Below are 72,089 nucleotides of genomic sequence, written 5' to 3' on the forward strand. Positions count from 1 at the left end.
ATATAAAGGTGGAAATTTACATTGGAAACGTTTGGTTTAGCTGTTATAAAAGTTTGTTTTTTTAGTGCTGTAAATGCATTTTCAGCTCGCACTGTACACATTTGCTATGAGAGGCATTATCTCATAAGGGAAATATTGGACAATCAAATTAATGACTGCCCAGGCTTCAGGATGTCTTTTTACACTATATAAAGGTGGAAATTTACATTGGAAACGTTTACTTTAGCTGTTAATGAAGTTTCGTTTATTTAGTGCTGAAAATTCATTGTCTGCTGGCGCTGTACACTTTTTCTAAGTGTTGCAATATCTCATGAAGGAAATACTGGACAATCAAATTAATGACTTTCCAGGCTTCAGGATGCCTTTCTACACTATATAAAGGTGGAAATTTACATTGGAAACGTTTGGTTTAGCTGTTATAAAAGTTTGTTTTTTTAGTGCTGTAAATGCATTTTCAGCTCGCACTGTACACATTTGCTATGTGAGGCATTATCTCATAAGGGAAATACTGGACAATCAAATTAATGACTTCCCAGGCTTCAGGATGCCTTTTTACACTCTATAAATGTGGAAATTTACATTGGAAACGTTTGGTTTAGCTGTTAATGAAGTTTCGTTTTTTTTAGTGCTGAAAATTCATTGTCTGCTGGCGCTGTACACTTTTTCTAAGTGTTGCAATATCTCATGAAGGAAATACTATACAATCAAATTAATGACTTTCCAGGCTTCAGGATGCCTGTCTACACTATATAAAGGTGGAAATTTACATTGGAAACGTTTGGTTTAGCTGTTATAAAAGTTTGTTTTTTTAGTGCTGTAAATGCATTTTCAGCTCGCGCTGTACACATTTGCTATGAGAGGCATTATCTCATAAGGGAAATATTGGACAATCAAATTAATGACTGCCCAGGCTTCAGGATGTCTTTTTACACTATATAAAGGTGGAAATTTACATTGGAAACGTTTGGTTTAGCTGTTATAAAAGTTAGTTTTTTTAGTGCTGTAAATGCATTTTCAGCTCGCACTGTACACATTTGCTATGAGAGGCATTATCTCATAAGGGAAATATTGGACAATCAAATTAATGACTGCCCAGGCTTCAGGATGTCTTTTTACACTATATAAAGGTGGAAATTTACATTGGAAACGTTTACTTTAGCTGTTAATGAAGTTTCGTTTATTTAGTGCTGAAAATTCATTGTCTGCTGGCGCTGTACACTTTTTCTAAGTGTTGCAATATCTCATGAAGGAAATACTGGACAATCAAATTAATGACTTTCCAGGCTTCAGGATGCCTTTCTACACTATATAAAGGTGGAAATTTACATTGGAAACGTTTCGTTTAGCTGTTATAAAAGTTTGTTTTTTTAGTGCTGTAAATGCATTTTCAGCTCGCACTGTACACATTTGCTATGTGAGGCATTATCTCATAAGGGAAATACTGGACAATCAAATTAATGACTTCCCAGGCTTCAGGATGCCTTTTTACACTCTATAAATGTGGAAATTTACATTGGAAACGTTTGGTTTAGCTGTTAATGAAGTTTCGTTTTTTTAGTGCTGAAAATTCATTGTCTGCTGGCGCTGTACACTTTTTCTAAGTGTTGCAATATCTCATGAAGGAAATACTTGACAATCAAATTAATGACTTTCCAGGCTTCAGGATGCCTTTCTACACTATATAAAGGTGGAAATTTACATTGGAAACGTTTGGTTTAGCTGTTATAAAAGTTTGTTTTTTTTAGTGCTGAAAATGCATTTTCAGCTCGCACTGTACACATTTGCTATGTGAGGCATTATCTCATAAGGGAAATACTGGATAATCAAATTAATGACTGCCCAGGCTTCAGGATGTCTTTTTACACTATATAAAGGTGGAAATTTACATTGGAAACGTTTGGTTTAGCTGTTATAAAAGTTTGGTTTTTTAGTGCTGAAAATGCATTTTCAGCTCGCACTGTACACATTTGCTATGTGAGGCATTATCTCATAAGGGAAATACTGGACAATCAAATTAATGACTGCCCAGGCTTCAGGATGTCTTTTTACACTCTATAAATGTGGAAATTTACATTGGAAACGTTTGGTTTAGCTGTTAATGAAGTTTCGTTTTTTTAGTGCTGAAAATTCATTGTCTACTGGCGCTGTACACTTTTTCTAAGTGTTGCAATATCTCATGAAGGAAATACTGGACAATCAAATTAATGACTTTCCAGGCTTCAGGATGCCTTTCTACACTATATAAAGGTGGAAATTTACATTGGAAACGTTTGGTTTAGCTGTTATAAAAGTTTGGTTTTTTAGTGCTGTAAATGCATTTTCAGCTCGCGCTGTACACATTTGCTATGAGAGGCATTATCTCATAAGGGAAATATTGGACAATCAAATTAATGACTGCCCAGGCTTCAGGATGTCTTTTTACACTATATAAAGGTGGAAATTTACATTGGAAACGTTTAGTTTAGCTGTTAATGAAGTTTCGTTTTTTTAGTGCTGAAAATTCATTGTCTACTGGCGCTGTACACTTTTTCTAAGTGTTGCAATATCTCATGAAGGAAATACTGGACAATCAAATTAATGACTTTCCAGGCTTCAGGATGCCTTTCTACACTATATAAAGGTGGAAATTTACATTGGAAACGTGTGGTTTAGCTGTTATAAAAGTTTGGTTTTTTAGTGCTGTAAATGCATTTTCAGCTCGCGCTGTACACATTTGCTATGAGAGGCATTATCTCATAAGGGAAATATTGGACAATCAAATTAATGACTGCCCAGGCTTCAGGATGTCTTTTTACACTATATAAAGGTGGAAATTTACATTGGAAACGTTTGGTTTAGCTGTTATAAAAGTTTGGTTTTTTAGTGCTGAAAATGCATTTTCAGCTCGCACTGTACACATTTGCTATGTGAGGCATTATCTCATAAGGGAAATACTGGACAATCAAATTAATGACTTCCCAGGCTTCAGGATGCATTTTTACACTCTATAAATGTGGAAATTTACATTGGAAACGTTTGGTTTAGCTGTTATAAAAGTTTGTTTTTTTAGTGCTGTAAATGCATTTTCAGCTCGCGCTGTACACATTTGCTATGTGAGGCATTATCTCATAAGGGAAATACTGGACAATCAAATTAATGACTGCCCAGGCTTCAGGATGTCTTTTTACACTATATAAAGGTGGAAATTTACATTGGAAACGTTTGGTTTAGCTGTTATAAAAGTTTGGTTTTTTAGTGCTGAAAATGCATTTTCAGCTCGCACTGTACACATTTGCTATGTGAGGCATTATCTCATAAGGGAAATACTGGACAATCAAATTAATGACTTCCCAGGCTTCAGGATGCCTTTTTACACTCTATAAATGTGGAAATTTACATTGGAAACGTTTGGTTTAGCTGTTAATGAAGTTTCGTTTTTTTAGTGCTGAAAATTCATTGTCTGCTGGCGCTGTACACTTTTTCTAAGTGTTGCAATATCTCATGAAGGAAATACTGGACAATCAAATTAATGACTTTCCAGGCTTCAGGATGCCTTTCTACACTATATAAAGGTGGAAATTTACATTGGAAACGTTTGGTTTAGCTGTTATAAAAGTTTGGTTTTTTAGTGCTGTAAATGCATTTTCAGCTCGCGCTGTACACATTTGCTATGAGAGGCATTATCTCATAAGGGAAATATTGGACAATCAAATTAATGACTGCCCAGGCTTCAGGATGTCTTTTTACACTATATAAAGGTGGAAATTTACATTGGAAACGTTTAGTTTAGCTGTTAATGAAGTTTCGTTTTTTTAGTGCTGGAAATTCATTGTCTGCTGGCGCTGTACACTTTTTCTAAGTGTTGCAATATCTCATGAAGGAAATACTGGACAATCAAATTAAAGACTTTCCAGGCTTCAGGATGCCTTTTTACACTATATAAAGGTGGAAATTTACATTGGAAACGTTTGGTTTAGCTGTTATAAAAGTTTGGTTTTTTAGTGCTGTAAATGCATTTTCAGCTCGCGCTGTACACATTTGCTATGAGAGGCATTATCTCATAAGGGAAATATTGGACAATCAAATTAATGACTGCCCAGGCTTCAGGATGTCTTTTTACACTATATAAAGGTGGAAATTTACATTGGAAACATTTAGTTTAGCTGTTAATGAAGTTTCGTTTTTTTAGTGCTGAAAATTCATTGTCTGCTGGCGCTGTACACGTTTTCTAAGTGTTGCAATATCTCATGAAGGAAATACTGGACAATCAAATTAATGACTTTCCAGGCTTCAGGATGCCTTTCTACACTATATAAAGGTGGAAATTTACATTGGAAACGTTTGGTTTAGCTGTTATAAAAGTTTGTTTTTTTAGTGCTGTAAATGCATTTTCAGCTCGCGCTGTACACATTTGCTATGAGAGGCATTATCTCATAAGGGAAATATTGGACAATCAAATTAATGACTGCCCAGGCTTCAGGATGTCTTTTTACACTATATAAAGGTGGAAATTTACATTGGAAACGTTTGGTTTAGCTGTTATAAAAGTTTGTTTTTTTAGTGCTGTAAATGCATTTTCAGCTCGCACTGTACACATTTGCTATGAGAGGCATTATCTCATAAGGGAAATATTGGACAATCAAATTAATGACTGCCCAGGCTTCAGGATGTCTTTTTACACTATATAAAGGTGGAAATTTACATTGGAAACGTTTACTTTAGCTGTTAATGAAGTTTCGTTTATTTAGTGCTGAAAATTCATTGTCTGCTGGCGCTGTACACTTTTTCTAAGTGTTGCAATATCTCATGAAGGAAATACTGGACAATCAAATTAATGACTTTCCAGGCTTCAGGATGCCTTTCTACACTATATAAAGGTGGAAATTTACATTGGAAACGTTTGGTTTAGCTGTTATAAAAGTTTGTTTTTTTAGTGCTGTAAATGCATTTTCAGCTCGCACTGTACACATTTGCTATGTGAGGCATTATCTCATAAGGGAAATACTGGACAATCAAATTAATGACTTCCCAGGCTTCAGGATGCCTTTTTACACTCTATAAATGTGGAAATTTACATTGGAAACGTTTGGTTTAGCTGTTAATGAAGTTTCGTTTTTTTTAGTGCTGAAAATTCATTGTCTGCTGGCGCTGTACACTTTTTCTAAGTGTTGCAATATCTCATGAAGGAAATACTATACAATCAAATTAATGACTTTCCAGGCTTCAGGATGCCTGTCTACACTATATAAAGGTGGAAATTTACATTGGAAACGTTTGGTTTAGCTGTTATAAAAGTTTGGTTTTTTAGTGCTGTAAATGCATTTTCAGCTCGCGCTGTACACATTTACTATGAGAGGCATTATCTCATAAGGGAAATATTGGACAATCAAATTAATGACTGCCCAGGCTTCAGGATGTCTTTTTACACTATATAAAGGTGGAAATTTACATTGGAAACGTTTGGTTTAGCTGTTATAAAAGTTTGTTTTTTTAGTGCTGTAAATGCATTTTCAGCTCGCACTGTACACATTTGCTATGAGAGGCATTATCTCATAAGGGAAATATTGGACAATCAAATTAATGACTGCCCAGGCTTCAGGATGTCTTTTTACACTATATAAAGGTGGAAATTTACATTGGAAACGTTTACTTTAGCTGTTAATGAAGTTTCGTTTATTTAGTGCTGAAAATTCATTGTCTGCTGGCGCTGTACACTTTTTCTAAGTGTTGCAATATCTCATGAAGGAAATACTGGACAATCAAATTAATGACTTTCCAGGCTTCAGGATGCCTTTCTACACTATATAAAGGTGGAAATTTACATTGGAAACGTTTCGTTTAGCTGTTATAAAAGTTTGTTTTTTTAGTGCTGTAAATGCATTTTCAGCTCGCACTGTACACATTTGCTATGTGAGGCATTATCTCATAAGGGAAATACTGGACAATCAAATTAATGACTTCCCAGGCTTCAGGATGCCTTTTTACACTCTATAAATGTGGAAATTTACATTGGAAACGTTTGGTTTAGCTGTTAATGAAGTTTCGTTTTTTTAGTGCTGAAAATTCATTGTCTGCTGGCGCTGTACACTTTTTCTAAGTGTTGCAATATCTCATGAAGGAAATACTTGACAATCAAATTAATGACTTTCCAGGCTTCAGGATGCCTTTCTACACTATATAAAGGTGGAAATTTACATTGGAAACGTTTGGTTTAGCTGTTATAAAAGTTTGTTTTTTTTAGTGCTGAAAATGCATTTTCAGCTCGCACTGTACACATTTGCTATGTGAGGCATTATCTCATAAGGGAAATACTGGATAATCAAATTAATGACTGCCCAGGCTTCAGGATGTCTTTTTACACTATATAAAGGTGGAAATTTACATTGGAAACGTTTGGTTTAGCTGTTATAAAAGTTTGGTTTTTTAGTGCTGAAAATGCATTTTCAGCTCGCACTGTACACATTTGCTATGTGAGGCATTATCTCATAAGGGAAATACTGGACAATCAAATTAATGACTGCCCAGGCTTCAGGATGTCTTTTTACACTCTATAAATGTGGAAATTTACATTGGAAACGTTTGGTTTAGCTGTTAATGAAGTTTCGTTTTTTTAGTGCTGAAAATTCATTGTCTACTGGCGCTGTACACTTTTTCTAAGTGTTGCAATATCTCATGAAGGAAATACTGGACAATCAAATTAATGACTTTCCAGGCTTCAGGATGCCTTTCTACACTATATAAAGGTGGAAATTTACATTGGAAACGTTTGGTTTAGCTGTTATAAAAGTTTGGTTTTTTAGTGCTGTAAATGCATTTTCAGCTCGCGCTGTACACATTTGCTATGAGAGGCATTATCTCATAAGGGAAATATTGGACAATCAAATTAATGACTGCCCAGGCTTCAGGATGTCTTTTTACACTATATAAAGGTGGAAATTTACATTGGAAACGTTTAGTTTAGCTGTTAATGAAGTTTCGTTTTTTTAGTGCTGAAAATTCATTGTCTACTGGCGCTGTACACTTTTTCTAAGTGTTGCAATATCTCATGAAGGAAATACTGGACAATCAAATTAATGACTTTCCAGGCTTCAGGATGCCTTTCTACACTATATAAAGGTGGAAATTTACATTGGAAACGTGTGGTTTAGCTGTTATAAAAGTTTGGTTTTTTAGTGCTGTAAATGCATTTTCAGCTCGCGCTGTACACATTTGCTATGAGAGGCATTATCTCATAAGGGAAATATTGGACAATCAAATTAATGACTGCCCAGGCTTCAGGATGTCTTTTTACACTATATAAAGGTGGAAATTTACATTGGAAACGTTTGGTTTAGCTGTTATAAAAGTTTGGTTTTTTAGTGCTGAAAATGCATTTTCAGCTCGCACTGTACACATTTGCTATGTGAGGCATTATCTCATAAGGGAAATACTGGACAATCAAATTAATGACTTCCCAGGCTTCAGGATGCATTTTTACACTCTATAAATGTGGAAATTTACATTGGAAACGTTTGGTTTAGCTGTTAATGAAGTTTCGTTTTTTTAGTGCTGAAAATTCATTGTCTGCTGGCGCTGTACACTTTTTCTAAGTGTTGCAATATCTCATGAAGGAAATACTGGACAATCAAATTAATGACTTTCCAGGCTTCAGGATGCCTTTCTACACTATATAAAGGTGGAAATTTACATTGGAAACGTTTGGTTTAGCTGTTATAAAAGTTTGGTTTTTTAGTGCTGTAAATGCATTTTCAGCTCGCGCTGTACACATTTGCTATGAGAGGCATTATCTCATAAGGGAAATATTGGACAATCAAATTAATGACTGCCCAGGCTTCAGGATGTCTTTTTACACTATATAAAGGTGGAAATTTACATTGGAAACGTTTAGTTTAGCTGTTAATGAAGTTTCGTTTTTTTAGTGCTGGAAATTCATTGTCTGCTGGCGCTGTACACTTTTTCTAAGTGTTGCAATATCTCATGAAGGAAATACTGGACAATCAAATTAAAGACTTTCCAGGCTTCAGGATGCATTTTTACACTATATAAAGGTGGAAATTTACATTGGAAACGTTTGGTTTAGCTGTTATAAAAGTTTGGTTTTTTAGTGCTGTAAATGCATTTTCAGCTCGCGCTGTACACATTTGCTATGAGAGGCATTATCTCATAAGGGAAATATTGGACAATCAAATTAATGACTGCCCAGGCTTCAGGATGTCTTTTTACACTATATAAAGGTGGAAATTTACATTGGAAACATTTAGTTTAGCTGTTAATGAAGTTTCGTTTTTTTAGTGCTGAAAATTCATTGTCTGCTGGCGCTGTACACGTTTTCTAAGTGTTGCAATATCTCATGAAGGAAATACTGGACAATCAAATTAATGACTTTCCAGGCTTCAGGATGCCTTTCTACACTATATAAAGGTGGAAATTTACATTGGAAACGTTTGGTTTAGCTGTTATAAAAGTTTGTTTTTTTAGTGCTGTAAATGCATTTTCAGCTCGCGCTGTACACATTTGCTATGAGAGGCATTATCTCATAAGGGAAATATTGGACAATCAAATTAATGACTGCCCAGGCTTCAGGATGTCTTTTTACACTATATAAAGGTGGAAATTTACATTGGAAACGTTTGGTTTAGCTGTTATAAAAGTTTGGTTTTTTAGTGCTGTAAATGCATTTTCAGCTCGCGCTGTACACATTTGCTATGAGAGGCATTATCTCATAAGGGAAATATTGGACAATCAAATTAATGGCTGCCCGGGCTTCAGGATGTCTTTTTACACTATATAAAGGTGGAAATTTACATTGGAAACGTTTAGTTTAGCTGTTAATGAAGTTTCGTTTTTTTAGTGCTGAAAATTCATTGTCTGCTGGCGCTGTACACTTTTTCTAAATGTTGCAATATCTCATGAAGGAAATACTGGACAATCAAATTAATGACTTTCCAGGCTTCAGGATGCCTTTCTACACTATATAAAGGTGGAAATTTACATTGGAAACGTTTGGTTTAGCTTTTATAAAAGTTTGGTTTTTTAGTGCTGTAAATGCATTTTCAGCTCGCGCTGTACACATTTGCTATGAGAGGCATTATCTCATAAGGGAAATATTGGACAATCAAATTAATGACTGCCCAGGCTTCAGGATGTCTTTTTACACTATATAAAGGAGGAAATTTACATTGGAAACGTTTGGTTTAGGTGTTATAAAAGTTTGGTTTTTTAGTGCTGAAAATGCATTTTCAGCTCGCGCTGTACACATTTGCAATGAGAGGCATTATCTCATAAGGGAAATACTGGACAATCAAATTAATGACTTCCCAGGCTTCAGGATGCCTTTTTACACTCTATAAATGTGGAAATTTACATTGGAAACGTTTGGTTTAGCTGTTAATGAAGTTTCGTTTTTTTTAGTGCTGAAAATTCATTGTCTGCTGGCGCTGTACACTTTTTCTAAGTGTTGCAATATCTCATGAAGGAAATACTGGACAATCAAATTAATGACTTTCCAGGCTTCAGGATGCCTTTCTACACTATATAAAGGTGGAAATTTACATTGGAAACGTTTGGTTTAGCTGTTATAAAAGTTTGGTTTTTTAGTGCTGTAAATGCATTTTCAGCTCGCGCTGTACACATTTGCTATGAGAGGCATTATCTCATAAGGGAAATATTGGACAATCAAATTAATGACTGCCCAGGCTTCAGGATGTCTTTTTACACTATATAAAGGTGGAAATTTACATTGGAAACGTTTGGTTTAGCTGTTATAAAAGTTTGTTTTTTTAGTGCTGTAAATGCATTTTCAGCTCGCACTGTACACATTTGCTATGAGAGGCATTATCTCATAAGGGAAATATTGGACAATCAAATTAATGACTGCCCAGGCTTCAGGATGTCTTTTTACACTATATAAAGGTGGAAATTTACATTGGAAACGTTTACTTTAGCTGTTAATGAAGTTTCGTTTATTTAGTGCTGAAAATTCATTGTCTGCTGGCGCTGTACACTTTTTCTAAGTGTTGCAATATCTCATGAAGGAAATACTGGACAATCAAATTAATGACTTTCCAGGCTTCAGGATGCCTTTCTACACTATATAAAGGTGGAAATTTACATTGGAAACGTTTGGTTTAGCTGTTATAAAAGTTTGTTTTTTTAGTGCTGTAAATGCATTTTCAGCTCGCACTGTACACATTTGCTATGTGAGGCATTATCTCATAAGGGAAATACTGGACAATCAAATTAATGACTTCCCAGGCTTCAGGATGCCTTTTTACACTCTATAAATGTGGAAATTTACATTGGAAACGTTTGGTTTAGCTGTTAATGAAGTTTCGTTTTTTTTAGTGCTGAAAATTCATTGTCTGCTGGCGCTGTACACTTTTTCTAAGTGTTGCAATATCTCATGAAGGAAATACTGGACAATCAAATTAATGACTTTCCAGGCTTCAGGATGCCTTTCTACACTATATAAAGGTGGAAATTTACATTGGAAACGTTTGGTTTAGCTGTTATAAAAGTTTGGTTTTTTAGTGCTGTAAATGCATTTTCAGCTCGCGCTGTACACATTTGCTATGAGAGGCATTATCTCATAAGGGAAATATTGGACAATCAAATTAATGACTGCCCAGGCTTCAGGATGTCTTTTTACACTATATAAAGGTGGAAATTTACATTGGAAACGTTTGGTTTAGCTGTTATAAAAGTTTGTTTTTTTAGTGCTGTAAATGCATTTTCAGCTCGCACTGTACACATTTGCTATGAGAGGCATTATCTCATAAGGGAAATATTGGACAATCAAATTAATGACTGCCCAGGCTTCAGGATGTCTTTTTACACTATATAAAGGTGGAAATTTACATTGGAAACGTTTACTTTAGCTGTTAATGAAGTTTCGTTTATTTAGTGCTGAAAATTCATTGTCTGCTGGCGCTGTACACTTTTTCTAAGTGTTGCAATATCTCATGAAGGAAATACTGGACAATCAAATTAATGACTTTCCAGGCTTCAGGATGCCTTTCTACACTATATAAAGGTGGAAATTTACATTGGAAACGTTTCGTTTAGCTGTTATAAAAGTTTGTTTTTTTAGTGCTGTAAATGCATTTTCAGCTCGCACTGTACACATTTGCTATGTGAGGCATTATCTCATAAGGGAAATACTGGACAATCAAATTAATGACTTCCCAGGCTTCAGGATGCCTTTTTACACTCTATAAATGTGGAAATTTACATTGGAAACGTTTGGTTTAGCTGTTAATGAAGTTTCGTTTTTTTAGTGCTGAAAATTCATTGTCTGCTGGCGCTGTACACTTTTTCTAAGTGTTGCAATATCTCATGAAGGAAATACTTGACAATCAAATTAATGACTTTCCAGGCTTCAGGATGCCTTTCTACACTATATAAAGGTGGAAATTTACATTGGAAACGTTTGGTTTAGCTGTTATAAAAGTTTGTTTTTTTTAGTGCTGAAAATGCATTTTCAGCTCGCACTGTACACATTTGCTATGTGAGGCATTATCTCATAAGGGAAATACTGGATAATCAAATTAATGACTGCCCAGGCTTCAGGATGTCTTTTTACACTATATAAAGGTGGAAATTTACATTGGAAACGTTTGGTTTAGCTGTTATAAAAGTTTGGTTTTTTAGTGCTGAAAATGCATTTTCAGCTCGCACTGTACACATTTGCTATGTGAGGCATTATCTCATAAGGGAAATACTGGACAATCAAATTAATGACTGCCCAGGCTTCAGGATGCCTTTTTACACTCTATAAATGTGGAAATTTACATTGGAAACGTTTGGTTTAGCTGTTAATGAAGTTTCGTTTTTTTAGTGCTGAAAATTCATTGTCTGCTGGCGCTGTACACTTTTTCTAAGTGTTGCAATATCTCATGAAGGAAATACTGGACAATCAAATTAATGACTTTCCAGGCTTCAGGATGCCTTTCTACACTATATAAAGGTGGAAATTTACATTTGAAACGTTTGGTTTAGCTGTTATAAAAGTTTGGTTTTTTAGTGCTGTAAATGCATTTTCAGCTCGCGCTGTACACATTTGCTATGAGAGGCATTATCTCATAAGGGAAATATTGGACAATCAAATTAATGACTGCCCAGGCTTCAGGATGTCTTTTTACACTATATAAAGGTGGAAATTTACATTGGAAACGTTTGGTTTAGCTGTTATAAAAGTTTGTTTTTTTAGTGCTGAAAATGCATTTTCAGCTCGCACTGTACACATTTGCTATGTGAGGCATTATCTCCTAAGGGAAATACTGGACAATCAAATTAATGACTTCCCAGGCTTCAGGATGCCTTTTTACACTCTATAAATGTGGAAATTTACATTGGAAACGTTTGGTTTAGCTGTTAATGAAGTTTCGTTTTTTTAGTGCTGAAAATTCATTGTCTGCTGGCGCTGTACACTTTTTCTAAGTGTTGCAATATCTCATGAAGGAAATACTGGACAATCAAATTAATGACTTTCCAGGCTTCAGGATGCCTTTCTACACTATATAAAGGTGGAAATTTACATTGGAAACGTTTGGTTTAGCTGTTAATGAAGTTTCGTTTTTTTTAGTGCTGAAAATTCATTGTCTGCTGGCGCTGTACACTTTTTCTAAGTGTTGCAATATCTCATGAAGGAAATACTGGACAATCAAATTAATGACTTTCCAGGCTTCAGGATGCCTTTCTACACTATATAAAGGTGGAAATTTACATTGGAAACGTTTGGTTTAGCTGTTATAAAAGTTTGTTTTTTTAGTGCTGTAAATGCATTTTCAGCTCGCGCTGTACACATTTGCTATGAGAGGCATTATCTCATAAGGGAAATATTGGACAATCAAATTAATGACTGCCCAGGCTTCAGGGTGTCTTTTTACACTATATAAAGGTGGAAATTTACATTGGAAACGTTTGGTTTAGCTGTTATAAAAGTTTGTTTTTTTAGTGCTGTAAATGCATTTTCAGCTCGCGCTGTACACATTTGCTATGAGAGGCATTATCTCATAAGGGAAATATTGGACAATCAAATTAATGGCTGCCCAGGCTTCAGGATGTATTTTTACACTATATAAAGGTGGAAATTTACATTGGAAACGTTTAGTTTAGCTGTTAATGAAGTTTCGTTTTTTTAGTGCTGAAAATTCATTGTCTGCTGGCGCTGTACACTTTTTCTAAGTGTTGCAATATCTCATGAAGGAAATACTGGACAATCAAATTAATGACTTTCCAGGCTTCAGGATGCCTTTCTACACTATATAAAGGTGGAAATTTACATTGGAAACGTTTGGTTTAGCTGTTATAAATAGTTTGTTTTTTTAGTGCTGTAAATGCATTTTCAGCTCGCACTGTACACATTTGCTATGTGAGGCATTATCTCATAAGGGAAATACTGGACAATCAAATTAATGACTTCCCAGGCTTCAGGATGCCTTTTTACACTCTATAAATGTGGAAAATTACATTGGAAACGTTTGGTTTAGCTGTTAATGAAGTTTCGTTTTTTTAGTGCTGAAAATTCATTGTCTGCTGGCGCTGTACACTTTTTCTAAGTGTTGCAATATCTCATGAAGGAAATACTGGACAATCAAATTAATGACTTTCCAGGCTTCAGGATGCCTTTCTACACTATATAAAGGTGGAAATTTACATTGGAAACGTTTGGTTTAGCTGTTATAAAAGTTTGGTTTTTTAGTGCTGTAAATGCATTTTCAGCTCGCGCTGTACACATTTGCTATGAGAGGCATTATCTCATAAGGGAAATATTGGACAATCAAATTAATGACTGCCCAGGCTTCAGGATGTCTTTTTACACTATATAAGGGTGGAAATTTACATTGGAAACGTTTAGTTTAGCTGTTAATGAAGTTTCGTTTTTTTAGTGCTGAAAATTCATTGTCTGCTGGCGCTGTACACTTTTTCTAAGTGTTGCAATATCTCATGAAGGAAATACTGGACAATCAAATTAATGACTTTCCAGGCTTCAGGATGCCTTTCTACACTATATAAACGTGGAAATGTACATTGGAAACGTTTGGTTTAGCTGTTATAAAAGTTTGGTTTTTTAGTGCTGTAAATGCATTTTCAGCTCGCGCTGTACACATTTGCTATGAGAGGCATTATCTCATAAGGGAAATATTGGACAATCAAATTAATGACTGCCCAGGCTTCAGGATGTCTTTTTACACTATATAAAGGTGGAAATTTACATTGGAAACGTTTGGTTTAGCTGTTATAAAAGTTTGGTTTTTTTAGTGCTGAAAATGCATTTTCAGCTCGCACTGTCCACATTTGCTATGTGAGGCATTATCTCATAAGGGAAATACTGGACAATCAAATTAATGACTGCCCAGGCTTCAGGATGTCTTTTTACACTATATAAAGGTGGAAATTTACATTTGAAACGTTTGGTTTAGCTGTTATAAAAGTTTGGTTTTTTAGTGCTGTAAATGCATTTTCAGCTCGCGCTGTACACATTTGCTATGAGAGGCATTATCTCATAAGGGAAATATTGGACAATCAAATTAATGACTGCCCAGGCTTCAGGATGTCTTTTTACACTATATAAAGGTGGAAATTTACATTGGAAACGTTTGGTTTAGCTGTTATAAAAGTTTGGTTTTTTAGTGCTGAAAATGCATTTTCAGCTCGCACTGTACACATTTGCTATGTGAGGCATTATCTCATAAGGGAAATACTGGACAATCAAATTAATGACTTCCCAGGCTTCAGGATGCCTTTTTACACTCTATAAATGTGGAAATTTACATTGGAAACGTTTGGTTTAGCTGTTAATGAAGTTTCGTTTTTTTAGTGCTGAAAATTCATTGTCTGCTGGCGCTGTACACTTTTTCTAAGTGTTGCAATATCTCATGAAGGAAATACTGGACAATCAAATTAATGACTTTCCAGGCTTCAGGATGCCTTTCTACACTATATAAAGGTGGAAATTTACATTGGAAACGTTTGGTTTAGCTGTTAATGAAGTTTCGTTTTTTTTAGTGCTGAAAATTCATTGTCTGCTGGCGCTGTACACTTTTTCTAAGTGTTGCAATATCTCATGAAGGAAATACTGGACAATCAAATTAATGACTTTCCAGGCTTCAGGATGCCTTTCTACACTATATAAAGGTGGAAATTTACATTGGAAACGTTTGGTTTAGCTGTTATAAAAGTTTGGTTTTTTAGTGCTGTAAATGCATTTTCAGCTCGCGCTGTACACATTTGCTATGAGAGGCATTATCTCATAAGGGAAATATTGGACAATCAAATTAATGACTGCCCAGGCTTCAGGATGTCTTTTTACACTATATAAAGGTGGAAATTTACATTGGAAACGTTTGGTTTAGCTGTTATAAAAGTTTGTTTTTTTAGTGCTGTAAATGCATTTTCAGCTCGCGCTGTACACATTTGCTATGAGAGGCATTATCTCATAAGGGAAACATTGGACAATCAAATTAATGGCTGCCCAGGCTTCAGGATGTCTTTTTACACTATATAAAGGTGGAAATTTACATTGGAAACGTTTAGTTTAGCTGTTAATGAAGTTTCGTTTTTTTAGTGCTGAAAATTCATTGTCTGCTGGCGCTGTACACTTTTTCTAAGTGTTGCAATATCTCATGAAGGAAATACTGGACAATCAAATTAATGACTTTCCAGGCTTCAGATGCCTTTCTACACTATATAAAGGTGGAAATTTACATTGGAAACGTTTGGTTTAGCTGTTATAAATAGTTTGTTTTTTTAGTGCTGTAAATGCATTTTCAGCTCGCACTGTACACATTTGCTATGTGAGGCATTATCTCATAAGGGAAATACTGGACAATCAAATTAATGACTTCCCAGGCTTCAGGATGCATTTTTACACTCTATAAATGTGGAAATTTACATTGGAAACGTTTGGTTTAGCTGTTATAAAAGTTTGTTTTTTTAGTGCTGTAAATGCATTTTCAGCTCGCGCTGTACACATTTGCTATGTGAGGCATTATCTCATAAGGGAAATACTGGACAATCAAATTAATGACTGCCCAGGCTTCAGGATGTCTTTTTACACTATATAAAGGTGGAAATTTACATTGGAAACGTTTGGTTTAGCTGTTATAAAAGTTTGGTTTTTTAGTGCTGAAAATGCATTTTCAGCTCGCACTGTACACATTTGCTATGTGAGGCATTATCTCATAAGGGAAATACTGGACAATCAAATTAATGACTTCCCAGGCTTCAGGATGCCTTTTTACACTCTATAAATGTGGAAATTTACATTGGAAACGTTTGGTTTAGCTGTTAATGAAGTTTCGTTTTTTTAGTGCTGAAAATTCATTGTCTGCTGGCGCTGTACACTTTTTCTAAGTGTTGCAATATCTCATGAAGGAAATACTGGACAATCAAATTAATGACTTTCCAGGCTTCAGGATGCCTTTCTACACTATATAAAGGTGGAAATTTACATTGGAAACGTTTGGTTTAGCTGTTATAAAAGTTTGGTTTTTTAGTGCTGTAAATGCATTTTCAGCTCGCGCTGTACACATTTGCTATGAGAGGCATTATCTCATAAGGGAAATATTGGACAATCAAATTAATGACTGCCCAGGCTTCAGGATGTCTTTTTACACTATATAAAGGTGGAAATTTACATTGGAAACGTTTAGTTTAGCTGTTAATGAAGTTTCGTTTTTTTAGTGCTGGAAATTCATTGTCTGCTGGCGCTGTACACTTTTTCTAAGTGTTGCAATATCTCATGAAGGAAATACTGGACAATCAAATTAAAGACTTTCCAGGCTTCAGGATGCCTTTTTACACTATATAAAGGTGGAAATTTACATTGGAAACGTTTGGTTTAGCTGTTATAAAAGTTTGGTTTTTTAGTGCTGTAAATGCATTTTCAGCTCGCGCTGTACACATTTGCTATGAGAGGCATTATCTCATAAGGGAAATATTGGACAATCAAATTAATGACTGCCCAGGCTTCAGGATGTCTTTTTACACTATATAAAGGTGGAAATTTACATTGGAAACGTTTGGTTTAGCTGTTATAAAAGTTTGGTTTTTTAGTGCTGAAAATGCATTTTCAGCTCGCACTGTACACATTTGCTATGTGAGGCATTATCTCATAAGGGAAATACTGGACAATCAAATTAATGACTTCCCAGGCTTCAGGATGCCTTTTTACACTCTATAAATGTGGAAATTTACATTGGAAACGTTTGGTTTAGCTGTTAATGAAGTTTCGTTTTTTTAGTGCTGAAAATTCATTGTCTGCTGGCGCTGTACACTTTTTCTAAGTGTTGCAATATCTCATGAAGGAAATACTGGACAATCAAATTAATGACTTTCCAGGCTTCAGGATGCCTTTCTACACTATATAAAGGTGGAAATTTACATTGGAAACGTTTGGTTTAGCTGTTAATGAAGTTTCGTTTTTTTTAGTGCTGAAAATTCATTGTCTGCTGGCGCTGTACACTTTTTCTAAGTGTTGCAATATCTCATGAAGGAAATACTGGACAATCAAATTAATGACTTTCCAGGCTTCAGGATGCCTTTCTACACTATATAAAGGTGGAAATTTACATTGGAAACGTTTGGTTTAGCTGTTATAAAAGTTTGTTTTTTTAGTGCTGTAAATGCATTTTCAGCTCGCGCTGTACACATTTGCTATGAGAGGCATTATCTCATAAGGGAAATATTGGACAATCAAATTAATGACTGCCCAGGCTTCAGGATGTCTTTTTACACTATATAAAGGTGGAAATTTACATTGGAAACGTTTGGTTTAGCTGTTATAAAAGTTTGTTTTTTTAGTGCTGTAAATGCATTTTCAACTCGCGCTGTACACATTTGCTATGAGAGGCATTATCTCATAAGGGAAATATTGGACAATCAAATTAATGGCTGCCCAGGCTTCAGGATGTATTTTTACACTATATAAAGGTGGAAATTTACATTGGAAACGTTTAGTTTAGCTGTTAATGAAGTTTCGTTTTTTTAGTGCTGAAAATTCATTGTCTGCTGGCGCTGTACACTTTTTCTAAGTGTTGCAATATCTCATGAAGGAAATACTGGACAATCAAATTAATGACTTTCCAGGCTTCAGGATGCCTTTCTACACTATATAAAGGTGGAAATTTACATTGGAAACGTTTGGTTTAGCTGTTATAAATAGTTTGTTTTTTTAGTGCTGTAAATGCATTTTCAGCTCGCACTGTACACATTTGCTATGTGAGGCAATATCTCATAAGGGAAATACTGGACAATCAAATTAATGACTTCCCAGGCTTCAGGATGCCTTTTTACACTCTATAAATGTGGAAAATTACATTGGAAACGTTTGGTTTAGCTGTTAATGAAGTTTCGTTTTTTTAGTGCTGAAAATTCATTGTCTGCTGGCGCTGTACACTTTTTCTAAGTGTTGCAATATCTCATGAAGGAAATACTGGACAATCAAATTAATGACTTTCCAGGCTTCAGGATGCCTTTCTACACTATATAAAGGTGGAAATTTACATTGGAAACGTTTGGTTTAGCTGTTATAAAAGTTTGGTTTTTTAGTGCTGTAAATGCATTTTCAGCTCGCGCTGTACACATTTGCTATGAGAGGCATTATCTCATAAGGGAAATATTGGACAATCAAATTAATGACTGCCCAGGCTTCAGGATGTCTTTTTACACTATATAAGGGTGGAAATTTACATTGGAAACGTTTAGTTTAGCTGTTAATGAAGTTTCGTTTTTTTAGTGCTGAAAATTCATTGTCTGCTGGCGCTGTACACTTTTTCTAAGTGTTGCAATATCTCATGAAGGAAATACTGGACAATCAAATTAATGACTTTCCAGGCTTCAGGATGCCTTTCTACACTATATAAAGGTGGAAATGTACATTGGAAACGTTTGGTTTAGCTGTTATAAAAGTTTGGTTTTTTAGTGCTGTAAATGCATTTTCAGCTCGCGCTGTACACATTTGCTATGAGAGGCATTATCTCATAAGGGAAATATTGGACAATCAAATAATGACTGCCCAGGCTTCAGGATGTCTTTTTACACTATATAAAGGTGGAAATTTACATTGGAAACGTTTGGTTTAGCTGTTATAAAAGTTTGGTTTTTTTAGTGCTGAAAATGCATTTTCAGCTCGCACTGTCCACATTTGCTATGTGAGGCATTATCTCATAAGGGAAATACTGGACAATCAAATTAATGACTGCCCAGGCTTCAGGATGTCTTTTACACTATATAAAGGTGGAAATTTACATTTGAAACGTTTGGTTTAGCTGTTATAAAAGTTTGGTTTTTTAGTGCTGTAAATGCATTTTCAGCTCGCGCTGTACACATTTGCTATGAGAGGCATTATCTCATAAGGGAAATATTGGACAATCAAATTAATGACTGCCCAGGCTTCAGGATGTCTTTTTACACTATATAAAGGTGGAAATTTACATTGGAAACGTTTGGTTTAGCTGTTATAAAAGTTTGGTTTTTTAGTGCTGAAAATGCATTTTCAGCTCGCACTGTACACATTTGCTATGTGAGGCATTATCTCATAAGGGAAATACTGGACAATCAAATTAATGACTTCCCAGGCTTCAGGATGCCTTTTTACACTCTATAAATGTGGAAATTTACATTGGAAACGTTTGGTTTAGCTGTTAATGAAGTTTCGTTTTTTTAGTGCTGAAAATTCATTGTCTGCTGGCGCTGTACACTTTTTCTAAGTGTTGCAATATCTCATGAAGGAAATACTGGACAATCAAATTAATGACTTTCCAGGCTTCAGGATGCCTTTCTACACTATATAAAGGTGGAAATTTACATTGGAAACGTTTGGTTTAGCTGTTAATGAAGTTTCGTTTTTTTTAGTGCTGAAAATTCATTGTCTGCTGGCGCTGTACACTTTTTCTAAGTGTTGCAATATCTCATGAAGGAAATACTGGACAATCAAATTAATGACTTTCCAGGCTTCAGGATGCCTTTCTACACTATATAAAGGTGGAAATTTACATTGGAAACGTTTGGTTTAGCTGTTATAAAAGTTTGGTTTTTTAGTGCTGTAAATGCATTTTCAGCTCGCGCTGTACACATTTGCTATGAGAGGCATTATCTCATAAGGGAAATATTGGACAATCAAATTAATGACTGCCCAGGCTTCAGGATGTCTTTTTACACTATATAAAGGTGGAAATTTACATTGGAAACGTTTGGTTTAGCTGTTATAAAAGTTTGTTTTTTTAGTGCTGTAAATGCATTTTCAGCTCGCGCTGTACACATTTGCTATGAGAGGCATTATCTCATAAGGGAAACATTGGACAATCAAATTAATGGCTGCCCAGGCTTCAGGATGTCTTTTTACACTATATAAAGGTGGAAATTTACATTGGAAACGTTTAGTTTAGCTGTTAATGAAGTTTCGTTTTTTTAGTGCTGAAAATTCATTGTCTGCTGGCGCTGTACACTTTTTCTAAGTGTTGCAATATCTCATGAAGGAAATACTGGACAATCAAATTAATGACTTTCCAGGCTTCAGATGCCTTTCTACACTATATAAAGGTGGAAATTTACATTGGAAACGTTTGGTTTAGCTGTTATAAATAGTTTGTTTTTTTAGTGCTGTAAATGCATTTTCAGCTCGCACTGTACACATTTGCTATGTGAGGCATTATCTCATAAGGGAAATACTGGACAATCAAATTAATGACTTCCCAGGCTTCAGGATGCCTTTTTACACTCTATAAATGTGGAAATTTACATTGGAAACGTTTGGTTTAGCTGTTAATGAAGTTTCGTTTTTTTAGTGCTGAAAATTCATTGTCTGCTGGCGCTGTACACTTTTTCTAAGTGTTGCAATATCTCATGAAGGAAATACTGGACAATCAAATTAATGACTTTCCAGGCTTCAGGATGCCTTTCTACACTATATAAAGGTGGAAATTTACATTGGAAACGTTTGGTTTAGCTGTTATAAAAGTTTGGTTTTTTAGTGCTGTAAATGCATTTTCAGCTCGCGCTGTACACATTTGCTATGAGAGGCATTATCTCATAAGGGAAATATTGGACAATCAAATTAATGACTGCCCAGGCTTCAGGATGTCTTTTTACACTATATAAGGGTGGAAATTTACATTGGAAACGTTTAGTTTAGCTGTTAATGAAGTTTCGTTTTTTTAGTGCTGAAAATTCATTGTCTGCTGGCGCTGTACACTTTTTCTAAGTGTTGCAATATCTCATGAAGGAAATACTGGACAATCAAATTAATGACTTTCCTGGCTTCAGGATGCCTTTCTACACTATATAAAGGTGGAAATTTACATTGGAAACGTTTGGTTTAGCTGTTATAAAAGTTTGGTTTTTTAGTGCTGTAAATGCATTTTCAGCTCGCGCTGTACACATTTGCTATGAGAGGCATTATCTCAGAAGGGAAATATTGGACAATCAAATTAATGACTGCCCAGGCTTCAGGATGTCTTTTTACACCATATAAAGGTGGAAATTTACATTGGAAACGTTTGGTTTAGCTGTTATAAAAGTTTGGTTTTTTTAGTGCTGAAAATGCATTTTCAGCTCGCACTGTACACATTTGCTGTGTGAGGCATTATCTCATAAGGGAAATACTGGACAATCAAATTAATGACTGCCCAGGCTTCAGGATGTCTTTTTACACTATATAAAGGTGGAAATTTACATTGGAAACGTTTGGTTTAGCTGTTATAAAAGTTTGGTTTTTTAGTGCTGAAAATGCATTTTCAGCTCGCACTGTACACATTTGCTATGAGAGGCATTATCTCATAAGGGAAATATTGGACAATCAAATTAATGACTGCCCAGGCTTCAGGATGTCTTTTTACACTATATAAAGGTGGAAATTTACATTGGAAACGTTTGGTTTAGCTGTTATAAAAGTTTGGTTTTTTTAGTGCTGAAAATGCATTTTCAGCTCGCACTGTACACTTTTGCTGTGTGAGGCATTATCTCATAATGGAAATACTGGACAATCAAATTAATGACTGCCCAGGCTTCAGGATGTCTTTTTACACTATATAAAGGTGGAAATTTACATTGGAAACGTTTGGTTTAGCTGTTATAAAAGTTTGGTTTTTTAGTGCTGAAAATGCATTTTCAGCTCGCACTGTACACATTTGCTATGTGAGGCATTATCTCATAAGGGAAATACTGGACAATCAAATTAATGACTTCCCAGGCTTCAGGATGCCTTTTTACACTCTATAAATGTGGAAATTTACATTGGAAACGTTTGGTTTAGCTGTTAATGAAGTTTCGTTTTTTTAGTGCTGAAAATTCATTGTCTGCTGGCGCTGTACACTTTTTCTAAGTGTTGCAATATCTCATGAAGGAAATACTGGACAATCAAATTAATGACTTTCCAGGCTTCAGGATGCCTTTCTACACTATATAAAGGTGGAAATTTACATTGGAAACGTTTGGTTTAGCTGTTATAAATGTTTGGTTTTTTAGTGCTGTAAATGCATTTTCAGCTCGCGCTGTACACATTTGCTATGAGAAGCATTATCTCATAAGGGAAATATTGGACAATCAAATTAATGACTGCCCAGGCTTCAGGATGTCTTTTTACACTATATAAGGGTGGAAATTTACATTGGAAACGTTTAGTTTAGCTGTTAATGAAGTTTCGTTTTTTTAGTGCTGAAAATTCATTGTCTGCTGGCGCTGTACACTTTTTCTAAGTGTTGCAATATCTCATGAAGGAAATACTGGACAATCAAATTAATGACTTTCCAGGCTTCAGGATGCCTTTCTACACTATATAAAGGTGGAAATGTACATTGGAAACGTTTGGTTTAGCTGTTATAAAAGTTTGGTTTTTTAGTGCTGTAAATGCATTTTCAGCTCGCGCTGTACACATTTGCTATGAGAGGCATTATCTCAGAAGGGAAATATTGGACAATCAAATTAATGACTGCCCAGGCTTCAGGATGTCTTTTTACACTATATAAAGGTGGAAATTTACATTGGAAACGTTTGGTTTAGCTGTTATAAAAGTTTGGTTTTTTTAGTGCTGAAAATGCATTTTCAGCTCGCACTGTACACATTTGCTATGTGAGGCATTATCTCATAAGGGAAATACTGGACAATCAAATTAATGACTGCCCAGGCTTCAGGATGTCTTTTTACACTATATAAAGGTGGAAATTTACATTGGAAACGTTTGGTTTAGCTGTTAATGAAGTTTCGTTTTTTTAGTGCTGAAAATTCATTGTCTGCTGGCGCTGTACACTTTTTCTAAGTGTTGCAATATCTCATGAAGGAAATACTGGACAATCAAATTAATGACTTTCCAGGCTTCAGGATGCCTTTCTACACTATATAAAGGTGGAAATGTACATTGGAAACGTTTGGTTTAGCTGTTATAAAAGTTTGGTTTTTTAGTGCTGTAAATGCATTTTCAGCTCGCGCTGTACACATTTGCTATGAGAGGCATTATCTCAGAAGGGAAATATTGGACAATCAAATTAATGACTGCCCAGGCTTCAGGATGTCTTTTTACACTATATAAAGGTGGAAATTTACATTGGAAACGTTTGGTTTAGCTGTTATAAAAGTTTGGTTTTTTTAGTGCTGAAAATGCATTTTCAGCTCGCACTGTACACATTTGCTATGTGAGGCATTATCTCATAAGGGAAATACTGGACAATCAAATTAATGACTGCCCAGGCTTCAGGATGTCTTTTTACACTATATAAAGGTGGAAATTTACATTGGAAACGTTTGGTTTAGCTGTTATAAAAGTTTGGTTTTTTAGTGCTGAAAATGCATTTTCAGCTCGCACTGTACACATTTGCTATGTGAGGCATTATCTCATAAGGGAAATACTGGACAATCAAATTAATGACTTCCCAGGCTTCAGGATGCCTTTTTACACTCTATAAATGTGGAAATTTACATTGGAAACGTTTGGTTTAGCTGTTAATGAAGTTTCGTTTTTTTAGTGCTGAAAATTCATTGTCTGCTGGCGCTGTACACTTTTTCTAAGTGTTGCAATATCTCATGAAGGAAATACTGGACAATCAAATTAATGACTTTCCAGGATTCAAGATGCCTTTCTACACTATATAAAGGTGGAAATTTACATTGGAAACGTTTGGTTTAGCTGTTATAAAAGTTTGGTTTTTTAGTGCTGAAAATGCATTTTCAGCTCGCGCTGTACACATTTGCTATGAGAGGCATTATCTCATAAGGGAAATATTGGACAATCAAATTAATGACTGCCCAGGCTTCAGGATGTCTTTTTACACTATATAAGGGTGGAAATTTACATTGGAAACGTTTAGTTTAGCTGTTAATTAAGTTTCGTTTTTTTAGTGCTGAAAATTCATTGTCTGCTGGCGCTGTACACTTTTTCTAAGTGTTGCAATATCTCATGAAGGAAATACTGGACAATCAAATTAATGACTTTCCAGGCTTCAGGATGCCTTCTACACTATATAAAGGTGGAAATGTACATTGGAAACGTTTGGTTTAGCTGTTATAAAAGTTTGGTTTTTTAGTGCTGTAAATGCATTTTCAGCTCGCGCTGTACACATTTGCTATGAGAGGCATTATCTCAGAAGGGAAATATTGGACAATCAAATTAATGACTGCCCAGGCTTCAGGATGTCTTTTTACACTATATAAAGGTGGAAATTTACATTGGAAACGTTTGGTTTAGCTGTTATAAAAGTTTGGTTTTTTTAGTGCTGAAAATGCATTTTCAGCTCGCACTGTACACATTTGCTGTGTGAGGCATTATCTCATAAGGGAAATACTGGACAATCAAATTAATGACTGCCCAGGTTTCAGGATGTCTTTTTACACTATATAAAGGTGGAAATTTACATTGGAAACGTTTGGTTTAGCTGTTATAAAAGTTTGGTTTTTTAGTGCTGAAAATGCATTTTCAGCTCGCACTGTACACATTTGCTATGTGAGGCATTATCTCATAAGGGAAATACTGGACAATCAAATTAATGACTTCCCAGGCTTCAGGATGCCTTTTTACACTCTATAAATGTGGAAATTTACATTGGAAACGTTTGGTTTAGCTGTTAATGAAGTTTCGTTTTTTTAGTGCTGAAAATTCATTGTCTGCTGGCGCTGTACACTTTTTCTAAGTGTTGCAATATCTCATGAAGGAAATACTGGACAATCAAATTAATGACTTTCCAGGCTTCAGGATGCCTTTCTACACTATATAAAGGTGGAAATTTACATTGGAAACGTTTGGTTTAGCTGTTATAAAAGTTTGGTTTTTTAGTGCTGTAAATGCATTTTCAGCTCGCGCTGTACACATTTGCTATGAGAGGCATTATCTCATAAGGGAAATATTGGACAATCAAATTAATGACTGCCCAGGCTTCAGGATGTCTTTTTACACTATATAAGGGTGGAAATTTACATTGGAAACGTTTAGTTTAGCTGTTAATGAAGTTTCGTTTTTTTAGTGCTGAAAATTCATTGTCTGCTGGCGCTGTACACTTTTTCTAAGTGTTGCAATATCTCATGAAGGAAATACTGGACAATCAAATTAATGACTTTCCAGGCTTCAGGATGCCTTTCTACACTATATAAAGGTGGAAATGTACATTGGAAACGTTTGGTTTAGCTGTTATAAAAGTTTGGTTTTTTAGTGCTGTAAATGCATTTTCAGCTCGCGCTGTACACATTTGCTATGAGAGGCATTATCTCAGAAGGGAAATATTGGACAATCAAATTAATGACTGCCCAGGCTTCAGGATGTCTTTTTACACTATATAAAGGTGGAAATTTACATTGGAAACGTTTGGTTTAGCTGTTATAAAAGTTTGTTTTTTTTAGTGCTGAAAATGCATTTTCAGCTCGCACTGTACACATTTGCTGTGTGAGGCATTATCTCATAAGGGAAATACTGGACAATCAAATTAATGACTGCCCAGGCTTCAGGATGTCTTTTTACACTATATAAAGGTGGAAATTTACATTGGAAACGTTTGGTTTAGCTGTTATAAAAGTTTGTTTTTTTAGTGCTGAAAATGCATTTTCAGCTCGCACTGTACACATTTGCTATGTGAAGCATTATCTCATAAGGGAAATACTGGACAATCAAATTAATGACTTCCCAGGCTTCAGGATGCCTTTTTACACTCTATAAATGTGGAAATTTACATTGGAAACGTTTGGTTTAGCTGTTAATGAAGTTTCGTTTTTTTAGTGCTGAAAATTCATTGTCTGCTGGCACTGTACACTTTTTCTAAGTGTTGCATAATCTCATGAAGGAAATACTGGACAATCAAATTAATGACTTTCCAGGCTTCAGGATGCCTTTTATACACTATATAAAGGTGGAAATTTACATTGGAAACGTTTGGTTTAGCTGTTATAAAAGTTTGGTTTTTTAGTGCTGTAAATGCATTTTCAGCTCGCGCTGTACACATTTGCTATGAGAGGCATTATCTCATAAGGGAAATATTGGACAATCAAATTAATGACTGCCCAGGCTTCAGGATGTCTTTTTACACTATATAAGGGTGGAAATTTACATTGGAAACGTTTAGTTTAGCTGTTAATGAAGTTTCGTTTTTTTAGTGCTGAAAATTCATTGTCTGCTGGCGCTGTACACTTTATCTAAGTGTTGCAATATCTCATGAAGGAAATACTGGACAATCAAATTAATGACTTTCCAGGCTTCAGGATGCCTTTCTACACTCTATAAAGGTGGAAATGTACATTGGAAACGTTTGGTTTAGCTGTTATAAAAGTTTGGTTTTTTAGTGCTGTAAATGCATTTTCAGCTCGCGCTGTACACATTTGCTATGAGAGGCATTATCTCAGAAGGGAAATATTGGACAATCAAATTAATGACTGCCCAGGCTTCAGGATGTCTTTTTACACTATATAAAGGTGGAAATTTACATTGGAAACGTTTGGTTTAGCTGTTATAAAAGTTTGGTTTTTTTAGTGCTGAAAATGCATTTTCAGCTCGCACTGTACACATTTGCTGTGTGAGGCATTATCTCATAAGGGAAATACTGGACAATCAAATTAATGACTGCCCAGGCTTCAGGATGTCTTTTTACACTATATAAAGGTGGAAATTTACATTGGAAACGTTTGGTTTAGCTGTTATAAAAGTTTGGTTTTTTAGTGCTGAAAATGCATTTTCAGCTCGCACTGTACACATTTGCTATGTGAGGCATTATCTCATAAGGGAAATACTGGACAATCAAATTAATGACTTCCCAGGCTTCAGGATGCCTTTTTACACTCTATAAATGTGGAAATTTACATTGGAAACGTTTGGTTTAGCTGTTAATGAAGTTTCGTTTTTTTAGTGCTGAAAATTCATTGTCTGCTGGCGCTGTACACTTTTTCTAAGTGTTGCAATATCTCATGAAGGAAATACTGGACAATCAAATTAATGACTTTCCAGGCTTCAGGATGCCTTTCTACACTATATAAAGGTGGAAATTTACATTGGAAACGTTTGGTTTAGCTGTTATAAAAGTTTGGTTTTTTAGTGCTGTAAATGCATTTTCAGCTCGCGCTGTACACATTTGCTATGAGAGGCATTATCTCATAAGGGAAATATTGGACAATCAAATTAATGACTGCCCAGGCTTCAGGATGTCTTTTTACACTATATAAGGGTGGAAATTTACATTGGAAACGTTTAGTTTAGCTGTTAATGAAGTTTCGTTTTTTTAGTGCTGAAAATTCATTGTCTGCTGGCGCTGTACACTTTTTCTAAGTGTTGCAATATCTCATGAAGGAAATACTGGACAATCAAATTAATGACTTTCCAGGCTTCAGGATGCCTTTCTACACTATATAAAGGTGGAAATGTACATTGGAAACGTTTGGTTTAGCTGTTATAAAAGTTTGGTTTTTTAGTGCTGTAAATGCATTTTCAGCTCGCGCTGTACACATTTGCTATGAGAGGCATTATCTCAGAAGGGAAATATTGGACAATCAAATTAATGACTGCCCAGGCTTCAGGATGTCTTTTTACACTATATAAAGGTGGAAATTTACATTGGAAACGTTTGGTTTAGCTGTTATAAAAGTTTGGTTTTTTTAGTGCTGAAAATGCATTTTCAGCTCGCACTGTACACATTTGCTGTGTGAGGCATTATCTCATAAGGGAAATACTGGACAATCAAATTAATGACTGCCCAGGCTTCAGGATGTCTTTTTACACTATATAAAGGTGGAAATTTACATTGGAAACGTTTGGTTTAGCTGTTATAAAAGTTTGGTTTTTTAGTGCTGAAAATGCATTTTCAGCTCGCACTGTACACATTTGCTATGTGAGGCATTATCTCATAAGGGAAATACTGGACAATCAAATTAATGACTTCCCAGGCTTCAGGATGCCTTTTTACACTCTATAAATGTGGAAATTTACATTGGAAACGTTTGGTTTAGCTGTTAATGAAGTTTCGTTTTTTTAGTGCTGAAAATTCATTGTCTGCTGGCGCTGTACACTTTTTCTGAGTGTTGCAATATCTCATGAAGGAAATACTGGATAATCAAATTAATGACTTTCCAGGCTTCAGGATGCCTTTCTACACTATATAAAGGTGGAAATGTACATTGGAAACGTTTGGTTTAGCTGTTATAAAAGTTTGGTTTTTTAGTGCTGTAAATGCATTTTCAGCTCGCGCTGTACACATTTGCTATGAGAGGCATTATCTCATAAGGGAAATATTAGACAATCAAATTAATGACTGCCCAGGCTTCAGGATGTCTTTTTACACTATATAAGGGTGGAAATTTACATCGGAAACGTTTAGTTTAGCTGTTAATGAAGTTTCGTTTTTTTAGTGCTGAAAATTCATTGTCTGCTGGCGCTGTACACTTTTTCTAAGTGTTGCAATATCTCATGAAGGAAATACTGGACAATCAAATTAATGACTTTCCAGGCTTCAGGATGCCTTTCTACACTATATAAAGGTGGAAATTTACATTGGAAACGTTTGGTTTAGCTGTTATAAAAGTTTGGTTTTTTAGTGCTGTAAATGCATTTTCAGCTCGCGCTGTACACATTTGCTATGAGAGGCATTATCTCATAAAGGAAATATTGGACAATCAAATTAATGACTGCCCAGGCTTCAGGATGTCTTTTTACACTATATAAAGGTGGAAATTTACATTGGAAACGTTTAGTTTAGCTGTTAATGAAGTTTCGTTTTTTTTAGTGCTGAAAATGCATTGTCTGCTGGCGCTGTACACTTTTTCTAAGTGTTGCAATATCTCATGAAGGAAATACTGGACAATCAAATTAATGACTTTCCAGGCTTCAGGATGCCTTTCTACACTATATAAAGGTGGAAATTTACATTGGAAACGTTTGGTTTAGCTGTTATAAAAGTTTGGTTTTTTAGTGCTGTAAATGCATTTTCAGCTCGCGCTGTACACATTTGCTATGAGAGGCATTATCTCATAAGGGAAATATTGGACAATCAAATTAATGACTGCCCAGGCTTCAGGATGTCTTTTTACACTATATAAAGGTGGAAATTTACATTGGAAACGTTTGGTTTAGCTGTTATAAAAGTTTGGTTTTTTAGTGCTTGTAAATGCATTTTCAGCTCGCGCTGTACACATTTGCTATGAGAGGCATTATCTCATAAGGGAAATATTGGACAATCAAATTAATGGCTGCCCAGGCTTCAGGATGTCTTTTTACTCTATATAAAGTTGGAAATTTACATTGGAAACGTTTAGTTTAGCTGTTAATGAAGTTTCGTTTTTTTAGTGCTGAAAATTCATTGTCTGCTGGCGCTGTACACTTTTTCTAAGTGTTGCAATATCTCATGAAGGAAATACTGGACAATCAAATCAATGACTTTCCAGGCTTCAGGATGCCTTTCTACACTATATAAAGGTGGAAATGTACATTGGAAACGTTTGGTTTAGCTGTTATAAAAGTTTGGTTTTTTTAGTGCTGAAAATGCATTTTCAGCTCGCACTGTACACATTTGCTATGTGAGGCATTATCTCATAAGGGAAATACTGGACAATCAAATTAATGACTGCCCAGGCTTCAGGATGTCTTTTTACACTATATAAAGGTGGAAATTTACATTGGAAACGTTTGGTTTAGCTGTTATAAAAGTTTGTTTTTTTAGTGCTGAAAATGCATTTTCAGCTCGCACTGTACACATTTGCTATGTGAGGCATTATCTCATAAGGGAAATACTGGACAATCAAATTAATGACTTCCCAGGCTTCAGGATGCCTTTTTACACTCTATAAATGTGGAAATTTACATTGGAAACGTTTGGTTTAGCTGTTAATGAAGTTTCGTTTTTTTAGTGCTGAAAATTCATTGTCTGCTGGCGCTGTACACTTTTTCTAAGTGTTGCAATATCTCATGAAGGAAATACTGGACAATCAAATTAATGACTTTCCAGGCTTCAGGATGCCTTTCTACACTATATAAAGGTGGAAATTTACATTGGAAACGTTTGGTTTAGCTGTTATAAAAGTTTGGTTTTTTAGTGCTGTAAATGCATTTTCAGCTCGCGCTGTACACATTTGCTATGAGAGGCATTATCTCATAAGGGAAATATTGGACAATCAAATTAATGACTGCCCAGGCTTCAGGATGTATTTTTACACTATATAAGGGTGGAAATTTACATTGGAAACGTTTAGTTTAGCTGTTAATGAAGTTTCGTTTTTTTAGTGCTGAAAATTCATTGTCTGCTGGCGCTGTACACTTTTTCTAAGTGTTGCAATATCTCATGAAGGAAATACTGGACAATCAAATTAATGACTTTCCAGGCTTCAGGATGCCTTTCTACACTATATAAAGGTGGAAATGTACATTGGAAACGTTTGGTTTAGCTGTTATAAAAGTTTGGTTTTTTAGTGCTGTAAATGCATTTTCAGCTCGCGCTGTACACATTTGCTATGAGAGGCATTATCTCAGAAGGGAAATATTGGACAATCAAATTAATGACTGCCCAGGCTTCAGGATGTCTTTTTACACTATATAAAGGTGGAAATTTACATTGGAAACGTTTGGTTTAGCTGTTATAAAAGTTTGGTTTTTTTAGTGCTGAAAATGCATTTTCAGCTCGCACTGTACACTTTTGCTATGTGAGGCATTATCTCATAAGGGAAATACTGGACAATCAAATTAATGACTGCCCAGGCTTCAGGATGTCTTTTTACACTATATAAAGGTGGAAATTTACATTGGAAACGTTTGGTTTAGCTGTTATAAAAGTTTGGTTTTTTAGTGCTGTAAATGCATTTTCAGCTCGCGCTGTACACATTTGCTATGAGAGGCATTATCTCATAAGGGAAATATTGGACAATCAAATTAATGACTGCCCAGGCTTCAGGATGTATTTTTACACTATATAAGGGTGGAAATTTACATTGGAAACGTTTAGTTTAGCTGTTAATGAAGTTTCGTTTTTTTAGTGCTGAAAATTCATTGTCTGCTGGCGCTGTACACTTTTTCTAAGTGTTGCAATTTCTCATGAAGGAAATACTGGACAATCAATTTAATGACTTTCCAGGCTTCAGGATGCCTTTCTACACTATATAAAGGTGGAAATTTACATTGGAAACGTTTGGTTTAGCTGTTATAAAAGTTTGGTTTTTTAGTGCTGTATATGCATTTTCAGCTCGCGCTGTACACATTTGCTATGAGAGGCATTATCTCATAATGGAAATATTGGACAATCAAATTAATGACTGCCCAGGCTTCAGGATGTCTTTTTACACTATATAAAGGTGGAAATTTACATTGGAAACGTTTAGTTTAGCTGTTAATGAAGTTTCGTTTTTTTAGTGCTGAAAATTCATTGTCTGCTGGCGCTGTACACTTTTTCTAAGTGTTGCAATATCTCATGAAGGAAATACTGGACAATCAAATTAATGACTTTCCAGGCTTCAGGATGCCTTTCTACACTATATAAAGGTGGAAATGTACATTGGAAACGTTTGGTTTAGCTGTTATAAAAGTTTGATTTTTTAGTGCTGTAAATGCATTTTCAGCTCGCGCTGTACACATTTGCTATGAGAGGCATTATCTCATAAGGGAAATACTGGACAATCAAATTAATGACTTCCCAGGCTTCAGGATGCCTTTTTACACTCTATAAATGTGGAAATTTACATTGGAAACGTTTGGTTTAGCTGTTAATGAAGTTTCGTTTTTTTAGTGCTGAAAATTCATTGTCTGCTGGCGCTGTACACTTTTTCTAAGTGTTGCAATATCTCATGAAGGAAATACTGGACAATCAAATTAATGACTTTCCAGGCTTCAGGATGCCTTTCTACACTATATAAAGGTGGAAATGTACATTGGAAACGTTTGGTTTAGCTGTTATAAAAGTTTGGTTTTTTAGTGCTGTAAATGCATTTTCAGCTCGCGCTGTACACATTTGCTATGAGAGGCATTATCTCATAAGGGAAATATTAGACAATCAAATTAATGACTGCCCAGGCTTCAGGATGTCTTTTTACACTATATAAGGGTGGAAATTTACATCGGAAACGTTTAGTTTAGCTGTTAATGAAGTTTCGTTTTTTTAGTGCTGAAAATTCATTGTCTGCTGGCGCTGTACACTTTTTCTAAGTGTTGCAATATCTCATGAAGGAAATACTGGACAATCAAATTAATGACTTTCCAGGCTTCAGGATGCCTTTCTACACTATATAAAGGTGGAAATGTACATTGGAAACGTTTGGTTTAGCTGTTATAAAAGTTTGGTTTTTTAGTGCTGTAAATGCATTTTCAGCTCGCGCTGTACACATTTGCTATGAGAGGCATTATCTCAAAAGGGAAATATTGGACAATCAAATTAATGACTGCCCAGGCTTCAGGATGTCTTTTTACACTATAAAAAGGTGGAAATTTACATTGGAAACGTTTGGTTTAGCTGTTATAAAAGTTTGGTTTTTTAGTGCTGAAAATGCATTTTCAGCTCGCACTGTACACATTTGCTATGTGAGGCATTATCTCATAAGGGAAATACTGGACAATCAAATTAATGACTTCCCAGGCTTCAGGATGCCTTTTTACACTCTATAAATGTGGAAATTTACATTGGAAACGTTTGGTTTAGCTGTTAATGAAGTTTCGTTTTTTTAGTGCTGAAAATTCATTGTCTGCTGGCGCTGTACACTTTTTCTAAGTGTTGCAATATCTCATGAAGGAAATACTGGACAATCAAATTAATGACTTTCCAGGCTTCAGGATGCCTTTCTACACTATATAAAGGTGGAAATTTACATTGGAAACGTTTGGTTTAGCTGTTATAAAAGTTTGGTTTTTTAGTGCTGTAAATGCATTTTCAGCTCGCGCTGTACACATTTGCTATGAGAGGCATTATCTCATAAGGGAAATATTGGACAATCAAATTAATGACTGCCCAGGCTTCAGGATGTCTTTTTACACTATATAAAGGTGGAAATTTACATTGGAAACGTTTAGTTTAGCTGTTAATGAAGTTTCGTTTTTTTTAGTGCTGAAAATTCATTGTCTGCTGGCGCTGTACACTTTTTCTAAGTGTTGCAATATCTCATGAAGGAAATACTGGACAATCAAATTAATGACTTTCCAGGCTTCAGGATGCCTTTCTACACTATATAAAGGTGGAAATTTACATTGGAAACGTTTGGTTTAGCTGTTATAAAAGTTTGGTTTTTTAGTGCTGTTAATGCATTTTCAGCTCGCGCTGTACACATTTGCTATGAGAGGCATTATCTCATAAGGGAAATATTGGACAATCAAATTAATGACTGCCCAGGCTTCAGGATGTCTTTTTACACTATATAAAGGTGGAAATTTACATTGGAAACGTTTGGTTTAGCTGTTATAAAAGTTTGGTTTTTTAGTGCTGTAAATGCATTTTCAGCTCGCGCTGTACACATTTGCTACGAGAGGCATTATCTCATAAGGGAAATATTGGACAATCAAATTAATGGCTGCCCAGGCTTCAGGATGTCTTTTTACTCTATATAAAGTTGGAAATTTACATTGGAAACGTTTAGTTTAGCTGTTAATGAAGTTTCGTTTTTTTAGTGCTGAAAATTCATTGTCTGCTGGCGCTGTACACTTTTTCTAAGTGTTGCAATATCTCATGAAGGAAATACTGGACAATCAAATCAATGACTTTCCAGGCTTCAGGATGCCTTTCTACACTATATAAAGGTGGAAATGTACATTGGAAACGTTTGGTTTAGCTGTTATAAAAGTTTGTTTTTTTAGTGCTGAAAATGCATTTTCAGCTCGCGCTGTACACATTTGCTATGAGAGGCATTGTCTCATAAGGGAAATATTGGACAATCAAATTAATGACTGCCTAGGCTTCAGGATGTCTTTTTACACTATATAAAGGTGGAAATTTACATTGGAAACGTTTGGTTTAGCTGTTATAAAAGTTTGGTTTTTTTAGTGCTGAAAATGCATTTTCAGCTCGCACTGTACACATTTGCTATGTGAGGCATTATCTCATAAGGGAAATACTGGACAATCAAATTAATGACTGCCCAGGCTTCAGGATGTCTTTTTACACTATATAAAGGTGGAAATTTACATTGGAAACGTTTGGTTTAGCTGTTATAAAAGTTTGTTTTTTTAGTGCTGAAAATGCATTTTCAGCTCGCACTGTACACATTTGCTATGTGAGGCATTATCTCATAAGGGAAATACTGGACAATCAAATTAATGACTTCCCAGGCTTCAGGATGCCTTTTTACACTCTATAAATGTGGAAATTTACATTGGAAACGTTTGGTTTAGCTGTTAATGAAGTTTCGTTTTTTTAGTGCTGAAAATTCATTGTCTGCTGGCGCTGTAAACTTTTTCTAAGTGTTGCAATATCTCATGAAGGAAATACTGGACAATCAAATTAATGACTTTCCAGGCTTCAGGATGCCTTTCTACACTATATAAAGGTGGAAATTTACATTGGAAACGTTTGGTTTAGCTGTTATAAAAGTTTGTTTTTTTAGTGCTGTAAATGCATTTTCAGCTCGCGCTGTACACATTTGCTATGAGAGGCATTATCTCATAAGGGAAATATTGGCCAATCAAATTAATGACTGCCCAGGCTTCAGGATGTATTTTTACACTATATAAGGGTGGAAATTTACATTGGAAACGTTTAGTTTAGCTGTTAATGAAGTTTCGTTTTTTTAGTGCTGAAAATTCATTGTCTGCTGGCGCTGTACACTTTTTCTAAGTGTTGCAATATCTCATGAAGGAAATACTGGACAATCAAATTAATGACTTTCCAGGCTTCAGGATGCCTTTCTACACTATATAAAGGTGGAAATGTACATTGGAAACGTTTGGTTTAGCTGTTATAAAAGTTTGGTTTTTTAGTGCTGTAAATGCATTTTCATCTCGCGCTGTACACATTTGCTATGAGAGGCATTATCTCAGAAGGGAAATATTGGACAATCAAATTAATGACTGCCCAGGCTTCAGGATGTCTTTTTACACTATATAAAGGTGGAAATTTACATTGGAAACGTTTGGTTTAGCTGTTATAAAAGTTTGGTTTTTTTGTGCTGTAAATGCATTTTCAGCTCGCACTGTACACATTTGCTGTGTGAGGCATTATCTCATAAGGGAAATACTGGACAATCAAATTAATGACTGCCCAGGCTTCAGGATGTCTTTTTACACTATATAAAGGTGGAAATTTACATTGGAAACGTTTGGTTTAGCTGTTATAAAAGTTTGGTTTTTTTAGTGCTGAAAATGCATTTTCAGCTCGCACTGTCCACATTTGCTATGTGAGGCATTATCTCATAAGGGAAATACTGGACAATCAAATTAATGACTGCCCAGGCTTCAGGATGTCTTTTTACACTATATAAAGGTGGAAATTTACATTGGAAACGTTTGGTTTAGCTGTTATAAAAGTTTGTTTTTTTAGTGCTGTAAATGCATTTTCAGCTCGCGCTGTACACATTTGCTATGAGAGGCATTATCTCATAAGGGAAATATTGGACAATCAAATTAATGACTGCCCAGGCTTCAGGATGTCTTTTTACACTATATAAAGGTGGAAATTTACATTGGAAACGTTTGGTTTAGCTGTTATAAAAGTTTGTTTTTTTAGTGCTGTAAATGCATTTTCAGCTCGCGCTGTACACATTTGCTACGAGAGGCATTATCTCATAAGGGAAATATTGGACAATCAAATTAATGGCTGCCCAGGCTTCAGGATGTCTTTTTACTCTATATAAAGTTGGAAATTTACATTGGAAACGTTTAGTTTAGCTGTTAATGAAGTTTCGTTTTTTTAGTGCTGAAAATTCATTGTCTGCTGGCGCTGTACACTTTTTCTAAGTGTTGCAATATCTCATGAAGGAAATACTGGACAATCAAATCAATGACTTTCCAGGCTTCAGGATGCCTTTCTACACTATATAAAGGTGGAAATGTACATTGGAAACGTTTGGTTTAGCTGTTATAAAAGTTTGTTTTTTTAGTGCTGAAAATGCATTTTCAGCTCGCGCTGTACACATTTGCTATGAGAGGCATTGTCTCATAAGGGAAATATTGGACAATCAAATTAATGACTGCCTAGGCTTCAGGATGTCTTTTTACACTATATAAAGGTGAAAATTTACATTGGAAACGTTTGGTTTAGCTGTTATAAAAGTTTGGTTTTTTTAGTGCTGAAAATGCATTTTCAGCTCGCACTGTACACATTTGCTATGTGAGGCATTATCTCATAAGGGAAATACTGGACAATCAAATTAATGACTGCCCAGGCTTCAGGATGTCTTTTTACACTATATAAAGGTGGAAATTTACATTGGAAACGTTTGGTTTAGCTGTTATAAAAGTTTGTTTTTTTAGTGCTGAAAATGCATTTTCAGCTCGCACTGTACACATTTGCTATGTGAGGCATTATCTCATAAGGGAAATACTGGACAATCAAATTAATGACTTCCCAGGCTTCAGGATGCCTTTTTACACTCTATAAATGTGGAAATTTACATTGGAAACGTTTGGTTTAGCTGTTAATGAAGTTTCGTTTTTTTAGTGCTGAAAATTCATTGTCTGCTGGCGCTGTACACTTTTTCTAAGTGTTGCAATATCTCATGAAGGAAATACTGGACAATCAAATTAATGACTTTCCAGGCTTCAGGATGCCTTTCTACACTATATAAAGGTGGAAATTTACATTGGAAACGTTTGGTTTAGCTGTTATAAAAGTTTGGTTTTTTAGTGCTGTAAATGCATTTTCAGCTCGCGCTGTACACATTTGCTATGAGAGGCATTATCTCATAAGGGAAATATTGGACAATCAAATTAATGACTGCCCAGGCTTCAGGATGTATTTTTACACTATATAAGGGTGGAAATTTACATTGGAAACGTTTAGTTTAGCTGTTAATGAAGTTTCGTTTTTTTAGTGCTGAAAATTCATTGTCTGCTGGCGCTGTACACTTTTTCTAAGTGTTGCAATATCTCATGAAGGAAATACTGGACAATCAAATTAATGACTTTCCAGGCTTCAGGATGCCTTTCTACACTATATAAAGGTGGAAATGTACATTGGAAACGTTTGGTTTAGCTGTTATAAAAGTTTGGTTTTTTAGTGCTGTAAATGCATTTTCATCTCGCGCTGTACACATTTGCTATGAGAGGCATTATCTCAGAAGGGAAATATTGGACAATCAAATTAATGACTGCCCAGGCTTCAGGATGTCTTTTTACACTATATAAAGGTGGAAATTTACATTGGAAACGTTTGGTTTAGCTGTTATAAAAGTTTGGTTTTTTTAGTGCTGAAAATGCATTTTCAGCTCGCACTGTACACATTTGCTGTGTGAGGCATTATCTCATAAGGGAAATACTGGACAATCAAATTAATGACTGCCCAGGCTTCAGGATGTCTTTTTACACTATATAAAGGTGGAAATTTACATTGGAAACGTTTGGTTTAGCTGTTATAAAAGTTTGGTTTTTTAGTGCTGAAAATGCATTTTCAGCTCGCACTGTACACATTTGCTATGTGAGGCATTATCTCATAAGGGAAATACTGGACAATCAAATTAATGACTTCCCAGGCTTCAGGATGCCTTTTTACACTCTATAAATGTGGAAATTTACATTGGAAACGTTTGGTTTAGCTGTTAATGAAGTTTCGTTTTTTTAGTGCTGAAAATTCATTGTCTGCTGGCGCTGTACACTTTTTCTAAGTGTTGCAATATCTCATGAAGGAAATACTGGACAATCAAATTAATGACTTTCCTGGCTTCAGGATGCCTTTCTACACTATATAAAGGTGGAAATTTACATTGGAAACGTTTGGTTTAGCTGTTATAAAAGTTTGGTTTTTTAGTGCTGTAAATGCATTTTCAGCTCGCGCTGTACACATTTGCTATGAGAGGCATTATCTCATAAGGGAAATATTGGACAATCAAATTAATGACTGCCCTGGCTTCAGGATGCCTTTCTACACTATATAAAGGTGGAAATTTACATTGGAAACGTTTGGTTTAGCTGTTATAAAAGTTTGGTTTTTTAGTGCTGTAAATGCATTTTCAGCTCGCGCTGTACACATTTGCTATGAGAGGCATTATCTCATAAGGGAAATATTGGACAATCAAATTAATGGCTGCCCAGGCTTCATTTTTACACTATATAAAGGTGGAAATTTACATTGGAAACGTTTAGTTTAGCTGTTAATGAAGTTTCGTTTTTTTAGTGCTGAAAATTCATTGTCTGCTGGCGCTGTACACTTTTTCTAAGTGTTGCAATATCTCATGAAGGAAATACTAGACAATCAAATTAATGACTTTCCAGGCTTCAGGATGCCTTTCTACACTATATAAAGGTGGAAATTTACATTGGAAACGTTTAGTTTAGCTGTTATAAAAGTTTGTTTTTTTAGTGGTGTAAATGCATTTTCAGCTCGCGCTGTACACATTTGCTATGAGAGGCATTATCTCATAAGGGAAATATTGGACAATCAAATTAATGACTGCCCAGGCTTAAGGATGTCTTTTTACACTATATAAGGGTGGAAATTTACATTGGAAACGTTTAGTTTAGCTGTTAATGAAGTTTCGTTTTTTTAGTGCTGAAAATTCATTGTCTGCTGGCGCTGTACACTTTTTCTAAGTGTTGCAATATCTCATGAAGGAAATACTGGACAATCAAATTAATGACTTTCCAGGCTTCAGGATGCCTTTCTACACTATATAAATGTGGAAATGTACATTGGAAACGTTTGGTTTAGCTGTTATAAAAGTTTGGTTTTTTAGTGCTGTAAATGCATTTTCAGCTCGCGCTGTACACATTTGCTATGAGAGGCATTATCTCAGAAGGGAAATATTGGACAATCAAATTAATGACTGCCCAGGCTTCAGGATGTCTTTTTACACTATATAAAGGTGGAAATTTACATTGGAAACGTTTGGTTTAGCTGTTATAAAAGTTTGGTTTTTTTAGTGCTGAAAATGCATTTTCAGCTCGCACTGTACACATTTGCTGTGTGAGGCATTATCTCATAAGGGAAATACTGGACAATCAAATTAATGACTGCCCAGGCTTCAGGATGTCTTTTTACACTATATAAAGGTGGAAATTTACATTGGAAACGTTTGGTTTAGCTGTTATAAAAGTTTGGTTTTTTAGTGCTGAAAATGCATTTTCAGCTCGCACTGTACACATTTGCTATGAGAGGCATTATCTCATAAGGGAAATATTGGACAATCAAATTAATGACTGCCCAGGCTTCAGGATGTCTTTTTACACTATATAAAGGTGGAAATTTACATTGGAAACGTTTGGTTTAGCTGTTATAAAAGTTTGGTTTTTTTAGTGCTGAAAATGCATTTTCAGCTCGCACTGTACACTTTTGCTGTGTGAGGCATTATCTCATAATGGAAATACTGGACAATCAAATTAATGACTGCCCAGGCTTCAGGATGTCTTTTTACACTATATAAAGGTGGAAATTTACATTGGAAACGTTTGGTTTAGCTGTTATAAAAGTTTGGTTTTTTAGTGCTGAAAATGCATTTTCAGCTCGCACTGTACACATTTGCTATGTGAGGCATTATCTCATAAGGGAAATACTGGACAATCAAATTAATGACTTCCCAGGCTTCAGGATGCCTTTTTACACTCTATAAATGTGGAAATTTACATTGGAAACGTTTGGTTTAGCTGTTAATGAAGTTTCGTTTTTTTAGTGCTGAAAATTCATTGTCTGCTGGCGCTGTACACTTTTTCTAAGTGTTGCAATATCTCATGAAGGAAATACTGGACAATCAAATTAATGACTTTCCAGGCTTCAGGATGCCTTTCTACACTATATAAAGGTGGAAATTTACATTGGAAACGTTTGGTTTAGCTGTTATAAATGTTTGGTTTTTTAGTGCTGTAAATGCATTTTCAGCTCGCGCTGTACACATTTGCTATGAGAAGCATTATCTCATAAGGGAAATATTGGACAATCAAATTAATGACTGCCCAGGCTTCAGGATGTCTTTTTACACTATATAAGGGTGGAAATTTACATTGGAAACGTTTAGTTTAGCTGTTAATGAAGTTTCGTTTTTTTAGTGCTGAAAATTCATTGTCTGCTGGCGCTGTACACTTTTTCTAAGTGTTGCAATATCTCATGAAGGAAATACTGGACAATCAAATTAATGACTTTCCAGGCTTCAGGATGCCTTTCTACACTATATAAAGGTGGAAATGTACATTGGAAACGTTTGGTTTAGCTGTTATAAAAGTTTGGTTTTTTAGTGCTGTAAATGCATTTTCAGCTCGCGCTGTACACATTTGCTATGAGAGGCATTATCTCAGAAGGGAAATATTGGACAATCAAATTAATGACTGCCCAGGCTTCAGGATGTCTTTTTACACTATATAAAGGTGGAAATTTACATTGGAAACGTTTGGTTTAGCTGTTATAAAAGTTTGGTTTTTTTAGTGCTGAAAATGCATTTTCAGCTCGCACTGTACACATTTGCTATGTGAGGCATTATCTCATAAGGGAAATACTGGACAATCAAATTAATGACTGCCCAGGCTTCAGGATGTCTTTTTACACTATATAAAGGTGGAAATTTACATTGGAAACGTTTGGTTTAGCTGTTAATGAAGTTTCGTTTTTTTAGTGCTGAAAATTCATTGTCTGCTGGCGCTGTACACTTTTTCTAAGTGTTGCAATATCTCATGAAGGAAATACTGGACAATCAAATTAATGACTTTCCAGGCTTCAGGATGCCTTTCTACACTATATAAAGGTGGAAATGTACATTGGAAACGTTTGGTTTAGCTGTTATAAAAGTTTGGTTTTTTAGTGCTGTAAATGCATTTTCAGCTCGCGCTGTACACATTTGCTATGAGAGGCATTATCTCAGAAGGGAAATATTGGACAATCAAATTAATGACTGCCCAGGCTTCAGGATGTCTTTTTACACTATATAAAGGTGGAAATTTACATTGGAAACGTTTGGTTTAGCTGTTATAAAAGTTTGGTTTTTTTAGTGCTGAAAATGCATTTTCAGCTCGCACTGTACACATTTGCTATGTGAGGCATTATCTCATAAGGGAAATACTGGACAATCAAATTAATGACTGCCCAGGCTTCAGGATGTCTTTTTACACTATATAAAGGTGGAAATTTACATTGGAAACGTTTGGTTTAGCTGTTATAAAAGTTTGGTTTTTTAGTGCTGAAAATGCATTTTCAGCTCGCACTGTACACATTTGCTATGTGAGGCATTATCTCATAAGGGAAATACTGGACAATCAAATTAATGACTTCCCAGGCTTCAGGATGCCTTTTTACACTCTATAAATGTGGAAATTTACATTGGAAACGTTTGGTTTAGCTGTTAATGAAGTTTCGTTTTTTTAGTGCTGAAAATTCATTGTCTGCTGGCGCTGTACACTTTTTCTAAGTGTTGCAATATCTCATGAAGGAAATACTGGACAATCAAATTAATGACTTTCCAGGATTCAAGATGCCTTTCTACACTATATAAAGGTGGAAATTTACATTGGAAACGTTTGGTTTAGCTGTTATAAAAGTTTGGTTTTTTAGTGCTGAAAATGCATTTTCAGCTCGCGCTGTACACATTTGCTATGAGAGGCATTATCTCATAAGGGAAATATTGGACAATCAAATTAATGACTGCCCAGGCTTCAGGATGTCTTTTTACACTATATAAGGGTGGAAATTTACATTGGAAACGTTTAGTTTAGCTGTTAATTAAGTTTCGTTTTTTTAGTGCTGAAAATTCATTGTCTGCTGGCGCTGTACACTTTTTCTAAGTGTTGCAATATCTCATGAAGGAAATACTGGACAATCAAATTAATGACTTTCCAGGCTTCAGGATGCCTTCTACACTATATAAAGGTGGAAATGTACATTGGAAACGTTTGGTTTAGCTGTTATAAAAGTTTGGTTTTTTAAGTGCTGTAAATGCATTTTCAGCTCGCGCTGTACACATTTGCTATGAGAGGCATTATCTCAGAAGGGAAATATTGGACAATCAAATTAATGACTGCCCAGGCTTCAGGATGTCTTTTTACACTATATAAAGGTGGAAATTTACATTGGAAACGTTTGGTTTAGCTGTTATAAAAGTTTGGTTTTTTTAGTGCTGAAAATGCATTTTCAGCTCGCACTGTACACATTTGCTGTGTGAGGCATTATCTCATAAGGGAAATACTGGACAATCAAATTAATGACTGCCCAGGTTTCAGGATGTCTTTTTACACTATATAAAGGTGGAAATTTACATTGGAAACGTTTGGTTTAGCTGTTATAAAAGTTTGGTTTTTTAGTGCTGAAAATGCCTTTTCAGCTCGCACTGTACACATTTGCTATGTGAGGCATTATCTCATAAGGGAAATACTGGACAATCAAATTAATGACTTCCCAGGCTTCAGGATGCCTTTTTACACTCTATAAATGTGGAAATTTACATTGGAAACGTTTGGTTTAGCTGTTAATGAAGTTTCGTTTTTTTAGTGCTGAAAATTCATTGTCTGCTGGCGCTGTACACTTTTTCTAAGTGTTGCAATATCTCATGAAGGAAATACTGGACAATCAAATCAATGACTTTCCAGGCTTCAGGATGCCTTTCTACACTATATAAAGGTGGAAATTTACATTGGAAACGTTTGGTTTAGCTGTTATAAAAGTTTGGTTTTTTAGTGCTGTAAATGCATTTTCAGCTCGCGCTGTACACATTTGCTATGAGAGGCATTATCTCATAAGGGAAATATTGGACAATCAAATTAATGACTGCCCAGGCTTCAGGATGTCTTTTTACACTATATAAGGGTGGAAATTTACATTGGAAACGTTTAGTTTAGCTGTTAATGAAGTTTCGTTTTTTTAGTGCTGAAAATTCATTGTCTGCTGGCGCTGTACACTTTTTCTAAGTGTTGCAATATCTCATGAAGGAAATACTGGACAATCAAATTAATGACTTTCCAGGCTTCAGGATGCCTTTCTACACTATATAAAGGTGGAAATGTACATTGGAAACGTTTGGTTTAGCTGTTATAAAAGTTTGGTTTTTTAGTGCTGTAAATGCATTTTCAGCTCGCGCTGTACACATTTGCTATGAGAGGCATTATCTCAGAAGGGAAATATTGGACAATCAAATTAATGACTGCCCAGGCTTCAGGATGTCTTTTTACACTATATAAAGGTGGAAATTTACATTGGAAACGTTTGGTTTAGCTCTTATAAAAGTTTGTTTTTTTTAGTGCTGAAAATGCATTTTCAGCTCGCACTGTACACATTTGCTGTGTGAGGCATTATCTCATAAGGGAAATACTGGACAATCAAATTAATGACTGCCCAGGCTTCAGGATGTCTTTTTACACTATATAAAGGTGGAAATTTACATTGGAAACGTTTGGTTTAGCTGTTATAAAAGTTTGTTTTTTTAGTGCTGAAAATGCATTTTCAGCTCGCACTGTACACATTTGCTATGTGAGGCATTATCTCATAAGGGAAATACTGGACAATCAAATTAATGACTTCCCAGGCTTCAGGATGCCTTTTTACACTCTATAAATGTGGAAATTTACATTGGAAACGTTTGGTTTAGCTGTTAATGAAGTTTCGTTTTTTTAGTGCTGAAAATTCATTGTCTGCTGGCGCTGTACACTTTTTCTAAGTGTTGCAATATCTCATGAAGGAAATACTGGACAATCAAATTAATGACTTTCCAGGCTTCAGGATGCCTTTCTACACCATATAAAGGTGGAAATTTACATTGGAAACGTTTGGTTTAGCTGTTATAAAAGTTTGGTTTTTTAGTGCTGTAAATGCATTTTCAGCTCGCGCTGTACACATTTGCTATGAGAGGCATTATCTCATAAGGGAAATATTGGACAATCAAATTAATGACTGCCCAGGCTTCAGGATGTCTTTTTACACTATATAAGGGTGGAAATTTACATTGGAAACGTTTAGTTTAGCTGTTAATGAAGTTTCGTTTTTTTAGTGCTGAAAATTCATTGTCTGCTGGCGCTGTACACTTTTTCTAAGTGTTGCAATATCTCATGAAGGAAATACTGGACAATCAAATTAATGACTTTCCAGGCTTCAGGATGCCTTTCTACACTCTATAAAGGTGGAAATGTACATTGGAAACGTTTGGTTTAGCTGTTATAAAAGTTTGGTTTTTTAGTGCTGTAAATGCATTTTCAGCTCGCACTGTACACATTTGCTGTGTGAGGCATTATCTCATAAGGGAAATACTGGACAATCAAATTAATGACTGCCCAGGCTTCAGGATGTCTTTTTACACTATATAAAGGTGGAAATTTACATTGGAAACGTTTGGTTTAGCTGTTATAAAAGTTTGGTTTTTTAGTGCTGAAAATGCATTTTCAGCTCGCACTGTACACATTTGCTATGTGAGGCATTATCTCATAAGGGAAATACTGGACAATCAAATTAATGACTTCCCAGGCTTCAGGATGCCTTTTTACACTCTATAAATGTGGAAATTTACATTGGAAACGTTTGGTTTAGCTGTTAATGAAGTTTCGTTTTTTTAGTGCTGAAAATTCATTGTCTGCTGGCGCTGTACACTTTTTCTAAGTGTTGCAATATCTCATGAAGGAAATACTGGACAATCAAATTAATGACTTTCCAGGCTTCAGGATGCCTTTCTACACTATATAAAGGTGGAAATGTACATTGGAAACGTTTGGTTTAGCTGTTATAAAAGTTTGGTTTTTTAGTGCTGTAAATGCATTTTCAGCTCGCGCTGTACACATTTGCTATGAGAGGCATTATCTCAGAAGGGAAATATTGGACAATCAAATTAATGACTGCCCAGGCTTCAGGATGTCTTTTTACACTATATAAAGGTGGAAATTTACATTGGAAACGTTTGGTTTAGCTGTTATAAAAGTTTGGTTTTTTTAGTGCTGAAAATGCATTTTCAGCTCGCACTGTACACATTTGCTGTGTGAGGCATTATCTCATAAGGGAAATACTGGACAATCAAATTAATGACTGCCCAGGCTTCAGGATGTCTTTTTACACTATATAAAGGTGGAAATTTACATTGGAAACGTTTGGTTTAGCTGTTATAAAAGTTTGGTTTTTTAGTGCTGAAAATGCATTTTCAGCTCGCACTGTACACATTTGCTATGTGAGGCATTATCTCATAAGGGAAATACTGGACAATCAAATTAATGACTTCCCAGGCTTCAGGATGCCTTTTTACACTCTATAAATGTGGAAATTTACATTGGAAACGTTTGGTTTAGCTGTTAATGAAGTTTCGTTTTTTTAGTGCTGAAAATTCATTGTCTGCTGGCGCTGTACACTTTTTCTAAGTGTTGCAATATCTCATGAAGGAAATACTGGACAATCAAATTAATGACTTTCCAGGCTTCAGGATGCCTTTCTACACTATATAAAGGTGGAAATTTACATTGGAAACGTTTGGTTTAGCTGTTATAAAAGTTTGGTTTTTTAGTGCTGTAAATGCATTTTCAGCTCGCGCTGTACACATTTGCTATGAGAGGCATTATCTCATAAGGGAAATATTGGACAATCAAATTAATGACTGCCCAGGCTTCAGGATGTCTTTTTACACTATATAAGGGTGGAAATTTACATTGGAAACGTTTAGTTTAGCTGTTAATGAAGTTTCGTTTTTTTAGTGCTGAAAATTCATTGTCTGCTGGCGCTGTACACTTTTTCTAAGTGTTGCAATATCTCATGAAGGAAATACTGGACAATCAAATTAATGACTTTCCAGGCTTCAGGATGCCTTTCTACACTATATAAAGGTGGAAATGTACATTGGAAACGTTTGGTTTAGCTGTTATAAAAGTTTGGTTTTTTAGTGCTGTAAATGCATTTTCAGCTCGCGCTGTACACATTTGCTATGAGAGGCATTATCTCAGAAGGGAAATATTGGACAATCAAATTAATGACTGCCCAGGCTTCAGGATGTCTTTTTACACTATATAAAGGTGGAAATTTACATTGGAAACGTTTGGTTTAGCTGTTATAAAAGTTTGGTTTTTTTAGTGCTGAAAATGCATTTTCAGCTCGCACTGTACACATTTGCTGTGTGAGGCATTATCTCATAAGGGAAATACTGGACAATCAAATTAATGACTGCCCAGGCTTCAGGATGTCTTTTTACACTATATAAAGGTGGAAATTTACATTGGAAACGTTTGGTTTAGCTGTTATAAAAGTTTGGTTTTTTAGTGCTGAAAATGCATTTTCAGCTCGCACTGTACACATTTGCTATGTGAGGCATTATCTCATAAGGGAAATACTGGACAATCAAATTAATGACTTCCCAGGCTTCAGGATGCCTTTTTACACTCTATAAATGTGGAAATTTACATTGGAAACGTTTGGTTTAGCTGTTAATGAAGTTTCGTTTTTTTAGTGCTGAAAATTCATTGTCTGCTGGCGCTGTACACTTTTTCTAAGTGTTGCAATAACTCATGAAGGAAATACTGGATAATCAAATTAATGACTTTCCAGGCTTCAGGATGCCTTTCTACACTATATAAAGGTGGAAATGTACATTGGAAACGTTTGGTTTAGCTGTTATAAAAGTTTGGTTTTTTAGTGCTGTAAATGCATTTTCAGCTCGCGCTGTACACATTTGCTATGAGAGGCATTATCTCATAAGGGAAATATTAGACAATCAAATTAATGACTGCCCAGGCTTCAGGATGTCTTTTTACACTATATAAGGGTGGAAATTTACATCGGAAACGTTTAGTTTAGCTGTTAATGAAGTTTCGTTTTTTTAGTGCTGAAAATTCATTGTCTGCTGGCGCTGTACACTTTTTCTAAGTGTTGCAATATCTCATGAAGGAAATACTGGACAATCAATTTAATGACTGCCCAGGCTTCAGGATGTCTTTTTACACTATATAAAGGTGGAAATTTACATTGGAAACGTTTGGTTTAGCTGTTATAAAAGTTTGGTTTTTTTAGTGCTGAAAATGCATTTTCAGCTCGCACTGTACACTTTTGCTATGTGAGGCATTATCTCATAAGGGAAATACTGGACAATCAAATTAATGACTGCCCAGGCTTCAGGATGTCTTTTTACACTATATAAAGGTGGAAATTTACATTGGAAACGTTTGGTTTAGCTGTTATAAAAGTTTGGTTTTTTAGTGCTGTAAATGCATTTTCAGCTCGCGCTGTACACATTTGCTATGAGAGGCATTATCTCATAAGGGAAATATTGGACAATCAAATTAATGACTGCCCAGGCTTCAGGGTGTATTTTTACACTATATAAGGGTGGAAATTTACATTGGAAACGTTTAGTTTAGCTGTTAATGAAGTTTCGTTTTTTTAGTACTGAAAATTCATTGTCTGCTGGCGCTGTACACTTTTTCTAAGTGTTGCAATTTCTCATGAAGGAAATACTGGACAATCAATTTAATGACTTTCCAGGCTTCAGGATGCCTTTCTACACTATATAAAGGTGGAAATTTACATTGGAAACGTTTGGTTTAGCTGTTATAAAAGTTTGGTTTTTTAGTGCTGTATATGCATTTTCAGCTCGCGCTGTACACATTTGCTATGAGAGGCATTATCTCATAATGGAAATATTGGACAATCAAATTAATGACTGCCCAGGCTTCAGGATGTCTTTTTACACTATATAAAGGTGGAAATTTACATTGGAAACGTTTAGTTTAGCTGTTAATGAAGTTTCGTTTTTTTAGTGCTGAAAATTCATTGTCTGCTGGCGCTGTACACTTTTTCTAAGTGTTGCAATATCTCATGAAGGAAATACTGGACAATCAAATTAATGACTTTCCAGGCTTCAGGATGCCTTTCTACACTATATAAAGGTGGAAATGTACATTGGAAACGTTTGGTTTAGCTGTTATAAAAGTTTGGTTTTTTAGTGCTGTAAATGCATTTTCAGCTCGCGCTGTACACATTTGCTATGAGAGGCATTATCTCATAAGGGAAATACTGGACAATCAAATTAATGACTTCCCAGGCTTCAGGATGCCTTTTTACACTCTATAAATGTGGAAATTTACATTGGAAACGTTTGGTTTAGCTGTTAATGAAGTTTCGTTTTTTTAGTGCTGAAAATTCATTGTCTGCTGGCGCTGTACACTTTTTCTAAGTGTTGCAATATCTCATGAAGGAAATACTGGACAATCAAATTAATGACTTTCCAGGCTTCAGGATGCCTTTCTACACTATATAAAGGTGGAAATGTACATTGGAAACGTTTGGTTTAGCTGTTATAAAAGTTTGGTTTTTTAGTGCTGTAAATGCATTTTCAGCTCGCGCTGTACACATTTGCTATGAGAGGCATTATCTCATAAGGGAAATATTGGACAATCAAATTAATGACTGCCCAGGCTTCAGGATGTATTTTTACACTATATAAGGGTGGAAATTTACATTGGAAACGTTTAGTTTAGCTGTTAATGAAGTTTCGTTTTTTTAGTGCTGAAAATTCATTGTCTGCTGGCGCTGTACACTTTTTCTAAGTGTTGCAATATCTCATGAAGGAAATACTGGACAATCAAATTAATGACTTTCCAGGCTTCAGGATGCCTTTCTACACTATATAAAGGTGGAAATGTACATTGGAAACGTTTGGTTTAGCTGTTATAAAAGTTTGGTTTTTTAGTGCTGTAAATGCATTTTCAGCTCGCGCTGTACACATTTGCTATGAGAGGCATTATCTCAGAAGGGAAATATTGGACAATCAAATTAATGACTGCCCAGGCTTCAGGGTGTCTTTTTACACTATATAAAGGTGGAAATTTACATTGGAAACGTTTGGTTTAGCTGTTATAAAAGTTTGGTTTTTTTAGTGCTGAAAATGCATTTTCAGCTCGCACTGTACACTTTTGCTATGTGAGGCATTATCTCATAAGGGAAATACTGGACAATCAAATTAATGACTGCCCAGGCTTCAGGATGTCTTTTTACACTATATAAAGGTGGAAATTTACATTGGAAACGTTTGGTTTAGCTGTTATAAAAGTTTGGTTTTTTAGTGCTGTAAATGCATTTTCAGCTCGCGCTGTACACATTTGCTATGAGAGGCATTATCTCATAAGGGAAATATTGGACAATCAAATTAATGACTGCCCAGGCTTCAGGGTGTATTTTTACACTATATAAGGGTGGAAATTTACATTGGAAACGTTTAGTTTAGCTGTTAATGAAGTTTCGTTTTTTTAGTACTGAAAATTCATTGTCTGCTGGCGCTGTACACTTTTTCTAAGTGTTGCAATTTCTCATGAAGGAAATACTGGACAATCAATTTAATGACTTTCCAGGCTTCAGGATGCCTTTCTACACTATATAAAGGTGGAAATTTACATTGGAAACGTTTGGTTTAGCTGTTATAAAAGTTTGGTTTTTTAGTGCTGTATATGCATTTTCAGCTCGCGCTGTACACATTTGCTATGAGAGGCATTATCTCATAATGGAAATATTGGACAATCAAATTAATGACTGCCCAGGCTTCAGGATGTCTTTTTACACTATATAAAGGTGGAAATTTACATTGGAAACGTTTGGTTTAGCTGTTAATGAAGTTTCGTTTTTTTAGTGCTGAAAATTCATTGTCTGCTGGCGCTGTACACTTTTTCTAAGTGTTGCAATATCTCATGAAGGAAATACTGGACAATCAAATTAATGACTTTCCAGGCTTCAGGATGTCTTTTTACACTATATAAAGGTGGAAATTTACATTGGAAACGTTTGGTTTAGCTGTTATAAAAGTTTGGTTTTTTAGTGCTGTATATGCATTTTCAGCTCGCGCTGTACACATTTGCTATGAGAGGCATTATCTCATAAGGGAAATACTGGACAATCAAATTAATGACTGCCCAGGCTTCAGGATGTCTTTTTACACTATATAAAGGTGGAAATTTACATTGGAAACGTTTGGTTTAGCTGTTATAAAAGTTTGGTTTTTTAGTGCTGAAAATGCATTTTCAGCTCGCACTGTACACATTTGCTATGTGAGGCATTATCTCATAAGGGAAATACTGGACAATCAAATTAATGACTTCCCAGGCTTCAGGATGCCTTTTTACACTCTATAAATGTGGAAATTTACATTGGAAACGTTTGGTTTAGCTGTTAATGAAGTTTCGTTTTTTTAGTGCTGAAAATTCATTGTCTGCTGGCGCTGTACACTTTTTCTAAGTGTTGCAATATCTCATGAAGGAAATACTGGACAATCAAATTAATGACTTTCCAGGCTTCAGGATGCCTTTCTACACTATATAAAGGTGGAAATGTACATTGGAAACGTTTGGTTTAGCTGTTATAAAAGTTTGGTTTTTTAGTGCTGTAAATGCATTTTCAGCTCGCGCTGTACACATTTGCTATGAGAGGCATTATCTCATAAGGGAAATACTGGACAATCAAATTAATGACTTCCCAGGCTTCAGGATGCCTTTTTACACTCTATAAATGTGGAAATTTACATTGGAAACGTTTGGTTTAGCTGTTAATGAAGTTTCGTTTTTTTAGTGCTGAAAATTCATTGTCTGCTGGCGCTGTACACTTTTTCTAAGTGTTGCAATATCTCATGAAGGAAATACTGGACAATCAAATTAATGACTTTCCAGGCTTCAGGATGCCTTTCTACACTATATAAAGGTGGAAATGTACATTGGAAACGTTTGGTTTAGCTGTTATAAAAGTTTGGTTTTTTAGTGCTGTAAATGCATTTTCAGCTCGCGCTGTACACATTTGCTATGAGAGGCATTATCTCATAAGGGAAATATTAGACAATCATATTAATGACTGCCCAGGCTTCAGGATGTCTTTTTACACTATATAAGGGTGGAAATTTACATCGGAAACGTTTAGTTTAGCTGTTAATGAAGTTTCGTTTTTTTAGTGCTGAAAATTCATTGTCTGCTGGCGCTGTACACTTTTTCTAAGTGTTGCAATATCTCATGAAGGAAATACTGGACAATCAAATTAATGACTTTCCAGGCTTCAGGATGCCTTTCTACACTATATAAAGGTGGAAATGTACATTGGAAACGTTTGGTTTAGCTGTTATAAAAGTTTGGTTTTTTAGTGCTGTAAATGCATTTTCAGCTCGCGCTGTACACATTTGCTATGAGAGGCATTATCTCAAAAGGGAAATATTGGACAATCAAATTAATGACTGCCCAGGCTTCAGGATGTCTTTTTACACTATAAAAAGGTGGAAATTTACATTGGAAACGTTTGGTTTAGCTGTTATAAAAGTTTGGTTTTTTAGTGCTGAAAATGCATTTTCAGCTCGCACTGTACACATTTGCTATGTGAGGCATTATCTCATAAGGGAAATACTGGACAATCAAATTAATGACTTCCCAGGCTTCAGGATGCCTTTTTACACTCTATAAATGTGGAAATTTACATTGGAAACGTTTGGTTTAGCTGTTAATGAAGTTTCGTTTTTTTAGTGCTGAAAATTCATTGTCTGCTGGCGCTGTACACTTTTTCTAAGTGTTGCAATATCTCATGAAGGAAATACTGGACAATCAAATTAATGACTTTCCAGGCTTCAGGATGCCTTTCTACACTATATAAAGGTGGAAATTTACATTGGAAACGTTTGGTTTAGCTGTTATAAAAGTTTGGTTTTTTAGTGCTGTAAATGCATTTTCAGCTCGCGCTGTACACATTTGCTATGAGAGGCATTATCTCATAAGGGAAATATTGGACAATCAAATTAATGACTGCCCAGGCTTCAGGATGTCTTTTTACACTATATAAAGGTGGAAATTTACATTGGAAACGTTTAGTTTAGCTGTTAATGAAGTTTCGTTTTTTTTAGTGCTGAAAATTCATTGTCTGCTGGCGCTGTACACTTTTTCTAAGTGTTGCAATATCTCATGAAGGAAATACTGGACAATCAAATTAATGACTTTCCAGGCTTCAGGATGCCTTTCTACACTATATAAAGGTGGAAATTTACATTGGAAACGTTTGGTTTAGCTGTTATAAAAGTTTGGTTTTTTAGTGCTGTTAATGCATTTTCAGCTCGCGCTGTACACATTTGCTATGAGAGGCATTATCTCATAAGGGAAATATTGGACAATCAAATTAATGACTGCCCAGGCTTCAGGATGTCTTTTTACACTATATAAAGGTGGAAATTTACATTGGAAACGTTTGGTTTAGCTGTTATAAAAGTTTGGTTTTTTAGTGCTGTAAATGCATTTTCAGCTCGCGCTGTACACATTTGCTACGAGAGGCATTATCTCATAAGGGAAATATTGGACAATCAAATTAATGGCTGCCCAGGCTTCAGGATGTCTTTTTACTCTATATAAAGTTGGAAATTTACATTGGAAACGTTTAGTTTAGCTGTTAATGAAGTTTCGTTTTTTTAGTGCTGAAAATTCATTGTCTGCTGGCGCTGTACACTTTTTCTAAGTGTTGCAATATCTCATGAAGGAAATACTGGACAATCAAATCAATGACTTTCCAGGCTTCAGGATGCCTTTCTACACTATATAAAGGTGGAAATGTACATTGGAAACGTTTGGTTTAGCTGTTATAAAAGTTTGTTTTTTTAGTGCTGAAAATGCATTTTCAGCTCGCGCTGTACACATTTGCTATGAGAGGCATTGTCTCATAAGGGAAATATTGGACAATCAAATTAATGACTGCCTAGGCTTCAGGATGTCTTTTTACACTATATAAAGGTGGAAATTTACATTGGAAACGTTTGGTTTAGCTGTTATAAAAGTTTGGTTTTTTTAGTGCTGAAAATGCATTTTCAGCTCGCACTGTACACATTTGCTATGTGAGGCATTATCTCATAAGGGAAATACTGGACAATCAAATTAATGACTGCCCAGGCTTCAGGATGTCTTTTTACACTATATAAAGGTGGAAATTTACATTGGAAACGTTTGGTTTAGCTGTTATAAAAGTTTGTTTTTTTAGTGCTGAAAATGCATTTTCAGCTCGCACTGTACACATTTGCTATGTGAGGCATTATCTCATAAGGGAAATACTGGACAATCAAATTAATGACTTCCCAGGCTTCAGGATGCCTTTTTACACTATAAATGTGGAAATTTACATTGGAAACGTTTGGTTTAGCTGTTAATGAAGTTTCGTTTTTTTAGTGCTGAAAATTCATTGTCTGCTGGCGCTGTACACTTTTTCTAAGTGTTGCAATATCTCATGAAGGAAATACTGGACAATCAAATTAATGACTTTCCAGGCTTCAGGATGCCTTTCTACACTATATAAAGGTGGAAATTTACATTGGAAACGTTTGGTTTAGCTGTTATAAAAGTTTGTTTTTTTAGTGCTGTAAATGCATTTTCAGCTCGCGCTGTACACATTTGCTATGAGAGGCATTATCTCATAAGGGAAATATTGGCCAATCAAATTAATGACTGCCCAGGCTTCAGGATGTATTTTTACACTATATAAGGGTGGAAATTTACATTGGAAACGTTTAGTTTAGCTGTTAATGAAGTTTCGTTTTTTTAGTGCTGAAAATTCATTGTCTGCTGGCGCTGTACACTTTTTCTAAGTGTTGCAATATCTCATGAAGGAAATACTGGACAATCAAATTAATGACTTTCCAGGCTTCAGGATGCCTTTCTACACTATATAAAGGTGGAAATGTACATTGGAAACGTTTGGTTTAGCTGTTATAAAAGTTTGGTTTTTTAGTGCTGTAAATGCATTTTCATCTCGCGCTGTACACATTTGCTATGAGAGGCATTATCTCAGAAGGGAAATATTGGACAATCAAATTAATGACTGCCCAGGCTTCAGGATGTCTTTTTACACTATATAAAGGTGGAAATTTACATTGGAAACGTTTGGTTTAGCTGTTATAAAAGTTTGGTTTTTTTAGTGCTGAAAATGCATTTTCAGCTCGCACTGTACACATTTGCTGTGTGAGGCATTATCTCATAAGGGAAATACTGGACAATCAAATTAATGACTGCCCAGGCTTCAGGATGTCTTTTTACACTATATAAAGGTGGAAATTTACATTGGAAACGTTTGGTTTAGCTGTTATAAAAGTTTGGTTTTTTAGTGCTGAAAATGCATTTTCAGCTCGCACTGTACACATTTGCTATGTGAGGCATTATCTCATAAGGGAAATACTGGACAATCAAATTAATGACTTCCCAGGCTTCAGGATGCCTTTTTACACTCTATAAATGTGGAAATTTACATTGGAAACGTTTGGTTTAGCTGTTAATGAAGTTTCGTTTTTTTAGTGCTGAAAATTCATTGTCTGCTGGCGCTGTACACTTTTTCTAAGTGTTGCAATATCTCATGAAGGAAATACTGGACAATCAAATTAATGACTTTCCAGGCTTCAGGATGCCTTTCTACACTATATAAAGGTGGAAATTTACATTGGAAACGTTTGGTTTAGCTGTTATAAAAGTTTGGTTTTTTAGTGCTGTAAATGCATTTTCAGCTCGCGCTGTACACATTTGCTATGAGAAGCATTATCTCATAAGGGAAATATTGGACAATCAAATTAATGACTGCCCAGGCTTCAGGATGTCTTTTTACACTATATAAGGGTGGAAATTTACATTGGAAACGTTTAGTTTAGCTGTTAATGAAGTTTCGTTTTTTTAGTGCTGAAAATTCATTGTCTGCTGGCGCTGTACACTTTTTCTAAGTGTTGCAATATCTCATGAAGGAAATACTGGACAATCAAATTAATGACTTTCCAGGCTTCAGGATGCCTTTCTACACTATATAAAGGTGGAAATTTACATTGGAAACGTTTAGTTTAGCTGTTAATGAAGTTTCGTTTTTTTAGTGCTGAAAATTCATTGTCTGCTGGCGCTGTACACTTTTTCTATGTGTTGCAATATCTCATGAAGGAAATACTGGACAATCAAATTAATTACTTTCCAGGCTTCAGGATGCCTTTCTACACTATATAAAGGTGGAAATGTACATTGGAAACGTTTGGTTTAGCTGTTATAAAAGTTTGGTTTTTTAGTGCTGTAAATGCATTTTCAGCTCGCGCTGTACACATTTGCTATGAGAGGCATTATCTCAGAAGGGAAATATTGGACAATCAAATTAATGATTGCCCAGGCTTCAGGATGTCTTTTTACACTATATAAAGGTGGAAATTTACATTGGAAACGTTTGGTTTAGCTGTTATAAAAGTTTGGTTTTTTTAGTGCTGAAAATGCATTTTCAGCTCGCACTGTACACATTTGCTGTGTGAGGCATTATCTCAGAAGGGAAATATTGGACAATCAAATTAATGACTGCCCAGGCTTCAGGATGTCTTTTTACACTATATAAAGGTGGAAATTTACATTGGAAACGTTTGGTTTAGCTGTTATAAAAGTTTGGTTTTTTTAGTGCTGAAAATGCATTTTCAGCTCGCACTGTACACATTTGCTGTGTGAGGCATTATCTCATAAGGGAAATACTGGACAATCAAATTAATGACTGCCCAGGCTTCAGGATGTCTTTTTACACTATATAAAGGTGGAAATTTACATTGGAAACGTTTGGTTTAGCTGTTATAAAAGTTTGGTTTTTTAGTGCTGAAAATGCATTTTCAGCTCGCACTGTACACATTTGCTATGTGAGGCATTATCTCATAAGGGAAATACTGGACAATCAAATTAATGACTTCCCAGGCTTCAGGATGCCTTTTTACACTCTATAAATGTGGAAATTTACATTGGAAACGTTTGGTTTAGCTGTTAATGAAGTTTCGTTTTTTTAGTGCTGAAAATTCATTGTCTGCTGGCGCTGTACACTTTTTCTAAGTGTTGCAATATCTCATGAAGGAAATACTGGACAATCAAATTAATGACTTTCCAGGCTTCAGGATGCCTTTCTACACTATATAAAGGTGGAAATTTACATTGGAAACGTTTGGTTTAGCTGTTATAAAAGTTTGGTTTTTTAGTGCTGTAAATGCATTTTCAGCTCGCGCTGTACACATTTGCTATGAGAAGCATTATCTCATAAGGGAAATATTGGACAATCAAATTAATGACTGCCCAGGCTTCAGGATGTCTTTTTACACTATATAAGGGTGGAAATTTACATTGGAAACGTTTAGTTTAGCTGTTAATGAAGTTTCGTTTTTTTAGTGCTGAAAATTCATTGTCTGCTGGCGCTGTACACTTTTTCTAAGTGTTGCAATATCTCATGAAGGAAATACTGGACAATCAAATTAATGACTTTCCAGGCTTCAGGATGCCTTTCTACACTATATAAAGGTGGAAATTTACATTGGAAACGTTTAGTTTAGCTGTTAATGAAGTTTCGTTTTTTTAGTGCTGAAAATTCATTGTCTGCTGGCGCTGTACACTTTTTCTATGTGTTGCAATATCTCATGAAGGAAATACTGGACAATCAAATTAATTACTTTCCAGGCTTCAGGATGCCTTTCTACACTATATAAAGGTGGAAATGTACATTGGAAACGTTTGGTTTAGCTGTTATAAAAGTTTGGTTTTTTAGTGCTGTAAATGCATTTTCAGCTCGCGCTGTACACATTTGCTATGAGAGGCATTATCTCAGAAGGGAAATATTGGACAATCAAATTAATGATTGCCCAGGCTTCAGGATGTCTTTTTACACTATATAAAGGTGGAAATTTACATTGGAAACGTTTGGTTTAGCTGTTATAAAAGTTTGGTTTTTTTAGTGCTGAAAATGCATTTTCAGCTCGCACTGTACACATTTGCTGTGTGAGGCATTATCTCATAAGGGAAATACTGGACAATCAAATTAATGACTGCCCAGGCTTCAGGATGTCTTTTTACACTATATAAAGGTGGAAATGTACATTGGAAACGTTTGGTTTAGCTGTTATAAAAGTTTGGTTTTTTAGTGCTGTAAATGCATTTTCAGCTCGCGCTGTACACATTTGCTATGAGAGGCATTATCTCATAAGGGAAATATTGGACAATCAAATTAATGACTGCCCAGGCTTCAGGATGTATTTTTACACTATATAAGGGTGGAAATTTACATTGGAAACGTTTAGTTTAGCTGTTAATGAAGTTTCGTTTTTTTAGTGCTGAAAATTCATTGTCTGCTGGCGCTGTACACTTTTTCTAAGTGTTGCAATATCTCATGAAGGAAATACTGGACAATCAAATTAATGACTTTCCAGGCTTCAGGATGCCTTTCTACACTATATAAAGGTGGAAATGTACATTGGAAACGTTTGGTTTAGCTGTTATAAAAGTTTGGTTTTTTAGTGCTGTAAATGCATTTTCAGCTCGCGCTGTACACATTTGCTATGAGAGGCATTATCTCAGAAGGGAAATATTGGACAATCAAATTAATGACTGCCCAGGCTTCAGGATGTCTTTTTACACTATATAAAGGTGGAAATTTACATTGGAAACGTTTGGTTTAGCTGTTATAAAAGTTTGGTTTTTTTAGTGCTGAAAATGCATTTTCAGCTCGCACTGTACACTTTTGCTATGTGAGGCATTATCTCATAAGGGAAATACTGGACAATCAAATTAATGACTGCCCAGGCTTCAGGATGTCTTTTTACACTATATAAAGGTGGAAATTTACATTGGAAACGTTTGGTTTAGCTGTTATAAAAGTTTGGTTTTTTAGTGCTGTAAATGCATTTTCAGCTCGCGCTGTACACATTTGCTATGAGAGGCATTATCTCATAAGGGAAATATTGGACAATCAAATTAATGACTGCCCAGGCTTCAGGGTGTATTTTTACACTATATAAGGGTGGAAATTTACATTGGAAACGTTTAGTTTAGCTGTTAATGAAGTTTCGTTTTTTTAGTACTGAAAATTCATTGTCTGCTGGCGCTGTACACTTTTTCTAAGTGTTGCAATTTCTCATGAAGGAAATACTGGACAATCAATTTAATGACTTTCCAGGCTTCAGGATGCCTTTCTACACTATATAAAGGTGGAAATTTACATTGGAAACGTTTGGTTTAGCTGTTATAAAAGTTTGGTTTTTTAGTGCTGTATATGCATTTTCAGCTCGCGCTGTACACATTTGCTATGAGAGGCATTATCTCATAATGGAAATATTGGACAATCAAATTAATGACTGCCCAGGCTTCAGGATGTCTTTTTACACTATATAAAGGTGGAAATTTACATTGGAAACGTTTAGTTTAGCTGTTAATGAAGTTTCGTTTTTTTAGTGCTGAAAATTCATTGTCTGCTGGCGCTGTACACTTTTTCTAAGTGTTGCAATATCTCATGAAGGAAATACTGGACAATCAAATTAATGACTTTCCAGGCTTCAGGATGCCTTTCTACACTATATAAAGGTGGAAATGTACATTGGAAACGTTTGGTTTAGCTGTTATAAAAGTTTTGTTTTTTAGTGCTGTAAATGCATTTTCAGCTCGCGCTGTACACATTTGCTATGAGAGGCATTATCTCATAAGGGAAATACTGGACAATCAAATTAATGACTTCCCAGGCTTCAGGATGCCTTTTTACACTCTATAAATGTGGAAATTTACATTGGAAACGTTTGGTTTAGCTGTTAATGAAGTTTCGTTTTTTTAGTGCTGAAAATTCATTGTCTGCTGGCGCTGTACACTTTTTCTAAGTGTTGCAATATCTCATGAAGGAAATACTGGACAATCAAATTAATGACTTTCCAGGCTTCAGGATGCCTTTCTACACTATATAAAGGTGGAAATGTACATTGGAAACGTTTGGTTTAGCTGTTATAAAAGTTTGGTTTTTTAGTGCTGTAAATGCATTTTCAGCTCGCGCTGTACACATTTGCTATGAGAGGCATTATCTCATAAGGGAAATATTAGACAATCAAATTAATGACTGCCCAGGCTTCAGGATGTCTTTTTACACTATATAAGGGTGGAAATTTACATCGGAAACGTTTAGTTTAGCTGTTAATGAAGTTTCGTTTTTTTAGTGCTGAAAATTCATTGTCTGCTGGCGCTGTACACTTTTTCTAAGTGTTGCAATATCTCATGAAGGAAATACTGGACAATCAAATTAATGACTTTCCAGGCTTCAGGATGCCTTTCTACACTATATAAAGGTGGAAATGTACATTGGAAACGTTTGGTTTAGCTGTTATAAAAGTTTGGTTTTTTAGTGCTGTAAATGCATTTTCAGCTCGCGCTGTACACATTTGCTATGAGAGGCATTATCTCAAAAGGGAAATATTGGACAATCAAATTAATGACTGCCCAGGCTTCAGGATGTCTTTTTACACTATAAAAAGGTGGAAATTTACATTGGAAACGTTTGGTTTAGCTGTTATAAAAGTTTGGTTTTTTAGTGCTGAAAATGCATTTTCAGCTCGCACTGTACACATTTGCTATGTGAGGCATTATCTCATAAGGGAAATACTGGACAATCAAATTAATGACTTCCCAGGCTTCAGGATGCCTTTTTACACTCTATAAATGTGGAAATTTACATTGGAAACGTTTGGTTTAGCTGTTAATGAAGTTTCGTTTTTTTAGTGCTGAAAATTCATTGTCTGCTGGCGCTGTACACTTTTTCTAAGTGTTGCAATATCTCATGAAGGAAATACTGGACAATCAAATTAATGACTTTCCAGGCTTCAGGATGCCTTTCTACACTATATAAAGGTGGAAATTTACATTGGAAACGTTTGGTTTAGCTGTTATAAAAGTTTGGTTTTTTAGTGCTGTAAATGCATTTTCAGCTCGCGCTGTACACATTTGCTATGAGAGGCATTATCTCATAAGGGAAATATTGGACAATCAAATTAATGACTGCCCAGGCTTCAGGATGTCTTTTTACACTATATAAAGGTGGAAATTTACATTGGAAACGTTTAGTTTAGCTGTTAATGAAGTTTCGTTTTTTTTAGTGCTGAAAATTCATTGTCTGCTGGCGCTGTACACTTTTTCTAAGTGTTGCAATATCTCATGAAGGAAATACTGGACAATCAAATTAATGACTTTCCAGGCTTCAGGATGCCTTTCTACACTATATAAAGGTGGAAATTTACATTGGAAACGTTTGGTTTAGCTGTTATAAAAGTTTGGTTTTTTAGTGCTGTTAATGCATTTTCAGCTCGCGCTGTACACATTTGCTATGAGAGGCATTATCTCATAAGGGAAATATTGGACAATCAAATTAATGACTGCCCAGGCTTCAGGATGTCTTTTTACACTATATAAAGGTGGAAATTTACATTGGAAACGTTTGGTTTAGCTGTTATAAAAGTTTGGTTTTTTAGTGCTGTAAATGCATTTTCAGCTCGCGCTGTACACATTTGCTACGAGAGGCATTATCTCATAAGGGAAATATTGGACAATCAAATTAATGGCTGCCCAGGCTTCAGGATGTCTTTTTACTCTATATAAAGTTGGAAATTTACATTGGAAACGTTTAGTTTAGCTGTTAATGAAGTTTCGTTTTTTTAGTGCTGAAAATTCATTGTCTGCTGGCGCTGTACACTTTTTCTAAGTGTTGCAATATCTCATGAAGGAAATACTGGACAATCAAATCAATGACTTTCCAGGCTTCAGGATGCCTTTCTACACTATATAAAGGTGGAAATGTACATTGGAAACGTTTGGTTTAGCTGTTATAAAAGTTTGTTTTTTTAGTGCTGAAAATGCATTTTCAGCTCGCGCTGTACACATTTGCTATGAGAGGCATTGTCTCATAAGGGAAATATTGGACAATCAAATTAATGACTGCCTAGGCTTCAGGATGTCTTTTTACACTATATAAAGGTGGAAATTTACATTGGAAACGTTTGGTTTAGCTGTTATAAAAGTTTGGTTTTTTTAGTGCTGAAAATGCATTTTCAGCTCGCACTGTACACATTTGCTATGTGAGGCATTATCTCATAAGGGAAATACTGGACAATCAAATTAATGACTGCCCAGGCTTCAGGATGTCTTTTTACACTATATAAAGGTGGAAATTTACATTGGAAACGTTTGGTTTAGCTGTTATAAAAGTTTGTTTTTTTAGTGCTGAAAATGCATTTTCAGCTCGCACTGTACACATTTGCTATGTGAGGCATTATCTCATAAGGGAAATACTGGACAATCAAATTAATGACTTCCCAGGCTTCAGGATGCCTTTTTACACTATAAATGTGGAAATTTACATTGGAAACGTTTGGTTTAGCTGTTAATGAAGTTTCGTTTTTTTAGTGCTGAAAATTCATTGTCTGCTGGCGCTGTACACTTTTTCTAAGTGTTGCAATATCTCATGAAGGAAATACTGGACAATCAAATTAATGACTTTCCAGGCTTCAGGATGCCTTTCTACACTATATAAAGGTGGAAATTTACATTGGAAACGTTTGGTTTAGCTGTTATAAAAGTTTGTTTTTTTAGTGCTGTAAATGCATTTTCAGCTCGCGCTGTACACATTTGCTATGAGAGGCATTATCTCATAAGGGAAATATTGGCCAATCAAATTAATGACTGCCCAGGCTTCAGGATGTATTTTTACACTATATAAGGGTGGAAATTTACATTGGAAACGTTTAGTTTAGCTGTTAATGAAGTTTCGTTTTTTTAGTGCTGAAAATTCATTGTCTGCTGGCGCTGTACACTTTTTCTAAGTGTTGCAATATCTCATGAAGGAAATACTGGACAATCAAATTAATGACTTTCCAGGCTTCAGGATGCCTTTCTACACTATATAAAGGTGGAAATGTACATTGGAAACGTTTGGTTTAGCTGTTATAAAAGTTTGGTTTTTTAGTGCTGTAAATGCATTTTCATCTCGCGCTGTACACATTTGCTATGAGAGGCATTATCTCAGAAGGGAAATATTGGACAATCAAATTAATGACTGCCCAGGCTTCAGGATGTCTTTTTACACTATATAAAGGTGGAAATTTACATTGGAAACGTTTGGTTTAGCTGTTATAAAAGTTTGGTTTTTTTAGTGCTGAAAATGCATTTTCAGCTCGCACTGTACACATTTGCTGTGTGAGGCATTATCTCATAAGGGAAATACTGGACAATCAAATTAATGACTGCCCAGGCTTCAGGATGTCTTTTTACACTATATAAAGGTGGAAATTTACATTGGAAACGTTTGGTTTAGCTGTTATAAAAGTTTGGTTTTTTAGTGCTGAAAATGCATTTTCAGCTCGCACTGTACACATTTGCTATGTGAGGCATTATCTCATAAGGGAAATACTGGACAATCAAATTAATGACTTCCCAGGCTTCAGGATGCCTTTTTACACTCTATAAATGTGGAAATTTACATTGGAAACGTTTGGTTTAGCTGTTAATGAAGTTTCGTTTTTTTAGTGCTGAAAATTCATTGTCTGCTGGCGCTGTACACTTTTTCTAAGTGTTGCAATATCTCATGAAGGAAATACTGGACAATCAAATTAATGACTTTCCAGGCTTCAGGATGCCTTTCTACACTATATAAAGGTGGAAATTTACATTGGAAACGTTTGGTTTAGCTGTTATAAAAGTTTGGTTTTTTAGTGCTGTAAATGCATTTTCAGCTCGCGCTGTACACATTTGCTATGAGAAGCATTATCTCATAAGGGAAATATTGGACAATCAAATTAATGACTGCCCAGGCTTCAGGATGTCTTTTTACACTATATAAGGGTGGAAATTTACATTGGAAACGTTTAGTTTAGCTGTTAATGAAGTTTCGTTTTTTTAGTGCTGAAAATTCATTGTCTGCTGGCGCTGTACACTTTTTCTAAGTGTTGCAATATCTCATGAAGGAAATACTGGACAATCAAATTAATGACTTTCCAGGCTTCAGGATGCCTTTCTACACTATATAAAGGTGGAAATTTACATTGGAAACGTTTAGTTTAGCTGTTAATGAAGTTTCGTTTTTTTAGTGCTGAAAATTCATTGTCTGCTGGCGCTGTACACTTTTTCTATGTGTTGCAATATCTCATGAAGGAAATACTGGACAATCAAATTAATTACTTTCCAGGCTTCAGGATGCCTTTCTACACTATATAAAGGTGGAAATGTACATTGGAAACGTTTGGTTTAGCTGTTATAAAAGTTTGGTTTTTTAGTGCTGTAAATGCATTTTCAGCTCGCGCTGTACACATTTGCTATGAGAGGCATTATCTCAGAAGGGAAATATTGGACAATCAAATTAATGATTGCCCAGGCTTCAGGATGTCTTTTTACACTATATAAAGGTGGAAATTTACATTGGAAACGTTTGGTTTAGCTGTTATAAAAGTTTGGTTTTTTTAGTGCTGAAAATGCATTTTCAGCTCGCACTGTACACATTTGCTGTGTGAGGCATTATCTCAGAAGGGAAATATTGGACAATCAAATTAATGACTGCCCAGGCTTCAGGATGTCTTTTTACACTATATAAAGGTGGAAATTTACATTGGAAACGTTTGGTTTAGCTGTTATAAAAGTTTGGTTTTTTTAGTGCTGAAAATGCATTTTCAGCTCGCACTGTACACATTTGCTGTGTGAGGCATTATCTCATAAGGGAAATACTGGACAATCAAATTAATGACTGCCCAGGCTTCAGGATGTCTTTTTACACTATATAAAGGTGGAAATTTACATTGGAAACGTTTGGTTTAGCTGTTATAAAAGTTTGGTTTTTTAGTGCTGAAAATGCATTTTCAGCTCGCACTGTACACATTTGCTATGTGAGGCATTATCTCATAAGGGAAATACTGGACAATCAAATTAATGACTTCCCAGGCTTCAGGATGCCTTTTTACACTCTATAAATGTGGAAATTTACATTGGAAACGTTTGGTTTAGCTGTTAATGAAGTTTCGTTTTTTTAGTGCTGAAAATTCATTGTCTGCTGGCGCTGTACACTTTTTCTAAGTGTTGCAATATCTCATGAAGGAAATACTGGACAATCAAATTAATGACTTTCCAGGCTTCAGGATGCCTTTCTACACTATATAAAGGTGGAAATTTACATTGGAAACGTTTGGTTTAGCTGTTATAAAAGTTTGGTTTTTTAGTGCTGTAAATGCATTTTCAGCTCGCGCTGTACACATTTGCTATGAGAAGCATTATCTCATAAGGGAAATATTGGACAATCAAATTAATGACTGCCCAGGCTTCAGGATGTCTTTTTACACTATATAAGGGTGGAAATTTACATTGGAAACGTTTAGTTTAGCTGTTAATGAAGTTTCGTTTTTTTAGTGCTGAAAATTCATTGTCTGCTGGCGCTGTACACTTTTTCTAAGTGTTGCAATATCTCATGAAGGAAATACTGGACAATCAAATTAATGACTTTCCAGGCTTCAGGATGCCTTTCTACACTATATAAAGGTGGAAATTTACATTGGAAACGTTTAGTTTAGCTGTTAATGAAGTTTCGTTTTTTTAGTGCTGAAAATTCATTGTCTGCTGGCGCTGTACACTTTTTCTATGTGTTGCAATATCTCATGAAGGAAATACTGGACAATCAAATTAATTACTTTCCAGGCTTCAGGATGCCTTTCTACACTATATAAAGGTGGAAATGTACATTGGAAACGTTTGGTTTAGCTGTTATAAAAGTTTGGTTTTTTAGTGCTGTAAATGCATTTTCAGCTCGCGCTGTACACATTTGCTATGAGAGGCATTATCTCAGAAGGGAAATATTGGACAATCAAATTAATGATTGCCCAGGCTTCAGGATGTCTTTTTACACTATATAAAGGTGGAAATTTACATTGGAAACGTTTGGTTTAGCTGTTATAAAAGTTTGGGTTTTTTAGTGCTGAAAATGCATTTTCAGCTCGCACTGTACACATTTGCTGTGTGAGGCATTATCTCATAAGGGAAATACTGGACAATCAAATTAATGACTGCCCAGGCTTCAGGATGTCTTTTTACACTATATAAAGGTGGAAATTTACATTGGAAACGTTTGGTTTAGCTGTTATAAAAGTTTGGTTTTTTTAGTGCTGAAAATGCATTTTCAGCTCGCACTGTCCACATTTGCTATGTGAGGCATTATCTCATAAGGGAAATACTGGACAATCAAATTAATGACTGCCCAGGCTTCAGGATGTCTTTTTACACTATATAAAGGTGGAAATTTACATTGGAAACGTTTGGTTTAGCTGTTATAAAAGTTTGTTTTTTTAGTGCTGTAAATGCATTTTCAGCTCGCGCTGTACACATTTGCTATGAGAGGCATTATCTCATAAGGGAAATATTGGACAATCAAATGAATGACTGCCCAGGCTTCAGGATGTCTTTTTACACTATATAAAGGTGGAAATATACATTGGAAACGTTTAGTTTAGCTGTTAATGAAGTTTCGTTTTTTTAGTGCTGAAAATTCATTGTCTGCTGGCGCTGTACACTTTTTCTAAGTGTTGCAATATCTCATGAAGGAAATACTGGACAATCAAATTAATGACTTTCCAGGCTTCAGGATGCCTTTCTACACTATATAAAGGTGGAAATGTACATTGGAAACGTTTGGTTTAGCTGTTATAAAAGTTTGGTTTTTTAGTGCTGTAAATGCATTTTCAGCTCGCGCTGTACACATTTGCTATGAGAGGCATTATCTCATAAGGGAAATATTAGACAATCAAATTAATGACTGCCCAGGCTTCAGGATGTCTTTTTACACTATATAAGGGTGGAAATTTACATCGGAAACGTTTAGTTTAGCTGTTAATGAAGTTTCGTTTTTTTAGTGCTGAAAATTCATTGTCTGCTGGCGCTGTACACTTTTTCTAAGTGTTGCAATATCTCATGAAGGAAATACTGGACAATCAAATTAATGACTTTCCAGGCTTCAGGATGCCTTTCTACACTATATAAAGGTGGAAATGTACATTGGAAACGTTTGGTTTAGCTGTTATAAAAGTTTGGTTTTTTAGTGCTGTAAATGCATTTTCAGCTCGCGCTGTACACATTTGCTATGAGAGGCATTATCTCAAAAGGGAAATATTGGACAATCAAATTAATGACTGCCCAGGCTTCAGGATGTCTTTTTACACTATATAAAGGTGGAAATTTACATTGGAAACGTTTGGTTTAGCTGTTATAAAAGTTTGGTTTTTTAGTGCTGTAAATGCATTTTCAGCTCGCACTGTACACATTTGCTATGAGAGGCATTATCTCATAAGGGAAATATTGGACAATCAAATTAATGACTGCCCAGGCTTCAGGATGTCTTTTTACACTATATAAAGGTGGAAATTTACATTGGAAACGTTTAGTTTAGCTGTTAATGAAGTTTCGTTTTTTTTAGTGCTGAAAATTCATTGTCTGCTGGCGCTGTACACTTTTTCTAAGTGTTGCAATATCTCATGAAGGAAATACTGGACAATCAAATTAATGACTTTCCAGGCTTCAGGATGCCTTTCTACACTATATAAAGGTGGAAATTTACATTGGAAACGTTTGGTTTAGCTGTTATAAAAGTTTGGTTTTTTAGTGCTGTAAATGCATTTTCAGCTCGCGCTGTACACATTTGCTATGAGAGGCATTATCTCATAAGGGAAATATTGGACAATCAAATTAATGACTGCCCAGGCTTCAGGATGTCTTTTTACACTATATAAAGGTGGAAATTTACATTGGAAACGTTTGGTTTAGCTGTTATAAAAGTTTGTTTTTTTAGTGCTGTAAATGCATTTTCAGCTCGCGCTGTACACATTTGCTACGAGAGGCATTATCTCATAAGGGAAATATTGGACAATCAAATTAATGGCTGCCCAGGCTTCAGGATGTCTTTTTACTCTATATAAAGTTGGAAATTTACATTGGAAACGTTTAGTTTAGCTGTTAATGAAGTTTCGTTTTTTTAGTGCTGAAAATTCATTGTCTGCTGGCGCTGTACACTTTTTCTAAGTGTTGCAATATCTCATGAAGGAAATACTGGACAATCAAATCAATGACTTTCCAGGCTTCAGGATGCCTTTCTACACTATATAAAGGTGGAAATGTACATTGGAAACGTTTGGTTTAGCTGTTATAAAAGTTTGTTTTTTTAGTGCTGAAAATGCATTTTCAGCTCGCGCTGTACACATTTGCTATGAGAGGCATTGTCTCATAAGGGAAATATTGGACAATCAAATTAATGACTGCCTAGGCTTCAGGATGTCTTTTTACACTATATAAAGGTGAAAATTTACATTGGAAACGTTTGGTTTAGCTGTTATAAAAGTTTGGTTTTTTTAGTGCTGAAAATGCATTTTCAGCTCGCACTGTACACATTTGCTATGTGAGGCATTATCTCATAAGGGAAATACTGGACAATCAAATTAATGACTGCCCAGGCTTCAGGATGTCTTTTTACACTATATAAAGGTGGAAATTTACATTGGAAACGTTTGGTTTAGCTGTTATAAAAGTTTGTTTTTTTAGTGCTGAAAATGCATTTTCAGCTCGCACTGTACACATTTGCTATGTGAGGCATTATCTCATAAGGGAAATACTGGACAATCAAATTAATGACTTCCCAGGCTTCAGGATGCCTTTTTACACTCTATAAATGTGGAAATTTACATTGGAAACGTTTGGTTTAGCTGTTAATGAAGTTTCGTTTTTTTAGTGCTGAAAATTCATTGTCTGCTGGCGCTGTACACTTTTTCTAAGTGTTGCAATATCTCATGAAGGAAATACTGGACAATCAAATTAATGACTTTCCAGGCTTCAGGATGCCTTTCTACACTATATAAAGGTGGAAATTTACATTGGAAACGTTTGGTTTAGCTGTTATAAAAGTTTGTTTTTTTAGTGCTGAAAATGCATTTTCAGCTCGCGCTGTACACATTTGCTATGAGAGGCATTGTCTCATAAGGGAAATATTGGACAATCAAATTAATGACTGCCTAGGCTTCAGGATGTCTTTTTACAATATATAAAGGTGGAAATTTACATTGGAAACGTTTGGTTTAGCTGTTATAAAAGTTTGGTTTTTTTAGTGCTGAAAATGCATTTTCAGCTCGCACTGTACACATTTGCTATGTGAGGCATTATCTCATAAGGGAAATACTGGACAATCAAATTAATGACTGCCCAGGCTTCAGGATGTCTTTTTACACTATATAAAGGTGGAAATTTACATTGGAAACGTTTGGTTTAGCTGTTATAAAAGTTTGTTTTTTTAGTGCTGAAAATGCATTTTCAGCTCGCACTGTACACATTTGCTATGTGAGGCATTATCTCATAAGGGAAATACTGGACAATCAAATTAATGACTTCCCAGGCTTCAGGATGCCTTTTTACACTCTATAAATGTGGAAATTTACATTGGAAACGTTTGGTTTAGCTGTTAATGAAGTTTCGTTTTTTTAGTGCTGAAAATTCATTGTCTGCTGGCGCTGTACACTTTTTCTAAGTGTTGCAATATCTCATGAAGGAAATACTGGACAATCAAATTAATGACTTTCCAGGCTTCAGGATGCCTTTCTACACTATATAAAGGTGGAAATGTACATTGGAAACGTTTGGTTTAGCTGTTATAAAAGTTTGGTTTTTTAGTGCTGTAAATGCATTTTCAGCTCGCGCTGTACACATTTGCTATGAGAGGCATTATCTCAAAAGGGAAATATTGGACAATCAAATTAATGACTGCCCAGGCTTCAGGATGTCTTTTTACACTATATAAAGGTGGAAATTTACATTGGAAACGTTTGGTTTAGCTGTTATAAAAGTTTGGTTTTTTAGTGCTGTAAATGCATTTTCAGCTCGCACTGTACACATTTGCTATGAGAGGCATTATCTCATAAGGGAAATATTGGACAATCAAATTAATGACTGCCCAGGCTTCAGGATGTCTTTTTACACTATATAAAGGTGGAAATTTACATTGGAAACGTTTAGTTTAGCTGTTAATGAAGTTTCGTTTTTTTTAGTGCTGAAAATTCATTGTCTGCTGGCGCTGTACACTTTTTCTAAGTGTTGCAATATCTCATGAAGGAAATACTGGACAATCAAATTAATGACTTTCCAGGCTTCAGGATGCCTTTCTACACTATATAAAGGTGGAAATTTACATTGGAAACGTTTGGTTTAGCTGTTATAAAAGTTTGGTTTTTTAGTGCTGTAAATGCATTTTCAGCTCGCGCTGTACACATTTGCTATGAGAGGCATTATCTCATAAGGGAAATATTGGACAATCAAATTAATGACTGCCCAGGCTTCAGGATGTCTTTTTACACTATATAAAGGTGGAAATTTACATTGGAAACGTTTGGTTTAGCTGTTATAAAAGTTTGTTTTTTTAGTGCTGTAAATGCATTTTCAGCTCGCGCTGTACACATTTGCTACGAGAGGCATTATCTCATAAGGGAAATATTGGACAATCAAATTAATGGCTGCCCAGGCTTCAGGATGTCTTTTTACTCTATATAAAGTTGGAAATTTACATTGGAAACGTTTAGTTTAGCTGTTAATGAAGTTTCGTTTTTTTAGTGCTGAAAATTCATTGTCTGCTGGCGCTGTACACTTTTTCTAAGTGTTGCAATATCTCATGAAGGAAATACTGGACAATCAAATCAATGACTTTCCAGGCTTCAGGATGCCTTTCTACACTATATAAAGGTGGAAATGTACATTGGAAACGTTTGGTTTAGCTGTTATAAAAGTTTGTTTTTTTAGTGCTGAAAATGCATTTTCAGCTCGCGCTGTACACATTTGCTATGAGAGGCATTGTCTCATAAGGGAAATATTGGACAATCAAATTAATGACTGCCTAGGCTTCAGGATGTCTTTTTACACTATATAAAGGTGAAAATTTACATTGGAAACGTTTGGTTTAGCTGTTATAAAAGTTTGGTTTTTTTAGTGCTGAAAATGCATTTTCAGCTCGCACTGTACACATTTGCTATGTGAGGCATTATCTCATAAGGGAAATACTGGACAATCAAATTAATGACTGCCCAGGCTTCAGGATGTCTTTTTACACTATATAAAGGTGGAAATTTACATTGGAAACGTTTGGTTTAGCTGTTATAAAAGTTTGTTTTTTTAGTGCTGAAAATGCATTTTCAGCTCGCACTGTACACATTTGCTATGTGAGGCATTATCTCATAAGGGAAATACTGGACAATCAAATTAATGACTTCCCAGGCTTCAGGATGCCTTTTTACACTCTATAAATGTGGAAATTTACATTGGAAACGTTTGGTTTAGCTGTTAATGAAGTTTCGTTTTTTTAGTGCTGAAAATTCATTGTCTGCTGGCGCTGTACACTTTTTCTAAGTGTTGCAATATCTCATGAAGGAAATACTGGACAATCAAATTAATGACTTTCCAGGCTTCAGGATGCCTTTCTACACTATATAAAGGTGGAAATTTACATTGGAAACGTTTGGTTTAGCTGTTATAAAAGTTTGTTTTTTTAGTGCTGAAAATGCATTTTCAGCTCGCGCTGTACACATTTGCTATGAGAGGCATTGTCTCATAAGGGAAATATTGGACAATCAAATTAATGACTGCCTAGGCTTCAGGATGTCTTTTTACAATATATAAAGGTGGAAATTTACATTGGAAACGTTTGGTTTAGCTGTTATAAAAGTTTGGTTTTTTTAGTGCTGAAAATGCATTTTCAGCTCGCACTGTACACATTTGCTATGTGAGGCATTATCTCATAAGGGAAATACTGGACAATCAAATTAATGACTGCCCAGGCTTCAGGATGTCTTTTTACACTATATAAAGGTGGAAATTTACATTGGAAACGTTTGGTTTAGCTGTTATAAAAGTTTGTTTTTTTAGTGCTGAAAATGCATTTTCAGCTCGCACTGTACACATTTGCTATGTGAGGCATTATCTCATAAGGGAAATACTGGACAATCAAATTAATGACTTCCCAGGCTTCAGGATGCCTTTTTACACTCTATAAATGTGGAAATTTACATTGGAAACGTTTGGTTTAGCTGTTAATGAAGTTTCGTTTTTTTAGTGCTGAAAATTCATTGTCTGCTGGCGCTGTACACTTTTTCTAAGTGTTGCAATATCTCATGAAGGAAATACTGGACAATCAAATTAATGACTTTCCAGGCTTCAGGATGCCTTTCTACACTATATAAAGGTGGAAATTTACATTGGAAACGTTTGGTTTAGCTGTTATAAAAGTTTGGTTTTTTAGTGCTGTAAATGCATTTTCAGCTCGCGCTGTACACATTTGCTATGAGAGGCATTATCTCATAAGGGAAATATTGGACAATCAAATTAATGACTGCCCAGGCTTCAGGATGTCTTTTTACACTATATAAAGGTGGAAATTTACATTGGAAACGTTTGGTTTAGCTGTTATAAAAGTTTGTTTTTTTTAGTGCTGAAAATGCATTTTCAGCTCGCACTGTACACATTTGCTATGTGAGGCATTATCTCATAAGGGAAATACTGGACAATCAAATTAATGACTGCCCAGGCTTCAGGATGTCTTTTTACACTATCTAAAGGTGGAAATTTACATTGGAAACGTTTGGTTTAGCTGTTATAAAAGTTTGTTTTTTTAGTGCTGAAAATGCATTTTCAGCTCGCACTGTACACATTTGCTATGTGAGGCATTATCTCATAAGGGAAATACTGGACAATCAAATTAATGACTGCCCAGGCTTCAGGATGTCTTTTTACACTATCTAAAGGTGGAAATTTACATTGGAAACGTTTGGTTTAGCTGTTATAAAAGTTTGGTTTTTTAGTGCTGTATATGCATTTTCAGCTCGCGCTGTACACATTTGCT

Source organism: Idiotropiscis lumnitzeri, unplaced genomic scaffold (assembly GCF_059441095.1).
Source record: "Idiotropiscis lumnitzeri isolate Australia: NSW breed Sydney's pygmy pipehorse unplaced genomic scaffold, RoL_Ilum_1.0 HiC_scaffold_36, whole genome shotgun sequence".
NCBI classification, from domain to species: Eukaryota; Metazoa; Chordata; class Actinopteri; order Syngnathiformes; family Syngnathidae; genus Idiotropiscis; species Idiotropiscis lumnitzeri.